This window comes from Phacochoerus africanus, chromosome 6, assembly GCF_016906955.1.
Source record: "Phacochoerus africanus isolate WHEZ1 chromosome 6, ROS_Pafr_v1, whole genome shotgun sequence".
Lineage (NCBI taxonomy): Eukaryota > Metazoa > Chordata > Mammalia > Artiodactyla > Suidae > Phacochoerus > Phacochoerus africanus.
The window spans coordinates 90777875-90844337 of NC_062549.1; the positions used below are offsets into that span (position 1 = coordinate 90777875).

Genomic DNA, 66463 nt, shown 5'->3' on the forward strand with positions numbered 1-66463 from the left:
GGAGGAGTGATATAGGGGTGGGTCGTGGGAAGTATAAACAATTGTGTAAGGTAGACTCAAGGATGTATTGTATAACATGGGGATATAGCCAGTATTTTGTAATAACTATAAATGGATGGTAACCTTTTAAAACTGCATAAAAATAAGCATTCCCTAGAGCTCAGCAGGTTAAGGTTTTTCCATTGTCACTGCTCCTGCTCGGGTCACTCCCATGGTGTGGATTTGATTCCTGGCCCGGGAACTTCCACATGCTATAAGCATGCCCCCCTTCCCAAATTGTATAAGAATAGGAAATAAAGGAGTTCCCATTGTGGCTCAGTAGTTAACGAATCTGACTAGGAACCATGAGGTTGCGGGTTTGATCCTTGGCCTTGCTCAGTGGGTTAGGGATCCGGCGCTGCCGTGAGCTGTGGTGTAGGTTGCAGACGCGGCTTGGATCCCGCGTTGCTGTGGCTCTGGTGTAGGCCGGCGGCTGCAGCTCCCATTGGACCCCTAACCTGGGAGCCTCCATATGCCGCAGGAACGGCCAAAGAAATGGCAAAAAGACAAAAAAATAAAATAAAATAAAAAGAATAATAAATAAATAAAATTGGATGATAAAAAAAGAAAACAAAAAAATCCTGCCCCCCAAACCAAAAAAAAACAAAACAAACAAACAAAAAAAACAAAGAAAGAAAACTATTTAAAATGTGAGTGGCAGTAGAGGGGGGTCATTGGTAGCCTTTGAAAAGGAGAAAAAGAGACTGCCTTTTGGTGCCAAAGTATAAGTCAGTCCTTTGTGGGTCAGAGATGAGATAAGAAAATTATCTAAAGAAACAAATGACCAAATGAAGGTATTTAATTTCTTAGAAAAATGAGATGGGAGTTTCCTTTGCGGTGCAGCAGAAACGAATCTGACTAGGAATCATGAGGTTGCAGGTTTGATCCCTGGCCTCGACCAGTGGGTTAAGGATCCAGCGTTGCCATGAGCTGGTGGTGTAGGTCACAGATACTACTCGGATCTGATGTTGCTGTGGCTGTGGTGTAGGCCTGCGGCTGCAGCTCCAATTAGACCCCTAGCTTGGGAACCTCCATATGCTGCAGGTGCAGCCCTAAAAAAGCAAAAAAAAAGAGATGGGTGGTGTAGACTCATTGAAGGGAGAATCATGGAAGCAAACCCTGACAGTGCCACCTGGGTTCTGCCAGGAGCCTGTGAGCCAAACCGCAGTGTCCTGGCATCCTGATGGAAGGAGTGCACGACAGAGATGGATGTAATAGATTGTCACCAGACCTTTTATTTTATTTTCATCTTTAAGTTTCATTGCAGTATAGTTGATTTATAATATCGTGATAATTTCTGCAGTACAACAGTGATTCCATTATACATGGACACACATCCACTCTTTTTCAGATTCTTTTCCCACATTGTCCATCACAGAATGCTGGGTGAAGTTCCCTGTGCTATACAGCAGGTCCCCGTTGGCCAGTCATTCCATTTACCACATTGTGCATATGCCGATATTTTATTTTTATTTTTCCATGTTTAGAACCTTCTTATTTTGAGTTACTTTTAGAGCTACAGGATTACAGAATTCCTGTAGAGTTTCATCCAGCTTCTGCTAACAAATGATACTAACATCATATGAGTGATGGTGCATTTGTCACCAGATGGTTGCATCATGGTCGTTTCCCTCCGGCTAATACCATGCTCCGGGGCAGGCTTCTGTTGACACCTCCCCAGACTGATCATGTACTTTACACTCTCAATAAGGTAGGCTTCTTGCCTCCCTCCTTCTGCACCCCTTCATCCCATTTTGTTTCCCCTTTCGGTACTTTATCACTTGATGCTGCTCATTTGTTTGTTGTGCATGGCTTATCTCCCCCAGCCCTGACCCTAACTGGAACATAAAAAAACGATGTTTCCTACAGCTGGACGCTGCCTGGCCCTTCACTGGAACTTCCTAAATGTGCAGGATGAGTGGCTAATTCTATACATCAGTCAACCACAGCTCTGATCAGATGAATCAGTCACTCAAACTCTGATCACCTCTGACATTAATGAGCTGGAGGGTTTGGTGGTTTGTTTGTTTGCTTTGTCTTTTGAGGGCTGCACCGGCCTCATAGGGAGGTTCCCAGGCTAGGGGTCAAATAAGAGCTGCAGCTGCCCCCCTACACCAGAGCCACAGCAACGCAGGATCTGAGCCGCGTCTGCGACCTACACCACAGCTCGCAGCAATGCCGGATCCTTGACCCTCTGAGCAAGACTGGGGTTAAACACACATCCTCATGGATACTAGTCAGGTTCATTATCGCTGAACCACAACGGGAACTCCCAGTGAGCTGGAGTTTTGAGTCTGTGGTGTGGTGGGCTAGAGCCTGAGCAGTGCTGAAAGTGCCAAGTCTCATTCTGTGTGGAGCTGTCTGGGTGGCCAGCAGGCTTCCCTCAGGCTGCCCCCTCTGTTCCCCTCAGGCTCTCTTTGAGAGCCTCCGGTCTCAAATACAGATTAACAATAAAAACAAATACAGATACAAATTAACAGTGACACCCACAATACTAACATTTACTGAGGGTTTTCTGTGTTGGGACATTGCCAGATAGAGTTCTGTTAACACCCCAAATTAGGTTCATCAAAGTTCTGCCTGGAAGACTCCAGGAGACCTGGGTTTGGGCCTCAACCCTATGGTCTCGAAGTCCCTTCACTAAATGGACCTCAGGGAAGGGCCAGGCAGTGTCCAGCTGTGGGCTACACAGCTCTTTGTGCTTGTAATTTTTTTTTTTTTTTTTGTCTTTTTAGGGCCGAACCCACAGCTTAGGGAAGTTGCTGTAGCAACACCAGATCCAAGCCGCGTCTGTGACTTACACCACAGCTCACGGCAACGCCGGATCCTTAACCCGCTGAGCAAGGCCAGGGATCGAACCCACATCCTCATGGATACTAGTTGGGTTCATTACCGCTGAGCCACACGGGAAACTCCTGTGCTTTTAATTTGTAAAATAAGGGGTTGGACAAGATTAGTAGATGCTAAACTTTTTTTTTTCTTTTAGTGACAGAAACCTGTTTGCAAACAAGTGCTGCATCACCAGCCCCACCTGTTGAGGAATAAACATGAGGGGAGGTCTTGGGATGAAGTTCTGGCCCATAGTCCAGGACAGAATGCTCTCCAAGCCCTAGAGGCAAAGCCCCCAGAGTCCCACTCCTGTTCTAGGAAGCCCAGCCCTAGAAGGCCGAGTTTCAGAGCTCCACTCAGGGGGAAAGAAAGCTTTTGTGATCTGAGACAAAGGCATCTCTGGCGGGGGAACTTCCTCTCTGGTTCAGCAGAACAAAGAGCAGGAAGTGTGTGTCCAGTATCTCAATCTTTATTTATTTATTTATTTATTTTTAGGGCTGCACCTATGGCATATGGAAGTTCCCAGGCTAGGGGTCAAATCGGAGCTTCTGCTGCCAGCCTACACCACAGCTCACGGCAACGCTGGATCCCTAACCCACTGAGTGAGGCCAGGGATCGAACCCACATCCTCATGGACACTTGCTGGATTCAATACCACTGAGCCACAGCGAGAACTCCCATTCTCAAACTTTAGTGTATAGTGGAATCCCTCCCTCGGGGGGATCTGGATGAGCAGGGGGATTTGTAGGCACCCTCTACCCCCATCCTGGTTCCCTAGGTCAGAGGGCGGATTACAATGCCCAAGGACTCTGCATTGTAATCCGCCCTCTGTGTGATTCTGATGCTGAGGTTACAAAACCTGCGTTTTGAGAATAGTAAGCAGGAGGGCAAGCAGAGCATCTGGCGGTGAGTCGGTTTTAGCTAAGAAGTTGTGACAAATTGTACTTAAAGGGAGAGTTGAGGGAAGGGTGTGTGCGTGTGTGCGTGTGTGTGTGTGTAGGAAGCCCTCTGGGATTTGGAGGCCCAGAAGGCAAGGAATGAGCTGTCAGGCCATATGTTCTCAAGGGTCTCAGCCAAGCATGCTACGTATATAACAGGCCAATCTGGTGAGCAGGCAGGTGGCCTGGAAAACACTGAGCTGGGCTGAACCTGCCAGCGACAATGCTCACTGTGTCCTCAGACCAGGGGCTGATGGGTGCTGCCAGTGCACTGTCTCCACTCAACCGACGCACGTGTCCTCTGTTGGAGACTTCTTGCGCATTCTCGTCAATAACTGCAGGCTCTGGCCAAGAACAAAGGGGCCCCAGGTCTTCACGACCCCCACGCCCATGATCTTGACGCTTAACTAACCTTCAGTAACAACCATGACCCACACGCCTGCTGCCCTCGCTGTGCGACGCTCTGTGCTGAGTGCCTTAGAGGCATCATCTCATTTCCTTTTCACAACCACCCTGCAAAGCAGATGTTGTGATCCTCCCATTCTGCAGGTGAAGGTTCCAAACGGAGCAGTTTGTTCCAGATGGGTGCTCATTTCCCCTGCCCACCCCAATACCTTCCTCAGATCTTTGGGGCAATTTCTTGACCAGAGACGTTAAGGGTAGCCTTGAACTCTTCAAGCTTCGCTATCTCGCTGTGATTCCTCTTCTGAGATTTTTGCTCCTGTTCTAGGGTAATCGCGTAATTTACCCTACAAACCAGGACACCTTCTAAGAGTGAAAAGGGGCAAAATTAATAATTACGCCAACAACAGACTTAAACTTGGACTGTCCCTAGAAACCTGGACGATGTGTTACTGCATCTGTATTAAATGTTGCCCATTCCCCTGAAGTATCGCCTTTGACACACACACACACACACACACACACACACACACAATCCTTCAGTTTCAGCAAATAACTTTTCCTCCAGTTTATAGAGATTTCTCTTTTAACCTTGACATTTAAAAAAGAAAAAGAAGGAAGTTCCCGTGTGGTACAGAGGGTTAGGGATCCAGCGTTGCTGCAGCTGTGGCTGTGCTGTGGCACGAGTTGAAACTGCGGCACAGGTTTGATCCCGGACCTGGGAACTTCCACATACTGTGGGTGTGGTCAAAATAAATAAATGAATGAAAAAGACAAGATGAGGACAAACCATTTATCAAGCACACACGCAGCCCTCTTGATGGAATAAAAGACATAGGCAGGTCTCATTATGCTTTGCTGTCATGCTTTGCTGTGGGAGGGAGGTGACTAATTTGGAACTTATCTAAGAAGTTGGGGAATTTCCATTGTGGGTCAGCAGTAACAAACTTGACTAGTATCCACGAGGACGTGGGTTTGATCCCCGGCCTTGATCAGTGGGTTAAGCATCCAGCATTGTCGTGAGCTGTGGTGTAGGTTACAGACGTGGCTCAGATCCTGTTTTGCTATGGCTGTGATGTTGGCTGGTGGCTGCAGCTCCGATTTGACCCCTAGCATGGGAACCTCCATATGCCACACGTGTGGCCCTAAAAAGACAGGGAAAAAAAAAGAAGCTGAAAGAGAAAGTCTGATGAAACCTCTGACCCTTATTATCCCCCCATCCTTTCATCAGAGGAGGACCAGCAATAGTATCTTAATCTATTTCCTCCCAAAGCAGGGCCTTTGACAAGAACTAGCGGGGAGGTGGTCTTTCTGGGAGATGAGCCAGGAAGCCAACATGAAAGAATGAGGAACCTGAGATGGGGAAGAGAAAAAAGCCCTAAAAGGTGGGTTTGTGATTGGTAACTGCTGTGCTGTTTGTGACTGGTAACTGGGGCTCAATTTGCTAAAGAACCCTGGAGAACAAGCCCCAGGATTGTCGCATGGTGGGGTGGCAGGGGGCCATGGCGGCATTTATCTGCCAACACCTCGCTCCATTAGCTGGGCTCGCCTCTGGGGTCTGTCCATACACTCCCTGTACTTTCTGTCTGCACGGCGCCTGGACTGACGCCTTTCCCCCATGGCAGGGGAAGCCCAGAAGCAGAAAAGCAGGGGTGCAAACCTCAGGGTGGAAGAGCATGATCAGGACATGGTCCACCCAGGACTGCAGAAATCGACTGGGTCAAGGCCAGTGGTAAGGGCACCCCACATGTCAGGTGGAACACCCCCTGCCATGGGTCCATGGAGGCGCCCCTGGGACAGGAATCAGGAGATCGGAGGCAGCGTGAGGGAGAGGAGATGCCCCGGGAATTTACAAGCAGAATGAAGGAGAGCCTGTGTGTGTCATTGCTCTCGGAACCCCCTCATCCGTGGATGGGGAGTCGAGAGAGAGAGATTGGAAAGAGATTTCTTTGGGAATAACTGTTATTTATTTGTTTGTTTGTCTTTTTGTCTTTTGTAGGGCCACACCCAAGGCATATGGAAGTTCCCAGGCTAGGGGTCTTATCGGAGCTGTAGCTGTCAGCCTACACCACAGCCACAGCAATGCCAGATCCAAGCCACGTCTGTGATCTACACCACAGCTCAAGGCAATGCCGGATCCTTAACCCACTGAGCAAAGCGAGGGATGGAACCCACAACCTCATGGTTCCTAGTCGGATTTGTTTCCGCTGTGCCACAAGGGGAACTCCACGAAAATACTGTTATTTTATGTCAGCCTCCATCTCATCCCCTGAAAGGGTAGCTGTTGTTGTGTCTGACATGACACGAGCCAGGTGAAGGGACTTTCCAGGATGTGAAAAGCTTTGGCACATGTGCCCGCTGGTGAGGGTCCAAGGGGACCAGAGTTAAGTCAGCCTTCAGAGAATTAACACTGACTGTGGGGAGTTCCTGCTGGGGCTCAGTGGGTTAAGAACCCAACTAGTATCCATGAGGATGAGGCTTCAATCCCTGGCCTTGCTCAGTGGGCTAAGCAGATGAGATCTGGCCTTGCTGTGGCTGTGATGTAGGCCGGCAGCTGCAGCTCCGATTCGACGCCTAGCCTTGGAACTTCCACATGCCGCAGGTGTGGGAGTAAAAAGAAAACAAAACAAAACAAAAAACCCAAGGCTGGACTGAGGTGGGACTCCCTCGAGGCAGCAAGGAGTGTGGCGCTGTGCTATAGATCTCAGAATCCATCAGTGCAAGGGATGTTTTTGGTGGGAAGCCAAGGACCACTATGAGACACAGCCTGTTTGGTTGGGCCTGGATGCTTGACAGTGGGACAGTTGGAGGGGTGAGGAGTAGAGACGTGAAATATGGCCAGACATCCAGGGGTTTCGGAAGAACTTTCAAAGGGCCACCCAGAACAGAAATACATCCACTCTGGGTCAAGAGTAGGTGAGAAGGAACCAGCAGAAACTTGTAGAAACTCACAAAACTGCTCCTCAAAAGAGTCCCCCTTAACCATCCACCAGGTCCACAGAGTACAAAGCCACGAAACCAGGGCAGAACAATCTCACCACCTCCCCTCCCTGCCCATCCTCCTGGAGAAGGGGAACGTGCTTAGGGAGGCAGGTTGAGGGGTGGAAGGGGAAGCTGAGCAGAGAGTAAGACCTTTCCCACTGCCCTGTTGTAAGATTCTAGCCTGAAACAGCCACAAGCCAGGGCAAGGGGAGATTGCTTGATTCTATTTAAGTTTGGAATTTTGTACATTATATGGGACAGAAGTCCTCATTTCTTTTTTACCTTTTTTTTTACTTTTATTTCTTGCTTTCTAGGGCTGCACCCTTGTCATATGGAAGTTCCCAGACTAGGGGTTGAACCAGAGCTGCAGCTGCCGGCCTATACCCCAAAGCAAATCGGGATCTGGGCTGCCTCTGTGACCTACACAACAGCTCATGAACGCTGGATCCTTAATCCACTGAGAGAGGCCAGGGATCGAACCCACATCCTCACGGATACTAGTCGGGTTCGTTACTGCTGAGCCATGATGGGAACTCCAAGTTCTCATTTCTGAACTGAGAGGAGACTCCAAGGTCAAGGTTCTCATCTGATGCAAGGGAAGACCACCCCTCTGAATAAGACTGAAGGGGCCATGAAAGACAGAAAAGAGTTGCATTTGGGTCACCATTCATGAGCCGGAGTGAAAAATAAGATTTCCGGAGCACTTAAAAATCCTATTCTGGCAGTTCCCATTGTGGCGCAGTGGAAACAAATCCGACTAGGAACCATGAGGTTTCGGGTGCGATCCCTGGCCTCACTCAGTGGGTTAAGGATCTGGTGTTGCCATGAGCTGTGGTGTAGGTCGCAGATGTGGCTCAGATCCAGCATTGCCGTAGCTGTGGCGTAGGCAGGCAGCTGCAGCTCCGACTGGACTCCTAGCCTGGGAACCTCCATATGCTGCAGGTGCGGCCCTAAAAAAAAGAAGAAAATCCTATTCTGAGACGGGCTTTCTCCACACTGGACTGGGAGGGCTTAAGTGAGGGTGGAAAAGGGAGTGATGGAAATTATTTCCCTCTGCTCAATAAGCATAATGTACTGTTTCTGGAGACAGGTTTAATCAATCTGCACTCAGTCCCCTTTTGTCTGATCAGCATATTCACTGCAGCAGCCACAAAGGTGCCCCTGGATCTCCTTGCAAGAGAGAACTTGTCTTCAGCTGCAAGGGGTGCAGTTAACTGACAGTCTCCAGCTGCAGCACCTGCAGGACTCACGCACTTCCTGGGGAGTCCCAGTGACTGCACAGTGAGGGGTGGGGAGCTCCGCTCCAGGGCTCCCTGCTGAGTTAGCAGGGACTGTCTGCTCAGCATCTCAGTTCCAGGCTCATTTTTGCTTCCTTCCCTTTTCATCTTTTACAGGCATCTCCACCCCCCACCCTCCCTCCCCACACACATTAAACCTCTTTCCCTCCTAACTCTAGCTTCTGCTCCTCAGAGAACCTAACTCATACGCTCACCTTTTCAACTGAGTATTTTCTTCCTCGCTTTAATTTGATTTTTTTAAAATGAGGTTATATTTAAAAGTTTTCATACTGAGACTGAGAGACCTGATCTATCTTTTCAAAAAAATCCCCATCCCTGAGGTTTGATGTTCATATAAATTGAACTTGAAGAACTATCTATTTCATTCTTCACTTAGCAGATCTGACTTATCTTTGAGGTCTCAGCTTAAATATTATTTCTCCTTGAAAGCCTTTCCCCAACCCTCTGACTTCAACTTTGTTAAATTCCTTTGTCACAGGCTCTCCTGATTTCTCCTTCTGTAGGACTCCTCAAATTTGCAGTTACTTTGTGGTTGTGGTCAGTTGTTGGCCTCTGTTCTCCATGAAGTTGTGATCTAAAATTATTTTTTGTTTGTTTGTTTCCTTTCTTTTTAGGGCTACACCCACGGCATATGGAGGTTCCCAGGCTAGGGGTCCAGTCGGAGCTACAGCTGTCGGCCTACACCACAGCCATAGCAACTCAGGATCCGAGGTGTGTCTGCAACCTACACCTCAGCTCATGGCAATGCCGGATCCTTAACCCTCTGAGCAAGGCCAGGGATCAAACCCACATCCTCATGAGTACTAGTCAGTTTCCAATGAACCACAGTGGGAACTCCTATGATCTAAAATTCTTGGTCATCGATAATCCCCAAGCAGTTAGGACAGTGTCTGGGCCAAAGTTCCTCAAAAAAATATTTGATTGAGTGTGTAATTTGCTAATCTAAAGGTTTGGGATGTTGGAATTCCCATTGTGGCTCAGCTGGTTATAAACCTGACTAGCATCCATGAGGATGTTGGTTCAACCCCTGGCCTCGCTCAGTTGGTTAAGGATCTGGCGTTGCTGCAAGCTGTGGTGTAGGTTACAGATGGCGCTCAGATCCAGTATTGCCGTGGCTGTAGCTCCAATTAGACTCCCTAGCCTGGGAACTTCCATGTGCTTTAGGTGCGGCCATAAAAAGAAAAAGAAAAAGAAAAAGAAAAAAGGCAAGATGTGGGATGTTGGCAGAGCACCAGAACTGAACGTATCTGCCTCCCATGTGCCCTTGGTCTCGAGGGCATCACTTTTGCTTCCTGATCACAGTGAGACTCAAAGAATTCAGTACCAGAAGAAACTAAAGTGTCCCATCTGAGTACCCAGCTGATGGTAGAGTATCCAACAATCCAAGATTATTCAGTCTAAGCTTGAATATCAGAGACAGAAACTACCTTGCAAGGCCACCATTGCGTCCCAGACCGCTCTGACCATCAGCTTTTCTATAGCTTTGGTCCATATCACGTTCTCACAGAATGATTTAAAGTCTTTTGATAATATCAACAATTTAGACTGGCTCGCTGGTCCAAACTGCTTTTTGTCAAGAGGGTTGAAATTTCTCTTCCTGTGAAAAATCGTTCAGATGGGAACATTAACTAACTTGAAATAGAAAGACCTCATTCATTCATCTATTCCAAAAATATCATTTGGGTGCTATGTGTGTCTGGCATGGGGACCAGCCACAGGAGGACATCCAGAGAGGTCCCAAAAGATGGAGTCAGCCTAGGGAGAGAAAAATGTTTATAAAATCAAATGATCACAGCAACACAGGAACGTCCAAGGGAGAGCCAAAGCAGAGTATCCTGGGAGACAAATGACAGGCCTGCATAGAAAGTGTAGGAGTTTGGAGTTGACATTGTGGCTCAGTTGAAACAATCCAACTAGTATCCACGAGGATATGGGTTCGAGCCCTGTCCTTGCTCAGCAGGTTAAGGATCCAGCGTTGCCGTGAACTGTGCTGTAGGTCACAGACATGGCTCGGACCCTGCATTGCTATGGCTGTGGCAGGCAGCTGTAGCTCCAAACCCACCCCTAGCCTGGGAACTTCCATATGCTAAAGGTGTGGCCCTAAAAAGCGAAAAGAAAGAAAGTGTAAGGCTTTGGGGAAGGTGGTATGCCCAGTTGGGGGTCTGGGAACACAGAAGTGAGGGATCTAGGAAGGCTTCATTTAGGAAGTGGGATTTCAGCTGAGTTTGATGAACAGGAAACATGAGTCAGTGGATAAGCCATCTTGCCAATCAGGCTCAAAGAGAGAACTCTTCCCAAGATGGACAGGGAGGGGCTTTGTGAAATGGAGGAAGTTAGAGCCGCTAGATAGGGTGAGAATAATTTCCCACTCCTCAGGACTGTCAACCAGTCACTCTGTCTCTACCAGCGTCCTGACAGCTTGTCTTCGGGAGCTGCCCAGGCCACACCTCCTGAGGCGCAGGACTGCTGATATGGGAGCTCTTCCCTGGCTGCTCCTCCTCTTGCTGTTCCAGGAAGGTGAGGCAGGCAATCAGCTCCAGGACAAGAGTATCTCTTTCCGCCTCTATTCTCCTCTTCTGCTGGGCTGGGGGCAAGCAGGGCACCTCCTTTGGGACTGAAGCCTTCAGCACCGCTGGAGTGAAGAGGACTAGGGTGTGGCTTTGGCGCAGGACCAGGAGATGAGGAAAGCTGGGGCTGTGGAAGGGGTATTAGCCCCAAGGACAGCTAGTGGAGAGGAGAAAATTTGGAAGGTGAGAGCACAGAGGGCAGCCAAGCCCTGTTAGGTGCTCAAGTCAGGGACAGCAAAAACCTAGAGCCAGAAGAGGCAGCTGGAGGACCAGACGGAGTGTGGGTCATAGAAACTACTCAATTGAGATTGAGACCAGGATCCCTCGGCCAGAATCAGCAGCCCAGAGGCAGCTGCTGGGCTGTTCCCATCTCCTATCTTTATCTGCAGCTGACGGGGACTCTGGAGATGGTGTGGAGACCGAGGAAGTGGCTGCGGTCCTTCAGGAGTCCATCAGTCTCCCCCTGGAGATACCCCTGGATGAAGAGGTTGAGAGCATCATCTGGTCCTCCCACAGAAGGCTCGCCACCGTGGTGCCAGGGAAAGGGGGCCATCCAGGTACCATCACAGTGACTGACCCTAAATACCAGGGCCGAGTGAGCTTGCTGGAGCCCACCTTCTCCCTGCATATCAGCAATCTGAGCTGGGAGGACTCGGGGTCTTACCAAGCTCAAGTCAACCTGAGGACATCCCAGATCTTCACCACGCAGCATTACAATCTCCGTGTCTACCGTGAGTCTTACTGGGAACCATAAAGCTGCTTTTTCTGGCTCTCTGGAGCTTCCCACACAAAGGATCAAGGGTCATAGGACTTCCAGGTGTAGCTTGAGGGTCTGGGATTGGCAGGCAGACTGTCTCCAGTGTGCCCCACCCCAGTATCTGAGCTGCAGGCAGTGACCTGGACGAGGAGGCCCTGGCACTGAGGCTGTTCCCATGGATGTGCCCAAGGCATCGAGAGGGATCAGGGGCTTTGTCTACAGGTGTCTAGGGAGCCTGTCTCTCCCAGTGAGATTTCGCATCCTGGGCATGAATGCCACCTCCACCCTTAAGCCCTTCATCCGCCTGTGCGATTGGAGGGCTACTAATCAGTGTCTGTATTCTACCTAAACGCAAATTTCTTCTGAGTGCCTGTGACATAGATGGATTATCTCCCTTGTGTCTTGTAGAGACACTGATTAAACTATAAATGCCCCTGGGAGGGGTGATGACATTTTCTGGGATCAAGGAGGCAGGACAGAGCTTGGAGGAAGGTGGGGTGCAAAGATAAGAGAGGGGAGTCAAGGCATACAGGAGAGGTAGAAGATGCTGGAGGTAGCTCTGTCTCTTAGCAGCTGCCCTGGGCATGCCGGGACCACAGGTTCACTGGTGGCTGTGTTCTTTTACTTTGGCATGTTTGTCGTTTAGGTGAAACAGATCTCAGTGGGCGGCATCCATACCCCAGTGTTGAAGAGCTTAGGAAAATAGACCCGACTCCCGATGACTTAGAGTGTCTTTGCGTTCCTTCTTCATCTAGGACGGCTCTCAGAGCCTCACCTGACTGTGAAATTTGAGATCTCTGGGGAAGAAGGTACCTGCACCATGTCCCTGGCATGCTCCATAGAGAAGGCAGGCCTGGACGTGACCTACAGCTGGATATCCTGGGAGGATGGCACTGCCACGGCCCATGAAGGCTCTGTCCTCAGCACATCCTGGAGGCCCGGGGACAAGACCCCCTTGTATACTTGCAGGGCCAGCAACCCCGTCAGCAATGCCAGTTCCCGTCCCATCCCTGCTGGGCCCTTCTGTGCAGGTACCAGGGCCCCAGGGACAGCCCCTGAGTGACTGCAGGGCCTCAAGGTTACCTTCTCCCTCCCTCCCTTCTCCGCAGGGGAGAACACAGACTCTAGAACCTAACCCCTCCATGCCACGGAGACTTCACCCTAGATTGGGGAGGGGCTCCCTTTTCCTCGTGCTTTGTTTTAGGGCTCCCAGCTTCCAAAGCTCCCTTCTAGTCTCTCACTCAGCTTGAGATTGTGCCCTGCAATCTCAGCTCCTGAGACTCTATGACTGGATTATACGTTTCCTGAGATACTTGCCAAGGCCATCAACCACCATGAACTTGAGACCCACCACCCACTGTAGAATTTGGGGTAGGTGTCTGCCCCCTAATCCAGACCTTCCCTTTGGGGAGCCCCTCTCTCCTTGCCTTCTTCTATTCCAGATCCAGGCTACCCTTCGGAGGCTTCCACGTCCTTCTGTCTCCTGGCCAAAGGGTTGCTGGTCCTCTTGCTTTTTGTAATTCTGGCTGTGGGGCTCTGGCTCATTCGAGTCAAGACCAGATGCAAGATGCCAAAAATGAGGAAGCTCAAGAGAAACAGGATGAGACTGAGAAAGAAAGGGAAGCCTGACCCCAGCCTGGCCTGATGGCCCCTTGGGGACCCCTGTCCTGAGGGATGTTTCTTCCCAGCCCCCGGGGATCCCTTCCTCTCCTCCCCCAGGCTCTTATCCTCCAAGGGCGCCCAGGGGTGGGTGTCCCAAGGGCCATGGTCCCTGAGGGAAGATTGTCTGGCAATAAAGTCAGATTAGGTGACCCCACTCAGGAGGAGCTGTTTGGTCCTTCACTGGGTGACTCTGGCAAAACCTGTATCATCTACGTCCCTTCCATTCTAGGTGCCCTCCTCCGAGCCCACATGCCTCTCCCACAGCTGCCTTTGGGGGAGGAAAGTGAGTCAAAAAACCCACTCCCATTGAGGTGTCAGGATGTTGTTTTTCACACCCACCCCATTCGTCACCAACACAGATAACATTTACACTTGAGTAAGAAAAGTGAGAAACTCCTTTTTTTTTTTTTTTTCTTTGTCTTTTAGGGCTGTAGCGCACACACAGTATATGGAGATTCCCCGGCTAGGGGTCCATTTGGAGCTACAGCTGCTGGCCTGCACCACAGCCACAGTAACGTGGGATTCAAGCCATGTCTGTGACCAGCTCGCGGCAACGCTGAACCCTTAACCCACTGATTGAGGCCAGGGGTAAAACCCGCAACCTCATGGATCCTAGTTGGGTTCGTTACTGCTGAGCCACAACAGGAAGCTGTGACTCCTGCATGGACGACTTTTAGGCACTGAGAACCCTACATAAGGGCGATTACTGCTGTGGATTCTTCTGCTCTCAGCCCTCCTTCAACCCGGACGGATGAGTTCACTTAGCTATGCCAACCCACCCACCCTAGGCTCATGGCTGTCCTGCCTAGGAGCTATGAAGCACCCCAGTGCAGTCCCACTCAGGGTCTCAGTTGGGCCCAGGGACCTGTCAGTAGATGACTGTCATCCCTGACGCCAGCTGCCCCAGAGGGATGGCAACTCGGCCGGATGAATAGCGGAGGTCCAGACCCTTGACCCCTGTCTGCCCTTGCTCTTACTGTGCTGTCTGTTCCTCCTGCATAGATTTGCATGTCTCACACCCTCTCTCCAGATTCTTGACCTGGGTTACCTGCCCCCGACTCCCCTGCAAAGGTCTTCATGTTCTTGCTCCTTCCTAAGCCCAGTGACCAGACTGAATGCCTCTCCCAGGCCAGATGCACCACTGCTTAAGTCTTGGTCACCCTTCCCAAATCAGGTCTCGTGGATGCTAGTTAATGTGGCTGCCATGGCAGCCTGGGGAGAGGGGCGGAGTGGGGAGGTATTGCAAGCCACTTGAGCCACAGGATGCACCTTGAGGAGTTCCCGTCATGGCTCAGGGGTAACGAACCTGACTAGCATCCATGAAGACACAGATTCAATCTCTGGCCTTGCTCCGTGGGTTAAGGATCTGGCATTGCTGTGAGCTGTGGTGTAGGTCACAGATGAAGCTCAGATCCCCTGTTGCTGTGGCTGTCTCTGATTCTACCCCTAGCCTGGGAACTTCCATGTACCTCAGGTGCAGCCCTAAAAAAACAAAAACAAAAGCACAGGATTCAGCTTGAGAGTGAGTGATCTGAAGGAGGTGGTGTAAGAATACCGTTGGCAGAGCACTGGGTGGGATCTCAGAGATCTGGGCTGTGCTCTGCCTCTCGCCTCTGGCTTGGGACACTTTGCTCAGCAAGCGTCCATGCAGGTGCTGCCCCTCTATACCAGGAACGTGTGCTTTGAAGGAGAGGCCGGCACAGGGCCAGCTGACTGGTCCTCTTACAGGGACAGGGCTCAGTGACCGCCTTGGCTCCTAGAGGGGCAAGGAGAAATCTCCTGGGGGACTTTCAGAAGAGGGTCTGAGGGGTAGGGACAGGGCCATGTGGCAGAAGCCATTCTGGACATCTCTCTGCACCTGGCTTTCCCCTCTCAGTGAGGAGAAAGACGCTGCCTTCTGGAGTGTCTTCCAAGAAGAGGAACACTGAGACTGTGAGGGGGCAATGGGACACACTGGAGAACCATGGAGACCAAGGATGGCTTTGGGGAAAAGAGGACACATGGACCAGGCCCTGGGACACCCCAGGAGGAGGGCTCCATGGTAGCCAAGAGGCAGAGTCTCCAGGGTTGGAAAGAAAGCAGGGTCAGGAGGTAAGTTGGGGCTTCCTACCTAGGTTTTTTGGTTTGTTTGTTTGTTTAGGGCTGCACCCACAGCACATGGAGGTTCCCAGGCTAGGGGTTGGAGCTGCAGCTGCTGGCCTACGCCACAGCCACAGCCACTTGGGATCCGAGCCGGGTCTGTAACCTACACCACAGCTCACAGCAGCACCGGATCCTTAACCCACTGAGCGAGGCCAGGGGTCGAACCCACATCCTCATGGATACCAGTCGGATTCATTTCCGCTGAGCCACAATGGGAACTCCCTGCCTAGGTTTTTATGCAGGAGAGGAAGCCCCTCCGGGCTTAGGAAAGAGGAGGCAAGGGTGGAAAACTTGTCCCCACAGAGCAACTAAGACTAGCAACGGATCCACGCTACTCCCTGAGGGCCTGAGTCCTTGTCCTCCTGGAAGGCAGCCCTTGGAGTTAGGCTGGTTCTTTGTGCCTCCCTTTGGCCCGAGCAGTCTGACCTCCAAAAAGGCCTGCAGTTCTCAGGCCAAGCCTGCAGCCCCCAATGTCTCCAACTCCTTTCCTACCTCTCCCAAGATGGAGTGGAAAAGGCCAACGGAAGGAAGTCCATCTTGCGCACACATGGGCAGATCTTGTGTATTTCAGAGTCTGGGACAGGAAGTGAATAAGGTAATGACTCATCCCTGGACGGCTAGCCCAAGGCCCTCCCTGGAATTTGGCCAGGTCCCTTCTTCTCACACCCAGTCTCTGAATGGAGAAAGGCTGAGGTCCCCAAGCTGTCCAGAGCACCTGGAAGAGGAAAGCTCAGACACTCAAGAAGGTGGATGAGGAGTTCCCGTTGTGGCTCAGTGGTTAACGAATCCGACTAGGAACCATGAGGTTGCGGGTTCGGTCCCTGCCCTTGCTCAGTGGGTTAAGGATCCAGCGTTGCCGTGAGCTGTGGTGTAGGTCACAGACGCAGCTCAGATCCCACGTTGCTGTGGCTGTGGTGTAGGCCGGCGGCTACAGCTCCAATTCGACCCCTAGCCTGGGAACCTCCATATGCCGCAGGAGCAGCCCAAGAAAAAAAAAAAAAAAAAAGGTGGATGATAAGCCCAGAGACACCCAGGCCTCTTCCCCTGCAGGAAGCCAGGATAATAATCCCCTAGCACTTTACCTTTTGCAAAGTTTGTTCTCCTGAAAGAGGTGGGGAGAGGGTAATATTTAAGCTCCTATGTGTCAGGAACTGGGCTAGCAGAGGAAAGGCAGAAAAGACACCGTCTGCCCTCGAGGAACTCTTTGTGGGGTGTGTATAGACATAATTACAGAGGTGTGACAAGGGCTAAGGGTGAAAGTGAAGGTGTGGTGGGAGGAGTCAGCGATGGTGTCCTGGAGGAAGGAGGTAAACAGAATTTTGAACTGTGATTAGCAGTGAGTCAGGGAAGGGAGAGAAGTCATTCCAGCCCAATGAAGTGGAAAGCCACTGATACATGAACAAGCATCGCAAATTCTAGGGACTACAAGGCCACACGCTGCTGCCCTGGGATGAAGGGGTAGCTGATAAGTAGCTCTGGAGAAGTGGGCTGGGCCCCTCTGATGGGCTAAGGGCTCTGGGGAATTTAAGGAGGAACGAGACCCAGGGAGTTCCCATTGTGGCTCAGAGGGTTAAGAACTCGACTAGTGGGGAGTTCCCGTCGTGGCGCAGTGGTTAACGAATCCGACTAGGAACCATGAGGTTGCGGGTTCGGTCCCTGGCCTTGCTCAGTGGGTTAAGGATCCGGCGTTGCCATGAGCTGTGGTGTAGGTTGCAGATGCGGCTCGGATCCCACGTTGCTGTGGCTGTGGTGTAGGCCGGTGGCTACAGCTCCGATTCAACCCCTGGCCTGGGAACCTCCATATGCCGCGGGATCGGCCCAAGAAATAGCAACAACAACAACAACAACAACAGCAAAAAGACAAAAAGACAAAAAAAAAAAAAAAACTCGACTAGTGGAGTTCCTGTCGTGGCTCAGTGGTGAATGAATCCGACTAGGAACCATGAGGTTGTAGGTTCGATACCTGGCCTTGCCCAGTGGGTTAAGAATCTGGTGTTGCCATGAGCTACGGTGTAGACCGCAGATGGAGCTCAGATCCGGTGTTGCTGCGCCTCTGGTGTAGGCCAGCAGCAACAGCTCCAATTAGACCCCTATCGTGGGAACCTCCATATGCCATGGGTTCGGCCCTGAAAAGGACAAAAAGACAAAAACAAAACAAAAAAAAAAACAAAAAAACCCCACCTCTTTTCTGATCAGGTGATAGGACCAGTGCTTATAGCATGTGGTCTGCAAAGTCCCTGGAATTGACAACATTGTCTGGTCTGGTCTTCTTGTCAATAAGTTAAATATACGTGAGCTGGCTGATGCTTTGGTTAAGTAGAATCCCAGCTGGTTGAATAAACTTTCCCAGACAGTAATGACTATGGATGGAGGACAACCCAAAGGAAAATCTTTTGTTTTGAGCCTCAGGGACTAGTTTTATTAACTTTCACTTCTGGCATGGTGGGGGAACAATTAGAGCTAGGTTCCTTTCCTTACCAAAAAGCCAACAAGATGCATCTGAATCAGACCAAAATGACAATAATAATAAAACACAAAATAAATTTCCTGGGAAAAAAAATGACCATATCAAACTTTTAAAATTGGAAACCTTTTTTTTTTCCTTTTTTTTTTTTAAGGGCCTCACCTGAGGCATATGGAAGTTCCCAGGCTAGGGGTCAAATTGGAGCTACAGCTGCCGGCCTACACCACAGCCACAGCAACTGGGAATCTGAGCAGTATCTGCGACCTACGCCGAAGCTCTCGGCAATGCCAGATCCTTAACCCACTGAGCGAGGCCAGGGATCGAACCTGCATCCTCATGGATACTAGTCAGCTTTGTTTCTGTGGCACCATGATGGGAACTCCTGGAAACCATTGTAAACCTCAACTTTACAAACAGTTATTTCAATGCCCAAATGAGATGAATTACCTCTCAGAAGAAAACACTAGAGACAGCAGAAATGAAACCTTTGAATAGTGATATAGCCAATACTAACATGGCACCGGTGGGAGATCTTTCCCATTGGTTGGTGAGGGCCCAAGATGTAAAAAAGGCCTCACTCTTTAACCATCTTTCTGAGGCAGTCTGCCTGGCCTGGCTTTCATGCTGTGTCCACTAACATGTTTTCATTAGAGTTTTAGCACCAAGCTGCTACATTGTAAAGTAATGCTGGTGGCTGCCACCTGGGGAGATTTTACAGGAGCAATAGTGGGAGAGAGCAAGCCACTGCTCTTGCCTCCCCTACCCCGCTCCCCTGCAACATTTTCATCTTAGGTTGTGGCAAAAAGCACCCAGACATTTATACTGGGAAGAACCTTCTAGCAGTCAAAGTCCCTGAAGATGGAATGCGTTACTACAAGGGGCAGTGTGCTTCCTGGTCCAGGATGTGGTCAGATGGGTCTGGGTGACCACCGGGAGGGGGGATGTGGCAGGGATACTGGTGAGATGCTGGAGTTCCCATAATTGGGAATCAGGTGCCTGGTGCGCCCTTTGAGTGGCAGGAGTTCAGACTGGGGTGAGATCAGCCTGCTGCTTTCAGGGAAGGCTTCCATGGGAGCACCTGGACAGGCTGAAGACTGCTCAAGCCTAGTGGGGAAGGTGTCACAACCCCGTGTCCCCAAGGTGACACCAAGCTGAGGAGGTGGAGAGCTCTGTGGGGTAGATATGCAAGAGTCCTTTTGCCTGAGGTTGAAGACTCCAAGGGGGTGGATGGGATGGAGGGAGTCTTTGTGGGGGCTGAATCCTGCTCTGCCCTGACCTAGACAGGAAGTCTCCAGCAGGTCACTTCACCTCCTGGAGCCTCAGTTTTTTTCATTAGTCCAGCAGAGCTACACCTACTTCATAGTCTTTCTGTACAGGTTACGTAAGAGTCATAAAGCATGTAGTTCGAAATCTGGCACCCGGCGGGGGTTCACTAAGTGATCATTTATTTCATTCCTCCTCTCTCAGTCTCCTGTGCCAGGATCTTTCTCTCTCATTTCTCCCCTCCGGCCCCTTTCTCTGGGTGGTTTGCGCTGGGAGCTGCAGCGGGAGCTGACTTGGCAAGCTCGGGCTGGGAGCTGGGAGCGCAGCCTTCCCCTCTGCACTCCGTGGGAGGCGCTTGGGCAAGATTTGGGAGCTCGCCAGAGCAGACAGGTATTTCCAGTTCGGCCAGAAAAGAAAAGTATGAAGGTGGGGATGGGGATGGGGATGGGGGAGGAGACCAGAGGAGCGGGGAGGATCCCCTGGGAGGAGGGCGGGGAGTCCTGCTCCCCGCTTGCTGTTCCTGCCCCCAGGCTCAGATTTCAACCCTAGATGCCGCATCTGCGGTTACGCCCGTTAGCGGAGAGGAGAGGGTCCAACGGTGACTTCCACGGGAAGGGAGTGTGCAAGGGGCCAGCTGAGGTTCAGCGCCTGCGACCCCTGGAGCGCGGGCCCTGACAGGCTTAGGAGCCCCTCAAGCTTGCGGCGGGAAGCTGCCGACCGGTCTTGCCACGCTCGGTGGTATCGAGCTCCACCAGGGGGCAACCCGAGCCCACGTGCCACCGAGTCCTGCCCTCGCGAAACTACAACTCCCAGGCCGCTCGGGGGTCGCGCCCGCCTCAGCTTGTCTTCTGCTCGCTCCAATTGGCCGCCGCGGGAGGGGGATTGACGGTCTCCAGGGCGACGGGAGGCGCTCGGGGCATCCGAGGCGGGGAGGCGGGTCCGCCCCCTATTGTGTAGCTGGAAGAGTGGAGCCGAGCGGTGCGGAGCAGGTGAGGGCGGGGGCGTTCTGGGGGGCAATTGAATGGGGGTGCCGGCGGGGGGATGGAGAACAGTTAGGGAGTTATAAGGGTCAGGAGAAAGCGGGGGACCCGTGGCGAGAAGTGGAATTCTTTTGGGGAGCAGAACTAGGGGAGTCCTGGGGAGCGAAGTGGAATTCTTGGTGGGTGGGTCGAGGCTCCGGGGGAACAGGAGGAGTTCGGGACGTAATGCGTGTGTGTAGCTGGGAGGGTGATTCTTGGTGGGTTCCAAAAGCAGGGAGAAGTTCCAGGGGTCCGGAGAAGGCGAGGGGGAAGGGAATTGGGGGCAGGGTATCAGAAGTGTATTGTGGGCTGAGGCAGGAGAATTCTGGGGAGGGAAATTCTAAGGAGGAGAGGATGGGAGAAATGGGTGGGTGGCGATTCTGGAGTAGACGGGGAGTTCCTTGAAGAGCAGAGGACCTGGTGCAATTGGAGACCAGGTGTGAAAGGGGTGGGGGGAACTGTGAGAAGCAAGGATAACTGGAATAGGAGAATGAGAGAGTGCTGGGTGTGGAGAGGATCAGATGAGGACATGGTTAGGGCAGAAGATCTTAGAAAAGCAGAGGAATCCTGTGCAAACCTAGGTTACTAAGGTTTTCAGAAAACTGAGCCAGGAGGGAACTGGGGGTTCCTATACATTTGGCAGAAGACGTTTCCAGAAAGGATGGGTGAGCTGGATGGGGGCAGTGACAGCAAGGGGGGGTGTTTGTGGGGAGTTGTCAGGAGTTAGGTGCACAGGGCCATTAAGTAGAGGCAGAAGGATATTTTATAACCAGTCCCGAACTGTGAGGCCACCAAGAGTGGGGTGGAGGCCCACGGAGCAGAGTCCACTTGGATTTGCCAGGCTCAAGACAGCATCCACACCCCCAGCCCGCTGCCACTTTCCTAGATGCTCAGGGGCTGGGGCTGTCAAGAATTCTGGCTCTCATGCCCCAGGGCTCACTTTATACACCCTAGGGACTCAAAGGCTTTTTTGGCCTTTCAGGGACCATGCCCCCGGGGGTTGGGGAAGGGAGAGCTTGGCAAACCTTGGGCGGGGGAGGTAAGTGGGAGGTACTGGAATTGGCACTTGGGTCATGGTGTCTGGCAGAGAGGGAGGGCTGCCTGGCAGCATCGTGAAGAGGAAGCAGCACCAGCCGCCAGCCCTGGGACCTGCCCAGACCTGGAGGATGCTGTCTGGCCCCCCCCCTTCCTGCAATGTCTGACTCACAGCTCAAGCAGTATTGGGAGGCTGAGTGGAGAAAGATGTACAGGGTCTCCAGCTTGCAGGGGTTCCAGAAGCTGGGGAAATGAGGCAAGGATTTTGTCGGGGGCGGGGAGAGAAGCCCTGGGAGCCACTTTCTGGGGGTTTTCATCCAGGCTTTGCCCTCAGTGGGCTCTGTGCCCCCAAGCAAGGCTGTCTGAGATCTTCAGGGTCCTTATTTGTCACTGTGGGGCGGAGGCAATAATTCTGGTTCTACCTTGCTGTCTGCTACCTTGTTATTAGCATCAGAACTAAGCAAAGAGGAGGGGGAGGAGGCTGGGCCATGGGGGCTCTTTGTCCCCCATACTTTCCAGACAAGTCCTTTTCCAGGTATATAGGAACCTCAGTTCCCTCCTGGCTCAGCTTTCCAAGAGCCTTAGTAACCTGGGTATCCCCATAATTCCTCTGCTTTCTCTGAGATCTTTCAAACTCCTCTGCTCCCCACGTGTCCTCACCTGTCTGGTCTCCCCACCCAGCATGCCCTCACTCTCCTGGGACTCTCCCCCCACCCTCACCCCCTTATCTGCTCTCCTCTCTCCTTTCTCTTCCTTTGCTCACCTCCAGCTTTTCTCTAACCGTAGGGTTTGTTCTGGTTTCCAACATTGACCCACTCTGCGTGTTGCTTTGCATTTTGCCTCTAGATCTGATGGTGCTCCTGAGAACGGCTTCGGCAGGCGTTCTGTGAGCCAAGCCCTAACTGTCCGGAAGAGTGCAAGCAGATACCTGTTACCTGATCAAAAGGATTGACGCAGCTCACTGGGCTGTGGACGTCCCTGGGCCCCTCTATCTGGGCCTCTGTGGATAGGAGGGGCCAGGCGAGCAGGCAGCTGGGCTATGGTTTGGTGCCTCAGTCTGGCCATCCTCAGCCTCATCATCAGCCAGGGGGCTGACGGTGAGCTGGGCTCCAGAAATTCCTACTGGCCTTGGGGTGGGCGGTGGTCCCCCCGGGGTTCTCAGGGGAGGGGAGGGCTAGCACCCGTTCTACAGAAGTCAAGGATCCCCTTCATCACTTCACAAAGGCCTGGGGAGCCCCATAGAGCTAGAGAGGGTATCTCCCCTCCCAGCCCTGATTCTGGTCCCTTGCTGTGTCCTCATGCCACCTGTCCTGCCCTGCAGGTCGAGGGAAGCCTGAGGTGGTGTCAGTGGTGGGCCGGGCCGGGGAGAGTGCGGTGCTGGGCTGTGACCTTCTGCCCCCGGCTGGCCGGCCCCCTCTGCACGTGATCGAGTGGCTGCGCTTTGGCTTCCTGCTTCCCATCTTCATCCAGTTCGGCCTCTACTCTCCTCGCATTGACCCTGATTACGTGGGTAAGGCTTGTCCTCAGGTGGGAGGTTGGGAGGTATCCCCAACAAGGGTGGGCTGGATAGAGTGGGAACAAGGCCTCTTCTTGAAGTTCCTGTTGTAGCGCAGTGGAACGTATTTGACTAGTATCCGTGGGGATGCGGATTCGATCCCTGGCCTCACTCAGTGGGTCAGGGATCCAGCATTGCAGTGAGCTGTGGTGTAGGTGGCGGATGCGGCTCGGATCTTGAGTTGCTGTGGCTGTGGTGTAGGCCAGCAGTTGTAGCTCTGATTAGACCCCTAGTCTGGGAACTTCCATATACCGGGGGTGCGACCCCCCCCCAAAAAAGACCTCTTCTTAACTCCCTCATCCCTGCCCCAACCTCCTCTCCAGCAACACTACCTGGGCTGTGCTTAACAAGTATTGCTCTGCTCCCAAGCAGTGTTGATTCATTGAAGGATTCATTCATTTACACACACACACACACACACACACACACACACACACACACACACGTGCACCCAGTCTGTTTGGAATTCCACATGGTCTGCTCCAAAGGAGATCTCGTAGCCCTATTCCAGTGTCCGTCCTAATTCTCTAATCACTCTCATCATGAAACCTCCTAGACTCCATCCTGATCCTCCCTAGTTTCCCTGTGTGGCCTTCTCCTGCTCCCTGGCTCTGCCTTTGCTCATTCCTCTGCCCACCTCCTCTCCTCCTGTCTTAAATGCTAGCTTGGGGGGTTCTAGGTATCTAGGACATGGACTGATGGGTCAGTGGGGTGGGAGGGTCTGTGACCTGTCTGCTTCTCCACTGCTTCTGATTCTGAGTACAGCAAAGCCTGCGCACAGACAGGGTGGGCTGGGGAGGACCGGGCCCCCCCTGAAGATCAGCATACTGGTGGGGCTGGGCTGTGTTCCTGCTTCAGGCGGCTCCTGTTAGGTATGGATTTAAGATAGTGTATGGGCCTCCCTGGGGGCCTTCTCCTGTGCCCCAGCTGGCTGCCTCAAAAGGCTCCACTTCCTCCTAATCCCCTGATGGAGCCTTAATCTGAGCGGTTTAGTGCAGGTCTTGGAGGGCGGTGTATGGGAGGGCCTAGGGCTGGCTGGCCGGTCAGAGCATCTAGCTGCCTGCTCTTCAAGGGGAAACCCAGGAGAGGCCACCTGGGAGGACGTGGATGAGGGGGAGGGAGACCCCTTCCCTTTTCCCTCTTTAGTTTGAATCCTGGGAGAAGCCACAGGATTGGCCAAGCCCTCACCGCTGGGGCAGGCTGAGCAGAGAGGGGAGGAGGCTCAAGCAGGTGCTCAGAGGGAAGGGTTTATTTTCAAACTGGGGGCAGTTGTTGGCAAACAGCCTGATGCGAGTGTATGTGTCTGCACAGGCCCCGGGAGGACTGTTGAAAGTGGGGCCCCAATTAGGACGCGGAGAGACAACGGCTGTGCCCAGGAGCCCTCCCTGCCTCTGCCCGCCTGGGTAGGGAGGGGTTGGGCTGCGGGGCTGAGGCTTCGCAGGCACAGAACGTTGCCCGATTGAGGGCAAGGTAGGGGGAGGTGTCGGACAGAGGGGAGAATAGCTTTTCCTGGGACTCCCCCAGATAGATGGGCAGGTCTTCCCCCTCCTCGCCCTCTGTCCTGTCTTGAGGTCCTTCAGGCACATGAACCCTTGGTCAGTAGCAGCTTTGCCACCTAGAGGCATTCCTTCTGTCTCTGTGGTGTTCCTTTGAGCTGCAAGGGCTGTGAGCAGTAACCTCTGGGGCTTCCTTCCTACCTCGGTGAGCCCAGTCTGGCGCTCCTGGTCTGGCAGGGCTTCGTCTGGGGAGTCAGGGCCCTGGGGGGAGGCCCGTGCACCCATTAACCCTTTTACTGCCTCCCAGGGTGGAAGGGGCCTCTCTGTCTTTGTGTAGGGGACTCTGAACTGCAGTTGCTAGGCAACGGGAGGTGGAGGTTGCTAAGGACAATGCTGTCCTGTCATAAACCCTCTGGGCAAGCGAAGGGGAGATGGCCTGGGACTGTGTGTGAGGCCCAAGGCCTAGAATGTGGGAGGGAGCACAAGAGACTGTTTGGAGCTTCAGGGATTACAGTGAAGGGAAGGCTTCCCATCTTTGAGGGTTCTAGAATCCGTCTAGCAAAAGAGACTGAACGTATAGGCTAGCACAGAAGTCGTAAACAGCAGTATAAAAAAGGCAGGACTTAAATGCTAGGATGAAATTAGCCATTGTAGGTAAATGATCTAGCGCAGAGTCTGCACAGAGAGCCTGCATGGTTTGAAATGGTGACCAGGCCTTCAGAGGAGAGAGGTCTGCTTACCCTACACCAGCTTTCCTGGGGTGGATCTTAGACCAGCTCTTCTAACTTATGGGCCTGGCATTTGGTCTTTGACTTTTTTTTTGTCTTTTTGCCTTTTCTAGGGCTGCTCCCCTCGGCACATGGAGGTTCCCAGGCTAGGGGTCTAATCAGAGCTATAGCTACCAGCCTACGCCAGAGACCCAGCAATGCAGGATCCAAGCTGTGTCTGTAACCTACACCACAGCTCACAGCAATGCCAGAGCCTTAACCCACTGAACGAAGCCAGGGATCGAACCCGCAACCTCATGGTTCCTAGTCGGATTGTTAACCACTGAGCCACGATGGGAACTCCTGGTCTTTGACTTTTATGCTATATTTCTTGGGAGTTTCAAGATACCCCACAGAGCAGAAGGACAGGGTTTTCTCTCTGTCCTGAGTTGTATGATACAAATCAGTTATCTTGGGAGTTCCCCTGTGGCACAGTGGGTTAAGGATCATGCATTGTCACTGCTGTGGCGAGAGTTTGATCCCTGGCCTGGGGACTTCCACATGCCACGGGAGCAACCAAAAAACAAAACAAAACAAAAAAACAAACAAAAAAAATCAGGGCATTTCCACAGTGGCACAGGGGTTAAGAATCCAACTGCAGTGGCCTGGGTCAACTGCATGGCATGGGTTCAGTCCCTGGCCCGGGGACTTCCATATGCTGCAGGCGCTGCCAAAAAAAAAAAAAAAATCCATTCTCTCATCCTGCATTTATAACACCCCTGCTCCCTCTCATCTCCCCCACTACCTTTTATTCTTGCATACCCTCTGCAGAGTCACCTCTTCTGGGAAGCCTTCTGTACTCCTCTTGCTTCTTCATCTCTAGGGATATCTGAACACAGTTAGTGCCATTTTTTTGAACTTCTGTATGTATGTGAACTTGCACATGCATGTGAGTGTGGGTTCCCTGCCTTCTAAGAGCTTTCAAGAGCGGAAACCCTGTCTCCTTCCTTCCTCTACATACCCCTGTATGCGGGGACATCTGAAGACCATCAGGCTCTGGCTCTGCAGGTGGAGAGTGAGTTTCCAGGAGGGAGGCCCAGGACCCAAGAGGACACAGGAGTGCCTGCTTCTGGCCATCTTCCTGTTCTTCTATAACACTACAGGTCTAGCAGTCCAGATCTCCCAGAGAAGTTAGGACAGGACATAGGGTGTGTTTTATCGGATGGTCTGATCAACAGATATTTGGAGCTGTTACCCATGGGCTACTCACATCCCCGAGTGAGAATATACTGACGGCGCTCAGTGATGATTGGCTGAGCATCATCTGACCCTCACACAGTGTGCAACGAAGAGTACAGTGCATCATAGAAAGAAGACCCGGTGGTATCCCTGACCAGCCATGTGATTCCAGAAAGAGGCTTAACATCATCAGTTCCTCCCTCTATAATGGAATTCTTGGGAGGATTAAATAGGATGACAGTGCCTCATGTTACATGGCCCGTATCCAAAACTCAGCCCCCTCCACCTTCTTCCTTCTTCGTAGAACTTGAAGATCACCCTAATGAAAAAAGTTACATTGGGGCTTAGAAGAGGTTGCACTGGGGACTGTGGGGTTCCACGGCCAGGCAGGTTAGGGTTACGGAGGAATCCCACTGGGGGGTGGAAGGGTGCGGTTATGTTCAATATTTATGGCAAGACCCAGGCTTATCTTCTAGGTGGGGACTGAAACACCTAGCCCTTTAAGCAGCTCCACCCTTTCTAGAGAATCGGAACCCCTGGACTCACTCTTGGAAGGAAAAAAAGTTCCTTGCCTAAGATCACGAAGCCTGATGCTGAGCCTCGCCTTCCCTGATGGCTTCAGGGGCACCACAGCTTCGACTGTTTCAGAAAGGTCACCCTTGAGGCAGAAAGGAAGCAGATTAGAAGGGGCAAGTACACAACAGCCTCAGACTGTCTCGTCTAAGGAAGGGCTAAGTAGGGGCACCGTCTGGTTGCATTTGTTTTGCGTAACCCAAAAGATTTAGAAAATGTTATTTGTCCCCATCAGAGGTCAAGATGAGATGGGCAGCTGATGAACGTGGAGGGCGGGAGGCTGGAGGCGTGGAGACCTCTTAGTGGGCTGTTTGGAGGAACCCTGGTGGTGAGAGGTGCTATGGGACTAAACTAAAGTGAAGGTGATAGAGATGGAAACTGTTTAAGAGGTAGAATCTGAAAGGTTTACTGAATGAGCAGATGAGGGGGTGGTAGAGAACAGTCTGGGTGACATGCATGGTGGAGCTATTCACTGATTCGGGGGAGAAGAGGGACAGGGTGTGAGGTCCGGTGAGGGATGGGGCCAAGGTTGAATGCAGGCTGCTGATTTCAAGTCTTGAGTTCAATCATTTGTTTAAATTTCTTTTTTTTTTTTTTTTTTTTTAGAGCCGCACCTGTGGCATTTGGAGGTTCCCAGGCTAGGGATCTAATCGGAGCTACAGCTGCCAGCCTGTGCCACCGCCACGTGGGATCTGAACCGCATCGCGACCTACACCACAGCTCACAGCAATGCCAAATCCTTAACCGGCTGAACGAGGCCAGGGATCAAACCCACAGCCTCATGGTTCCTAGTCAGATTCGTTTCCGCTGCGCTAGGACGGGAACTCCTGGTTAACCATTTTTATTTGAGCACCTGCTGATGCCAGGCACCGTGCTGCCTACCTTCTACCCACCCTGCCCAGATTTTTTCTTGATCTCATTTTATATTGAGAGGTTAGCCGTCTAAGCAAAGGAGTAGCTGGCAGAGCAGGACACTAGATCTCTCTGGCTTCCTAGCCTGTGCCTTTCTCACTCAGCTGCACTGCCAGGGACCCCAGGAAGCGCCAGCAGCAGAGGGTGCTAAGAGTGGGAGGGTGGTGTCGGTTGGGGCTGGGTGCTTTGTGGAGTTCTCTGTCATCTGTCAGCGGGGGCCAGGATGCCCTGAGGCGTGAGGGGACGGGGTGAGGAGGCTGCTGACCTTGCTGCCTGGCTGGGCTGGACTCTGGCCACCCTAAGGCGCTTAGGCCTCTGATAATAGCCCTGGCGGATTAGGGGCTTTGGTTGGCGAGGTCTGGATCCCTGCTGGGGCCTCAAACACTGCTGTAGTTTCTGGGGACAGAGTCCTCTGGCAGGAGTACTCCCGGGAGCCCCCTTACAAAGACAGCTCCAGGATGGGCAGATTCGATACCAACTGAGGAGACTAAGTGAGGGCTCTTCAGTCCCCCGCCCGTGCCTCCCCCCCAGTGCTGGGAGGCAGGTGCAGTTCAGTGGAGGGTCTTGTTCCCCTGCTGCCACTCTGGGTTTCTCTTTAAGCTGGGTCCCAGCTGCCGAGAGACGGGAGCAATCAGAGGGGCTGAAGGGAGGAATCTGCCCTCAGTGACCCCAACCCCATCTGTGCCTCTCCCGCCCCCACTTGGTGAGGGTAACCGGGAGAGACTGAGCCTGCTCTTGAGCTCTGAGAGTGACCAGTGTGACTGGGGCCTGGGGCGTCTCGCGGGCTCCTTTCGACACCCTTGATTCAAGGCTCCTCCCCCAGGGCGGGTCCGGCTCCAGAAGGGGGCGTCTCTCCAGATCGAGGGCCTCCGGGCTGAAGACCAGGGCTGGTACGAGTGCCGCGTCCTCTTCCTGGACCAGCACAGCCCCGAGGAGGACTCTGCCAACGGCTCCTGGGTGCATCTCACGGTCAACTGTACGGAGCTGGGAGCTGGGAGCAGGCGGTGGAGAAGGAAGGGGAGGGCAGTCCCGAAGCCCCACCCAGGCTGATGCCCCTTGTCTGCTGGCTCCCTTACCCCTCTCACCCCAACTCCTGCTCTTTCATTTCTTATAATGTAAATCCAATCAGCCTGCTCGGCTCTGCATTAGGAACTTCCTCTTCTCTCTTCCCTACAACCCCCTCCCAGGCCAGGAGCCAGTAATGAGTTATTGAGCCCTGAGTGAAACATAGCTCACATATATACACTTTATTTCTCAAAACATGTTTTGACCTGGTCCCTCATGAATTCTTGACATTAAGAAGGAAGGAGGTCATATTATTCCCATTTCGTAGGCGAGGGTGCTGGGAGACTGGGACGTGCCACTGATTCGTGGCAGAGAAGAGCCTAGAACCCAGGCCTCCTGACTCCCAGGACAGTGCACTCCCAGAGGGCACCCAGCTGTGCTCAGCTCCCTTGTCAACTCTACAGGCCAATGCGGGCATGGGTTGGTGCAATCCTCACTGGGCCCTGGGTGCAGCAGACAGGGTGGCTCTGGGCTGGATTCCATGAAGCTGGGCAGCTGATGGGCTGCAGCCTTGATCTGTCTCAGGGCTGCAGCCTTGATCTGTCTCTCAGGTTTCTCTTTAAGCTGGGTCCCAAGCAGCCCCTCATGCCTCAAGCAGCCCCTGATGCTTCTCTCCTTGCAGCGCCCCCTCAATTCCTAGAGACGCCTCCCCAGGTGCTGGAAGTGCGGGAACTGGAGCCTGTGACCTTGCGTTGTGTGGCCCGAGGCAGCCCCCAGCCTCGTGTGACTTGGAAGCTCCGAGGACGGGACCTCGGCCAGGGCCAGAGTCAGGTGCAAGTGAGTTCTGGGACTGGACAGGGTGGGCCAGACAGAGTGTAGGGCAGGTGGTGGCCTGGGAGTGGGGCTGGGGGACAAAGGGGCCCCTGAGATGACCAGAGGAGGGGCTTGGCACTGGCTTTCCTGAGCCTGGCATGCTGCCTCCCTCTGCTGGCCGGCCTTGGAAGTGCAGGGTCTGAGGCCCGTGGTGGGTCCTTCCTCTCTGACCCCTACTCTAGGTGCAGAACGGGACGCTGCGAATCTGGCGAGTGGAGCGAGGCAGCTCCGGGGTCTACACCTGCCAAGCCTCCAGCACTGAGGGCAGCGCCATCCACGCCACCCAGCTGCTGGTGCTAGGTGCTGTCTTAGGGGAGAGCTGGGGAAATGGGACACCCATATGAGATGACTGTGACCTGTGGCTGGGAGTGCACACAGCAGGAAAGGAGGCTTGTGCCTGAGACAGGGGCCCGTGGAGAGGGAGGGAACTCCCAACACAAGCTGTTCCTCTAAAACCAGCATTGTGCCTTGTAAAAGGGTCAGTGAACGGACAAAGAGATATTTAGTGCCAGGAGTGTGGCATAGTGGGGAGGGCATGGGGGCTGTGTTGACCGCCTTGGACACCCCCCCCCAATTTCCTCATCTATACAAAGAGGTTCCTATCTACCTCTTGGGATTGTTACAAGAATTAGGTTCAGCCGAGCACAGTAATTCCTGGCCAAACCCTTCCTTTTAGAAGGAAAGCAGAGAAACAGGCTGTGCTTCAGGCAGCCTGTGGTCTATATGGGGAAATAAGGTACAGCGATGAGCCATTGCTCCCCTGGGTGCTGTGGAAAGGTAGTGCCCCGCAGTGCTTCAGGGTGAAGACTGGCGCCGGCAAGGCTTGCACATGAATCTTGCCTTCCCCACTGATCTCAGGTAAGTCATGTCACAATCTCTACCTCTGAGCCTTCACTTCTTCACCTGTGAAGTGGAGACAATAATTCTTACCACAAAAGGCTCTTGTGAGGATTAAATGAGATGACGCAGGTAAGGTGCATCTGAGGGCTGGTAGGTGTTCTATACGCCGGCTCGTATCATTACCTCTTACTGACCACTCATGCTGTTGGAGCCAGAGAGGGAGATAGCAAGGGAGCTGCAGGTGCTATAGAGATAGTTTGGCAGGGGTTCCGTGGCCTGGCCAGGCTCTCAGGGAAGAGCATTCTTTTTTTTGTTTGTTTTGGTTTGGTTTTCGGGGGGGGGGGGGCTGCACATGTGGCATATAGAGGTTCCCAGGCTAGGGGTCTGTGACCTACACCACAGTTCATGGCAACACCAGATCCTTAACCCACTGAGGAGGCCAGGGATTGAACCTGCATCCTCATGGATACTAGTCAGGTTTGTGTCTGCTGAGCCATAGTAGGAACTTCATGCAAGCGCATTCGTGACTTTGGGTTCAGAGAACATAGGTGTGCAGATGGGGGTGAGCCTGGCATGGGGCGTGGTGAGCTGCCCTTACTGACCTGAAAGAGTCCACAAGGGTTGATCTCTGAAAAGATGGTTGGCCAGGCGGGGCTCACAAAGGCCCATAGGACTGAGTCAAGAAGTTTGAGCCTAATGTGCTAGGAGCCAGGACATGCTGTGGGGTCTTGAGCAGAAGTGTTCTATGGCCAAGGAGAGGGGGCATTTCTGTATGAATGGCCATCAGAGTGGCAGAGATGGGGGAACCTGGAGTTAGAGATTGCTGTAGCATCTTGGGGTAAGATATTGGGTACCCAAATTAAGGTAGAGGACAGAGGTGATTTAAGATGTGACAGATGGAGTTCCCATCAGGGTGCAGAGAAAACGAATGGACTAGGAACCATGAGGTTGCAGATTTGATCCCTGGCCTTGCTCAGTGGGTTAAGGATCTGGCGTTGTTGTGAGCCGTGGTGTGGGTTGCAGATGCAGCTAGAATCCTGCATTGCTGTGGCTGTGGCATAGGCCAGCAATAGTAGCTCCTATTCGACCCCTGGCCTGGGAACCTCCATGTGCTGTGAGTGAGGCCCTAAAATAACGGGTGTAAATGTATAAAGGGTGAGCAAAGGGTTAAAACATAGATTGCCCCTCCCCAACACACACACACACGCACATGCACACCCCATATGAGAAACTGGGTGAATGGGACTGTCCCTGGTAGGAAGGGGAACTGGCCGGGAGAAAGAAGGAACTTGTGTTAAATAAAAGTTTTAGGACCTGTTTCCATCCCCGGGGTCCTGTATCAGCCAGCCCTGTGTTCCAGAGCGCAGACCTGGGAAGAACTGTAGAAGTGACTTCAGAGTTCCTGGAAGCCTGGGTCGAGGCCCTCTTTCCCCTTGTGCACCCCCCTCACAGGACCCCCAGTCATCGTGGTGCCCCCCAAGAACAGCACGGTCAATGCCTCCCAGGATGTTTTGCTGGCCTGCCGGGCCGAGGCGTACCCCGCCAACCTCACCTACAGCTGGTTCCAGGACAGCATCAATGTCTTCCACATTAGGTGGGGCTCGGGGTGGGCTGGGGGTGGGGAACTGGTGGGCAGTCTGAGGAGGCCCTTGGCTGAGCGAGGCCTGGACCCCTCCCCACACGTGTCATCTTGCAGCCGCCTGCAGCCCCGAGTGCGGATCCTGGTGGATGGCAGCTTGCAGCTGCAGGCTGCCCAGCCTGACGACGCTGGCCGCTACACGTGTGTGCCCAGCAATGGCCTCCCGCGCTCGCCCTCAGCCTCTGCCTACCTCACTGTGCTCTGTGAGTCTGACTCCAGCTCCTTCCCCAGGCTGCCTCCCTCCCCTGTGCCAGGCCAAGCTCCTCCCCCACAACTTACCACTGCCTCCCCCTCCCCCAGACCCAGCCCAGGTGACTTCGATGCCTCCTGAGACGCCCCTGCCCGTGGGCATGCGGGGGGTGATCCGGTGCCCAGTTCGAGCCAACCCCCCACTGCTCTTTGTCAGCTGGACCAAGGATGGGCAGGCCTTGCAGCTGGACAAGGTACAGGCCGCAGGGCAGAGAGGGCTTAGCTTGGTGTGGTATATTCCAGTCAGGCCAGCTCGGGTGGTGTGTGATCAGTTTAATTCAATTCAGTGGCGAGCAGAGGGACATCCATGCCTAGAGGCGGCGGGACAGCCACACCGACACCCTGCTGGAAGGGAGGGATCGAGCGTCTTCCTCTTAGGGCTGGTTGAGACAAATCAGCAGCAGCTTCTGAGACTGGTGTTGGGCCTTGAAGGGCGGGGAGACTTTCCATGCTGAAAACCAGGGCCCAGAGGCAGGAAACAGTATGGTGCCTTCATGGCATAATGAGTCGTCGTTGTCCAGTTGGGTGGGAGCTCCAGTGCCTGTGGGGATGTGAATGGTGCAGAGACATCTGGAAAGATGGGTTGGGACCAAAAGGAAGAACTATGGGTGGCAAGTTTATATGACCTCATTCCAGAGTGATTGAGATCTTTTGTTTGTCTGCAAAGACCATAAATTCCTTGTGGGCTAGTATTGCATCTTTCAATCCTAGCGTCCTCAGGGCTTCTGCTATTATAGTAGTTAGTACTCAATAAATTTTTGTTGGAGGTTTAAAAAAAAAAATCCAAAGGCATTCGAAGCCAGCAAAGTCGCTTGAGCTGTGAGCAGCTGAGTTTGTCAGAAGGAATGGAGGGGGAGTTCCCATCGTGGCTCAGTGGTTAACAAATCCGACTAGGAACCATGAGGTTGCAGGTTTGATCCCTGGCCTCGCTTAGTGGGTCAAAGATCCGGCGTTGCCATGAGCTGTGGTGTAGGTTGCAGATGTGGCTCGGATCCTGAGTTGCTGTGGCGCTGCGTAGGCCAGTGGCTACAGCTCCGATTAGACCCCTAGCCTGGGAACTCCACATGCCGCAGGAGTGGCCCAAGAAAGGCAAAAAGACATTAAAAAAAAAGAAGAAGAAGAAAGGGAATGGAGGGAAAGAGAGTGGACACGTGGTGGGGGGGGGGGGCAGAGGCTGCTGAAATGAGAGTGCAGGTGGGAGGTTACGAGGCCAGTGTTAGAGAGGAGGGCATGAAGACAGACAAGACAAAAGGCCTTCCCAGGAGGACAGATGTGGGGCGTGAGAGAAAGGGAGGAGTCAGATGTTAGCCTTTGACCCAGAACTAGGGAATCCTGGCAGGAGAGCGGGTTTGAGGTGGAAGATGGGGATTGTAAGGGATGTAGTGGAGGAGTGCTGGGAAAATGTCTGGGTGAGATCCCAGCAGGCAGGGAGATCCACATGGCTCAACTCCAGGGGGCGCTGTTCACCCTGGCTTCCCTGTGCATGGCTTCCCTGGAGTCTGCCATCCTGGTCTTCCTACCAGTTGGTAGTGGCCCCTCTGACTGAAACAGAGAGGAAGGATCAGGAATTCCTGGCGTGGCTCAGCAGTAACAAATCCGACTAGGAACCATGAGGTTGCAGGTTCGATGGCCTCCCTCAGTGGGTTAAGGATCTGGTGTTGCCATGAGCTGTGGTGTAGGTTGCAGACACAGCTCTGATCCTGAGTTGCTGTGGTTGTGGTGTAAGCCGGCAGCTGCAGCTCCAATTTGACCTCTAGTCTAGGAATTTTCATTTGCCACAGGTGCGGTCCTAAAGTAGCAAAATAAAGGGGGGGGGGAGAAAAGATAAAGTTGAGAGAGGTCCAGCCCAGCGGTGGGGTTGTGTGTCCTCTGCATGGATGTGGCTCCCTCCCGCGCACTGCTTCTCTCCATGTCCATCTGGCCTCTGCTGAGTTTCTCCCTCTGGTTGTTGTCTCTTACCTCCAGTTCCCTGGCTGGTCCCAGGGCCCAGAAGGCTCCCTGATCATTGCGCTGGGGAACGAGGATGCACTGGGAGAATACTCCTGCACCCCCTACAACAGTCTTGGCACCGCAGGGCCCTCCCCGGTGACCCGTGTGCTGCTCAAGGTGAGGCTCAGGGTGGGCCAGCAGTGGCAGCGGATCTGGTGGCTGAAGGTGGGAGCCAGGGGGCCAACACCGTGGCTGATGGAGGCGGGGGGACCAACACAGCGTGGGGAGGGGTGACTTCCAAGTCTGTGTTTTCCACGGTGGCCGCAGCAGCAGCTGTCACACACCATCACGGAGGTTTTCACAGGGATGGTTCATAACAACACGTCCACACAGTAAGATACGCTGCCCGCCCCTACCTTCACCTGAACCAGGCTGCCTCCCTCTGGAGGGAAGAGAGTGGGCAGCAAAGGGGAGGGTGAAGGGTGTTCTGTAGAGGTTTGTACACTTCTAGAGAGGCCCCCTGAGAGATGGGGACCGATATGGTGTGACAGGGGACCCCAGAGATGGAGAGAGATGACCTTTAGACAGCAGTGTGAGAGAGCCCCCTCCCAATGCCAGATGTGGCTTGCAGGCTCCCCCAGCTTTTCTAGAACGGCCCAAGGAAGAGTACTTCCAGGAAGTAGGGCGGGAGCTCCTCATCCCCTGCTCTGCCCGAGGAGACCCTTCTCCTACCATCTCTTGGGCCAAGGTAAGGCTCCCTGTAGCCACGCCTGCTGCAGCCCTACTTCTCCTTGGTTCTGTGGGAGGGAGGGGGTGGGAGGAGGGGGCTGACAGAGGCACGTTGGGAGGAAACTGGAGCTGCTGGGAGAGATGAGTGGCGCCCGTGGTGAGGGGTGGCTGCGTGTGTCCTCAGGGCTGACCAGTGGTTCTGTAGGTGGGCCGGGGGCTGCAGGGCCAGGCGCAGATGGACAGCAACAGTAGCCTTATCCTGCGACCACTGACCAAGGAGGCCCATGGGCGCTGGGAGTGCACAGCCAGCAATGGCGTGGCCCGAGTGGCCACCTCCACAAACGTCTACGTGCTGGGTTAGTGGCTATAGAGCCAGCTGGAGGCAACTGTGGGGGACAGGAGACAGGGGAATGACTCATTTTTGGAGGCCCGGATGGGGATTTTGGGTGGGGAGCCCCTGGGATGATGGGTGGAGGGCAGAAGCCCTGGGCTTCCCCTTAGCTCCCCCTTAGCTCTTCACTGTCCCCTCCAGGCCCTGACCATCTCCTCTCCGTTCCCCCCACCCAGGCACCAGCCCCCATGTTGTCACCAATGTGTCCGTGGTGCCTTTGCCCAAGGGTGCCAATGTCTCCTGGGAGCCTGGCTTTGATGGGGGCTATCTGCAGAGGTTCAGTGTCTGGTACACCCCACTGTGAGTGACCTGCCCCTGCTCGTCCTCTCCCCCTCAACCCTGATTCTGTCTGACACCCTGCCCTTTCTCCCACCCCTCCAGCCCAGTCCTGCCCTAATTCTGGTGCCCAGTTTCCAGAGAATCTCATGTGTTCAGGACCCCAGGTCTTGAGACCCTGGTTGTTTAGGGGCGGGGGGGGGCGCAAGAGGTCAGCTCTCTGGATTCCAACCTTCCTGCTCTTCCTAGTTCATGAGCCCCCCCCGCCTCCCGTGTTCTCCTGTCCTCCAGGGCAAAGCGTCCTGACCGAGCCCACCACGACTGGGTGTCCCTGGCAGTGCCTGTGGGGGCTGCCCACCTCCTAGTGCCAGGGCTACAGCCCCACACCCAGTACCAGTTCAGTGTCTTAGCTCAGAACAAGCTGGGCAGTGGGCCCTTCAGCGAGATCGTCTTGTCTGCCCCCGAAGGTGAGAGACCTCTTACCCAGAGCAGCAGACAAAGATGGGGAAGGGCCAGAGGGCAAGCCCAGACATGGGAGAACCTGGTTGGGAGGGGGCAGAGGTCCTGGGCAGCCTGGGGGCTGGAGGAATGTATAGGGGATACTCCAGGCTTGTCCATCAGGGTTCTGGGAGAACAGTCGGGGGGATGTGGAAGGCCAGGGGAGCATGGGAGGGCCACTGGAAATCTGTTCTTTATGTGTCTCTTTGTCCCATTCAGGGCTTCCTACCACACCAGCTGCCCCCAGCCCTCCCCCGACAGAGATGCCACCTCCCTTGTCCCCTCCGCGGGGTCTGGTGGCAGTGAGGACACCCCGGGGGGTACTACTGCATTGGGATCCCCCGGAACTGCTCCCTAAGAGACTGGATGGCTATGTCCTGGAGGGACGGCAAGGCTCCCAAGGCTGGGAGGTGCTGGATCGGGCTGTGGCAGGCACGGAAATGCAGCTGCTGGTGCCAGGACTTATCAAGGTAGGTGTGGGAGGCGGACACAGGGAGGGTCCAGCCCCCTGCCGCCCCCTGCTCCACTCCCCAAACTGATCTCACCCTGATTTGACCGTCCTCCTCTCCGGCTTTGTCCTTCACCCTCACCTTCCAACTGCAAAGTCTTTCTGAACGGGGTTGGGGTGAGCAGTGCTGAGCCCTGACCTGTTTCCTGGACCCCTACCCTCAGGATGTTCTCTACGAGTTCCGCCTAGTGGCCGTCGCCGGGAACTATGTCAGTGATCCCAGCAACACGGCTAACGTCTCCACTTCCGGTGAGACCCTGGCAGGAGGGCAGAGCCCTGGGGATTGGGGGGGGGCTCGGAGCCCACCAAATCATGGATACCGAGCCTCCCTCGTGGCCCCTTGCCCAGGCCTAGAGGTCTACCCCTCGCGCACACAGCTGCCAGGCCTCCTGCCGCAGCCTGTGCTTGCCGGCGTGGTGGGCGGGGTCTGCTTCCTGGGCGTGGCTGTCCTCGTGAGCATCTTGGCCGCCTGCCTCATGAACCGGCGCAGGGCTGCGCGACGCCGCCGCAAACGCCTACGCCAAGGTAGGCCACCTGGGGCCCCGCCCACAGAAGGGCCCCGCCCCTCCACCAGCCCCTCCCTTCTGCGTGGGCCAGGTGTGTTTCCCCAACTCTTGGCCCTGCTTCCTGACTGGTGTTCACTGGTCTTCCCAGCCGGATGGGGTTGGGTGAGACGGTTTGCACCGTGGGGTCTGGTGGGGCTTGGGTTACTGTCACCTCTGATTTTCCCGCCCTTACAGATCCACCTCTTATCTTCTCTTCCACGGGGAAGTCAGCGCCACAGTAAGTCCTTCCACTGCCTTGGCTTCCTTCTGCCATCTCCCTGCGAGCACCAGGGTTCTCTGCTTCCTTTTCTGAACCCTTGGGAGGGGTGGGAGAAGTGGAATAGAAGTGAGAGGGAGGTGAGGATGGAGGTGCAGAGGCCCCGGCCTGGGGGCTGGTCCAGTGTTGCCTGTGCCTTCCCTCCGCCCCTCCACCATGTGGGTCCTTTTCTCCCTTGCTCTCCCTAGCTCTGCTCTGTTCTGCATCAAACCTCTCAAGGCCTGACGCTGGTTCCTGGGAGGGGGACTGGCCCCCTATCACCGACCCTGCTCTCCTGTCCTTCCCCAGCTCTGCTCCGGGCTCGGGCAGTCCTGACAGCGTGGCGAAGCTGAAGCTCCAGGGTTCCCCAGTCCCCAGCCTGCGCCAGAGTCTGCTCTGGGGGGAGACTGCTGGACCCCCCAGCCCCCCTCCGGATCCTCCACCTAGCCGGGGGCCCTTACCCCTGGAGCCCATTTGCCGGGGACCGGATGGGCGCTTTGTGATGGGACCAAACGTGGGGAGCCCCCAAGAAAGATTGGGCTCTGAGCAGGCCGAGCCTCGGACCCCAGCCCGGCGCCAGGCTAGGTCCTATGATTGCAGCAGCAGCAGCCCCAGCGGGATGCCACAGCCCCTCTGCATTGCAGATATCAGCCCTGTGGGACCCCCTCCCGCAGCCCCACCCAGTCCCTTGCCAGGGCCAGGACCCCTGCTTCAGTACCTGAGCCTCCCCTTCTTCCGGGAGATGAATGTAGATGGGGACTGGCCCCCCTTGGAGGAGCCCAGGCCTATTCCACCCCCAGATTACATGGATACCCGGCCCTGTGCCCCCTCAACTCTCCTCCGCCCCCTGGACTCCCCTTCTGAGTCCCCCAGGGTCGTGCTTCCTGGGGCCATGGTTGGGGTCGGGGCTGCCCCAGAGCCCCCATACACAGCACTGGCTGACTGGACACTGAGGGAACGGCTGCTGCCAAGCCTTCTCCCTGCCGCCCCTCGGGGCAGCCTCACTAGCCAGAGCAGTGGGCGGGGCAGCGCCTCGTTCCTTCGGCCCCCCTCCACGGCCCCCTCTGCAGGAGGCAGCTACCTCAGCCCCGCTTCAGGAGACACCAGCAGCTGGGCCAGTGGCCCTGAGAGGTGGCCCCGAAGGGAGCATGTGGTGACAGTCAGCAAGAGGTGAGGGTAGTCCTGCAAAACTCTGCCCTATCCAGACTCTCCCCACCCCTCTCCTATGCCCTCTGCCTTCTCTCCATTGGCACTTGGGACCAGGAGAGCTTATCTCCTTTTGGAAGCTTTTGCTGAGGTTCAGGGAGCTTCAGAGGAAACCCGTGGTCCAGCTTCAACTTGGGGTCCACGGGTTCAGGCTTTTCTGGCTCCCCTCTCTTTCTCCACCCACACCACCCATTTCCCCCTTTTGGCAGGAGGAACACATCTGTGGATGAGAACTATGAATGGGACTCAGAATTCCCAGGGGACATGGAACTGCTGGAGACTCTGCACCTGGGCTTGGCTGGCCCTCGATCCAGACTTGAAGCTGAGCCAGACCTAGGTGTGGGAGCCCTCCAGGAAGGTGGGCACTCCCGGCCTCGCTGTCCCACGCCCGTAGCCTTAGAACCCAGTCTGTTCCCAGCTAGGCCCTGTGCCCCAGGCTCGCTCCTCTGCACTGGCAGGCCCTGGAGAGCTTCATGGTCCCGGTGAACCTCAAGACTTCACCCAGGGAAGCTGAAGACTTTCTCCTTTCGTTGTTCTGCCCTCTTGCAGGTGCAAAGACCTCAGAGGAGGGCTGCCTCCTAAACACCACCCATGGGCCTGGCCCTGAGGCCCGCTGTGCTGCTCTTCGGGAGGAATTCCTGGCCTTCCGCCGCCGCCGAGATGCTGCCAGGTCCCGGCTACCAGCCTATCGCCAGCCAATCTCCCACCCTGAACAGGCCACTCTGCTGTGAATGCCTCAGTGTGAGGCAGGGTGAAGGCACACAGACCCTGCAGAGGAGGCCCCCAGCAAGACCTAGCTCCAGCCTGGGACACTGCCCCTGCCCCTTTGGTGCCCAGGCACACATCCTGACCATAGGCTTGGTGTGGGGTGTATGTGCTGAGCCCCTGGAGCCTGGGGGACTGAAACAGGGATCTTAGGTCTCTGTGTGTGTGTGTGTGTGTGTGTGTGTGTGTGTGTGTGTGTGTGTGTGTGTGTGTGGTGTTTATGGTGTGGGTGAGGACTTTTTACAGGTGAATAAAGTCTGAAAAATGTTTCTGTGTGTCATCTGGTTTTGAATTTGAGAGAGAAGTAGGAAAATCCCTGAGCCCTTAAAAAGGACAGATACATTCAACATCCATTCAAAAAGCATTTATTGGAGTTCCCTGGTGGCCTAGTGGTAAGAATCATGCATTGTCATGGCTGTGGGTCACTGTGTGGCCTGGATTCAATCCCTGGCCTCGGAACTTCTGTATACTGAAGGCGCAGCCAAAAAAAAAAAAAGCATTTATTGAATGCCTAAAGAGGTCAGCTTCTGAAGACCAGCTTTGAGCTAGATACTGAAGTAGAAAGTACAAAAGTCATGTCTTTGCCCTCAGGGGAGTTCTTTCTAGTGGATGAAGCAGGCAAGCAAAGAAATAGTCACAGGAAGTTCCCGTCATGGCGCAGCAGAAATGAATCTGACTAGGAACCATGAGGTTGCGGGTTCGATCCCTCGCCTTGCTCAGTGGGTTAAGGATCTGGCCTTGCCGTGAGCTGTCATGTAAGTTGCAGACACAGCTCGGAACTGGCATTGCTGTGGCTCTGGCATAGGCCAGTGGCTACAGCTCCGATTAGATTCCTAGCCAGGGAATCTCCATATGCCGCAGGTACGGCCCTAAAAAGACAAAAAGGCAAAAAAAAAATAGTCACAGGATGATGTGACAAGTCCTCTGACAAAGCTATGTGTTGGTTACTAGGGTAGCAAGAAGGAAGGAGTCAGCCAACAGTGAATGCTTACAGCTTGTGCTGGGACAAATGCTACCTCTGGGTTGGGCCTCTGTAGGCTTCCTCACAGAAAGTGGGAGCAATGATAATAGCTGTCAGCTGAGCACTCACTGTGTGCCGGCCACTGCTCTAAGCTCTTCACATGTATCATTTAATTCTCTACCACTCTAAGGTAAGTAGTACCATTAGCTCTATTTTTATAGACCAGGGAGCTGGGGTGTAGAGCTTTAGTGATTTGCCCCGAGGTCACAAAGTCCATGAGGGGTAGGGCAGGTGAGAAGACAGTCAAGGGAAGGAGGAACAGCCTATGTGAAGGCATGGAGGAGTGAAAAGGCTTGGCCTCCCGGGGTGTCAGTGTGCACTGGAATATTCAGGAAGGGAGTATGGGGAAGAGAGAATGGAGAAGTAGAAGGGCATTGGTTGTTGATGTCCTTAAAAACCAGCATATATGGGATCGTCTAACAGCTATGAAAACTCCACTGATGGAGTTCATGTTTCAGTGGTTAACGAACCCAACTAGTATCCATGAGGATGCAGGTTCGATCCCTGGCCTTGCTCAGTGAGCTAAGGATCTGGAGTTGCTGTGAGCTGTGGTGCAGGTTGCAGACACGGCTCTGATCCCACGTTATTGTGGCTATGGTATAGGCTGGCAGCTGCAGCTCTGATTGGACCCTTAGCCTGGGAACTTCTATATGCGACCCTGAAAAGACAAAAAAATAAAAAATAAATAAATAAATAAATAAAACTACACTGATAGCTGCAAGCAGGGACTCCATCCACCGCAAATGATGCTCTCCTCCACCCTCAGAGATGGAGGAACTGCCAGCCTCCTCCTCCTCCTCTCTCTCTCTTTTTAAGGGCTGCACCTATTGCATATGGAAGTTCTTAGGCTAGGGGTCCAATCAGAGCTGCAGCTGCCAGCCTACACCACAGCTCACGGCAACACCAGATCCTTAATCCACTGAGGGAAGGCCAGGGATCAAACCTGCGTCCTCATGGATACTAGGTTTGTTACCCCTGAGCCACAACGGGAACTCCCTGAGGGCTCTTCTTCTGATCCCTCCAGGATTTAAGAAGAGATGCTAGGTCATGGAGGAGGAGATGAAGGGGAAAAAGTCAAGTCTGAACCCTGGGTCCCAACACTGGTCACACCCCTTGGGCCCTGAGAAAGGAATGACTTCACTGTTAGTCTCTGCCCAGGCTTGAAGAAGGTGGGGAGCAAGACCAAGTGCGGGAGCTGTCCTGGCCTGCACGCTAGTCCTGTCACACCCTAGTCAATTGTGGGGGGTGGGTGGGGAGTGTCTTCCTGTGCCTCTGTTTACCTAAACATCCTTTTTAAACCAAGAGGCTTCTTCGCATGTAAAAAACGCCCACCTTCTTGCGCTAACCTAGGCAGAAAGTTTCCCACTGGGGCACAAGTTTACGGGTTCTGGGGTAGGTGTAGAAGTTCTCCAGGGCGGAGGCTACTGCCTTGAGATCCTTTAACCCAGGTTCTGGTCTCCAGCCCCATCTCTTAAGCACTGCCCTCCGCTTCTGCAGTGCGGCGCCTTTAAACCGTCTCGGCCTTGCCCCGCCTTTGGTCCGCCCCGTCCGAGGCGGGAGCCTGCTGAAAACCCCCGGCCCAGCCCAGGCGCTCCATTCGCGCGGCAGCCCCAGTCTTAAGTGCGCAATTCTCCTGCCTGAGTGAAAGGTGAGCTGGAGGGAGGGGGTCCGTCGGGGCGGGGGAGGGGGGATGTGCGCGGTCTCTAGTATGCAGGAAGCCCGGGCTTGCGACCTGCTCCTGTGAGCTTGGGGACCAAGGGCTCGCAGGCAGGGGTCCGATGACTGCTCTGCCCCGCCCCGGGCTGTCAGGTCTGTCCTCAGACTCTGACCCCGCATTGTTGAGCCATGAGGTCAGGCGGTGTTGCGGGTGCATAGACGGGGCGTCTGTCTGGATCAGGGACGTGGGGACTGCGTCCCTCCCGCGGACTTCAGCTCCAGATCCGTGCTAGGGTGAGGAAAGGAGGGCGTCAGGGACTGGCCCGGAGGGACGGGGCGTACAGGGTCCTGGCGCCCACCCTGGCCCGCTCCGCGCCGCCGGGGCTTCCCGCGCGACCCTTCACTTCCTGATTCCAGGAACACGTGTGGGTGCTGCTTGCCCTCTGCGTCCCAGTCCTTTCTCTTTATTCTCCTGCAGATCTTTTTTCTAGGGACTCCGAGGCGCGGTTTGGAGCCAGGGGGCTCCGTGCGCGGGTCCCGCAGTGGCCTCCCCTTCCAGGGTTGGCGCCGGGAGTTAAAGCTCCAGTCGCCTTGAGGAGAGTCCCCTGACCTCAGACATCTGGGAGGCTGCAGCTCTGACCGCGCCCCGGGGTGCCCTGCCTGTAGGCGGTGGTGTTGGGGGAGGGTGGCTGCTTTCCGCGCCTCCAGCCCCTACGGGAGCCGATGCCCCCACTCCTTGCCCACTACTGCTGGGAAAGTCGGTGGTGGCCGCGGGCGGGCGGGCTGCCCAGACCACTGCGTCACCCCAGCGGCGGGCGGTGGGTGACTCATCCCAGTAACGGCCCAGGGTGTGGCGAGGGGGGCGGCTGTGGGGGCCGGACCAGCAGGACCGGAAATGGACTGCCGCCTGGCCTCCACCCCTTCACCCCCGCTCTGCAGGCCTCCTGGAGTCTCCAGGAGCCGGTACCCGTGAGATTCAGGGGGAAACGTGGTATCTGTGAGCAGAAGTGAAGATGGACTGGTGTGGAGATCCGGTGCAGGAGGCTCTCCTAGTTTTCTGACTCCAGAGCACCAGACAGAGGGCCGGTTCCCCGTTTCCAGCTTCACTCCCGAGTTCTCCTTCCTGGTCCACAGGAAAGACTTAAAACTGCAGAGGAGGCCAAGGTAGGGTGGGGCCAGCAGCAGGGCCCTACCTGCCCAGAATCCAAAGGGTCTTTGTCCAGTTGCACTTCTCCCCCCCATCCCCACCCCCACCCTCACTCCACTGCCCCAGTCAATCCCTCTTTTGCCTACTGGGGACTGGCTTCCTTTTCTCCCCCCACCTCCCCTCACCCCCCATCCTTTCTCCCTCAAGGATTTTCAGGTATGGGGCTCACTTGTTCCCAGGGCATTTCATCTTCTCCTGAACTATTTCCTTAAGTCTCCCTTGCTACTCCCAAACTCGAATAACTTCCAGTCTCCTCCACCCTACTCTTCACAGCTGCTTCTTTGAGGAATCCCTTGCACCTGTCTGTACCTGGCAACTGCTCTGAAGGAGCCCCTTTCCCAAGGATCTGCCCCACCCCATGCTCAGAGCCTCTTCACCACTCCTGTGTCGAGTGGATGTTTCAGCCCGGGAGCCCCCACCCTGCCCCATTCCTGTGTTTGGTACACAGAAGCCATGGCGACAGCCGCCAAGGTACCCCTCCTCCCCTGGTGCAAAGCCTGTGGCTTCCTCTTTGTGTAGTTTCAGCTTTCTCTTCTGCTCACTGACTCTTGATAGCTAGGGGAGTGCCTTGGGACAGCCCCTCAATCATAGGTCTCCCACCAGCCTTGCTTCTGCCTGCTGCCTGTGGCACTTCTTTTTGGAAGCAAGTACCCTGTTTTGCCCTTTCGGGATGGTCTTAATGCCAATTCTGAATTGGGAAGTTCCCCTGTGTCTTCTCTGCTCAATGAATGGAGAGTCCCTTTGTCTGCCCAGTTAAACCCCAGCCAGGAGCCCTTGAATCTTCCCACCCCCCACCCCCCCACCCCCGTCCCATCCCTCCGCCTTTTCTCTGTCGTCAGCCCGGGTCGGATGAGGTAAGCTTCCAGCCCAGGGCCTGGGTGGGGCTGAGGGCTGGAGTGCCGTTCGTGGCCCCTCCCCCTGTCCCAAGTATTTTAAGCTTGTGGGTAGGGGCTGAGGGCTGTTCCCACAGCTCTAGGCAGCTGTCTAGTTTACTCACAGTCAATCCATCCCCCATGTGGTGCAGCTGTCCTTCTGGACCCCCAGTGGTGGGCATCTCCCACACAGCTCCTCCCCACCTTAGTAGGCAACTGGTGACTTCCCTCCTTGAAGGGAGAGCCAGGGTGAGTCCCCTGGGTGTCTCTGGGGTGGGCCACTCCAGCTCCAGCAGCCACAGCCCCTCAGCACTCCGTCCACCCACCCACGGGGGTGGGGAGAATAGCTGTAGCCTGGCTGGGCCCAGCAGCTCCCCTCCTCCCAGAGCGCTGCCTTAGGGCTCTGGCACCTCAGGGTCTAGGCCAATGGCCCCAGAGTGGAGACAAGACACTGCAGCTGGAGGCTGTGACCTTGCCAACTGTGTCCAGGCTCCAGAGTTTAGGAGGGGCCCTCAGTACCCATCCAGAGGTGGGTCCGGAAGGCCGACTCTGTCCTGCCCATAGGTGACACTGGAGAGGTGAGGCTTTTGGCTGTCCCTCCCCTCCTAACCCTGGTGTGCTGGTTAATCATTCTCCTGGTCTCTTTCCCAGGGCCACAGTGATCCCTGGGCTTCGGGCCCTCTTGGCCCCCTTGAGGCCCAGGTGACCCCAGGGAAGCGGCTCCCAGACTTGAGGTCTGGACATAGGGCTGGAAAAGGGGCTCACCCATGGCCACAGTCCTCCTTCCTGTCCTTCCAGCCCCCTCATCTCCCCTTCCAAGTCTCTCCACCATGTGCCCCCACCCCCACCGTGCGTCAGGGGTCAAAGGCTCACAGAGACTGAGTGGCGACAGAGTAGTTGGAGCTGGGCTGGGGGGGAGGGAACCTTGTCTCCTGTCTCCACAGGCCTCAGCCACTCTCTTGGCCTGCCCTCCCCCAGCCGAGTGTGTATGTGTGGCTGGCGCTGTGGGTCAAGGCCCAGACTGACATTTTTCTGGCTGGTGTTCAGGCTGAGTGAAGTGGGGGTGGGTTGCTCTTAATGAGGTTTAAAAATAACTGATTTATGAGGAGGATCTCTGCCGGAAATGTGCAGCTCGGATAAGCTGGAGCAACCGCACTGGAGTGTGGGGGAGGGGACGGGCCTGAGCCCCGCCACCTCTGGGGCTGAGAGGTATGAGGGGATATGAGGTGGCTGCTGTCCCCAGGGCAGGCCCCGGGGCCCACTGAGGAGGTGGTGGTGGGGTGGTTCAACCTGCTGTGTGTTATTCCAGGGAGCCAGTGACTTCATCCCTGAAGTCTGACCTGGCCTGGGGCCAGGTATGGGGAGAGGCGTGTCTTCCTTCCCTCTCCTTTTGTCGCAGGTGCCTGGCCTGGGGCATCCCCTCTCAGGAACAGTCAGACAGCTCTATTTCAGAGCAGAAAGGGGACTGGGGCAGGATATGGGGTCCTGTCCCTTTTCGGGTCCTGGCTTCCCCTTGGCAGGGGTCCTGAGTGTGAGACCTAGACAGGGAGCTGGTGGGTGGGGACAGACTACATTCTGGAAGGTGCTGCCAGCTGAGGCCAGTGGTCGGGAGACTGCCCAGTTCTTCCTACCCGAGGTCCTCAAACTCATTTAAAGAAACCCTCCTGTGTATTTCCCCATCTCTCCCTCTCTTCTAGGTTTCCCTAGAAATACCACCCAAGGCTCCTGGTTAGTGCCCTGTTCCTCCTGTAACAAATGATCATGGGAGTTCCCATTGTGGCTCAGTAGGTTAAGAATCCAACTAGTATCCATGAGGATGCAGATTCGATCCCTGTCCTTGCTCAGTGGGTCAAATGATCCGGCATTGCCGTGAGCTGTGGTGTAGGTTTCAGGTGCAGCTTGGATCTGGCATTGCTGCAGCTGTGGTGTAGGCCGGCAGCTGCAGTTCCAATTCAACCCCTAGCCTGGGAACCTCCGTGTGCCATAGGTGGGGCCCTAAAAAGAAAAAAGAACAAATGATCTCTTGGCGACTTAAAGCAACACACATTTCATACCTTCCAGTGCTAGGTCTCATTGACCAAAATCAAGGTCTTGGCAGGGCTGCATTCCATCCGGGGGAGATTCTATTTCCCTGCCTTTCCCAGCTTCTCAAGGCCACCTGCATTGCTTGGTTCATGGCCCGGTCTCACTCCAGCCTTGGCTTCCTTCTCGCTTCTCCCACTCTGACTCACTTGCCTTCCTCTTTCACAAGGATCCTTGTTGTGAGTACATTGGGTTCCCCTGGATGACCCAAAGTAATCTCCCTATCTCAAGATCCTTAATTCAGTTAGATCTGCAGAAATCCCTTTTGCCACATAAGGTAACATTCGCAGGTTGTGGAAATTAGGACATAGACACCTTTGGGGGAAGGCTGATTCTGCCTACCACCACCTCTAGAAAGGAAAGTAGCATTAGGTATTGCCTGGTTTTTCATGGGAAGTCCTTTTGCCTGTTGTGATCTGTTAAGGGCCTACTCAGACCCACCTCTTCCAGGAAGTCTTCCAGGCTGCTTCTGCCCATACTCCCCTCAATTCCTGCAACATATGGTCTGACTGTGTAGTTTAATATTCATCCTGTACAATGCTTGCCCTTTCATATGTGCTAACTTTGTTTCTTTGGTGGCACTGGGGGCAAGTTTGGAACCAAGGACTTTTGTCTGTTCCACAATCCCCAGCACAAACAGTGGGTGCTCAGCTAAAACCCAGTGGCTGATTGAGGGTAGATCCATCCAGTCCTCTAGCTCCTGGCATACGTTTCCCAAGCTACTGCATGTTCTCCCCAAACCATTCTCCTTCCCTGTGCTGGAAAAGGCAGGGTTGGGGTTAGAAAGACCAGTTTACCTTTGCTAAAGCTGACCACCCCAAATGAGAGGCTAAACCCCCAATCCTGGCCTCATTGACCCTATGTTCTATTCTAGTGATTTTCTTTTTTTCTTTTTGGGCCACCCTGCAGCATATGGAGTTCCTGGGCCAGGAATCAGATCTGAGCCACAGCTCTGACGTCAGCCACAGCTGTGGAAAGGCAGGATCCTTTAACCCACTGTGCCAGGCCGGGGATCAAACCTGCATCTTGCCACTGCAGAGACATCACTGATCCTGTTGTGCCACAGCGGGAACTCCATGCCGGTGGGTTTTGTACTTCATTGTAGCAGTGAAAGCATTCAAATGAAATCTAATGGGAAGCCTCACTATGCGAGACAGGCCGCCTGTCATAGGGGTGGGAGAACCCAGAGGTGCCTGCTTGGTCCTTTAGCCCCTCCTAGAGTTCTGAGCTGGGTGACTCTAGCCTGTGTCCAGGATCAAGGTGAGATTTCCTCCACTTGGCAGCCGTTCTCACATCTGGGGCCCACCCTGGGGACATGGTGTGTGTGCCTGCTGGCAGAATCCCCCACCCCACGGGCTGCAGAGCACTGACCACAGGCCCGGATGTGTCTCCCCAGCTCCACACAGCCACCACTGCCCTTCGGAATGGCCAACAGGGGACCTGCCTATGGTCTGAGCCGGGAGGTGCAGCAGAAGATTGAGAAACAATACGATGCAGATCTGGAGCAGATCCTGATCCAGTGGATCACTACCCAGTGCCGCAAGGATGTGGGCCGGCCCCAGCCTGGGCGCGAAAACTTTCAGAACTGGCTCAAGGATGGCACGGTGAGAGCTGGGCGCCTCTGACCAGAAGTGCCCGGAGAGCGGGGTTGGGTCGAGGGGACCAGGGATCGTCTCAGCTGGAGAACTAGGAGCAGCCCTGTCCCAGCCTTTCCTGAGCTGGGCTATCTCCATCGTACAGAGGCTCCCTGCTTCCCTCCCTCCTACTGAAGGAAGTGTGGGTGTGAATGTGACTCGCTGCAATGGAAGCCCAGCCCGGGGGACCCGGGAAAAGGAGTCTATGGGAAGAGCTGGGGGAGGTGGGCTCTAGTCACTGACCCTGGAATAGCAGGGTTTACACTCTGGGCCCAGAGGCGGGGGGCGGGGCGGAAGGAGCCGGAGGCTCGCTCCAGGTAGGTTGAGAGCTGTGTCTTCAGGTGGGAGAGGCACCCCTGTGGGTCACTCTCTCTGGCGCCACGCATGGTGCATGGCCTCACCTCTGCACACCTGCTGTCCCCACCCAGGTGCTGTGTGAGCTTATTAATGGGCTGTACCCCGAGGGGCAGGCCCCCGTGAAGAAGATCCAGGCCTCCACCATGGCCTTCAAGCAGATGGAACAGATCTCCCAGTTCCTGCAAGCAGCCGAGCGCTACGGCATCAACACCACCGACATCTTCCAGACTGTGGACCTCTGGGAAGGTGGGCCAGGGCCAGGGCACTGTCATCCAGAAGACCAGGGGCTGGGCTGGGCCATCTCCACCGGGGAGAAGGGACAGGTTTCTGGCACCCTGAGGACAAAGAGTGGGTGTGTGTGTGTGTGTGTGTGTGTGTTTTGAGGAGGAGTTGGCCACGTTGGGGGCTGGGCTGGGAGAAGTGTAGGGAGCCTGAGAGTAAAAGAATTAGGCTGGGCCTGCTGACTTAGTGATAGAGATGGAAGCCTGGCATCCAGGACCCCGGCCCTGATGATGCCAACACAGCCCTTTCTGCTTCCCAGGAAAGAACATGGCCTGTGTGCAGCGGACGCTGATGAACCTGGGCGGGCTGGCGGTAGCCCGGGATGATGGGCTCTTTTCCGGGGATCCCAACTGGTTTCCCAAGTGAGTGCTGCTGGGGCAGTCCAGGCCTGGTGATCCTGCTCATTCCGGTCCCTAGGGAATGCCCTTTCCTCATCTCACTTAATCCTCACAACTGGAGTTCCCCTTGCGACTCAGCAAGTTAAGAATCCGACTAGTATCCATGAGGATGCAGATTCGATCCCTGGCCCTGCTCGGTGGGTTAAAGGATCTGGCATTGCCATGATCAGCAGTGTAGGTTGCAAACCCAGCTCGGATCCCACGTTGCTGTGGCTGTGGCATAGGCCGACAGCTGCAGCTCCCATTGGACCCCTAGCCTGAGAACTTCCATATGCGCGGGTGCCGTCCTAAAAAGACAAAAAAAAAAATCTTCACAGTCTCCCAGGATGACAGATGACTGTCCCTTTTGAGAGATTGGGGGTGGGGGGGTGGTTTCAGAGAGCTCAAGGCTTTCCAGGGCAGAGCTGGCACCTGCACCCAAGCCCTCTGAAAGCCCACGTCCTGTCCAGGGAGGATGTTGATGGCAGCAGCCTCCACCCTCCTCCTAACCAAGGCTCCCTTTCTACCCAGGAAATCTAAGGAAAACCCCCGGAACTTCTCCGACAACCAGCTGCAGGAGGGCAAGAATGTGATCGGGTTGCAGATGGGGACCAACCGCGGGGCGTCCCAGGCTGGCATGACCGGCTATGGCATGCCACGCCAGATCCTCTGATCCTGCCCACAGCCCTGCCCCCGCCCGCCGTGAATGGTTAATATATATATATATATTTTAGCAATGACATTCCCCGAGAGCCCCGGGAGCTCTCACACTCCCGCCTGCCAGGGGGGGGGCCTGGCCTGTCTCCTCTTGGGGTGCCCGGCGGTGGCCTCTCCCCTGTGCTTTACTAATACATTCCTTTCTCCAGACCTACCAGAACTGGACCAATGGACTTTTTTCCCTGGGACCAAAACTGAGGGGTGGGAGTTGCCCCCCCCCCCCACGCCCCTCTCCCCACCAAGCCTCTTCTCTTTTTCTCGGGCTTCCCCCCCACCACCCCAGCCCCAACAACCCGGGCTCTGCACCTTAGTCTGTTCCTTGGCTAGGGGTCAAGGATGCTGCCTAATGGCCCTCTCCCCACAAGTATGCCTCGCCCCGCAGCCATGGCTGCAGGGACTTAATCTCTAGGGAGGGGCTGTGGCAGCTGCCACCCCAGTCCAGCTGGACTGCACTCACCACAGTTCTGGGGCAGCTTGCCCCGAGAGAGGCCCTCTGGCTTCTCATTTTCCATTCTTCTCTCCCAGCTAAGGGGTAGGGGTGAGGGGGCTGGGGAGGGAGGGTTGCCCACTGCGGGCTGGGGCTTGAAGAACCTGAGTTTGCTGATTTAAATAAAGAATCTCTGTCTTTTTTGAGATGGACTCTGGCTGTGTCTGGGGCGGCTGAGCCTGCTCTTGGGAAGGGAGGAATGTGGAAGCAGGTGTCGTGACTGGTTCAGGGGAAGAGGGGTTTGAGATGAAAAGGTGCAGCGACACCCCGTTCCACTTCGATTTCCTTCCCCTTCTTTTTCTCACTTGGCTCAGGTGAGGCTAGGTGGGGTTGAGAAGGGACCATCCCTTGCAGCTGCCCTCCAGCTAGGAGTGTGCATAGGGAGGGGAGCCAGGTTCTCCTGGCTGGGCCCTTCCCCCAGCTGCTGCAGGAAGGTGGCGATGGCTGTTCACACATCCCAGGGTCCTGGCAAGTGTCTGGGTGGGAGGCCCCTCAGGCAGGCTTGAAGCAAGGTGGCCCCCATTGGAGCTGCCAGATGAGCTTGGGGGCTAGGGGCGAGGGTGGGGGTTGCATGGTGAGGAACTGGCGAGCCAGGGAATGAGCAGGAAGGAGCTGCTGGTGGTGGCTGGAGGGAGAAAGCCTTATTGACCATCCAAGGCACTTGTGAGCTGCATGCTGGTGAGAGCCTAACAGCCATTTTTTCTAGATGGGTGGCCTTGAGCCAAAATAATCAATTTTGGGGTCCCATTGTCTCAGGCTCCAAGCCCTGACCAAGGCATGAATGTTCCACCTATAGTTTCCAGCCCCATGGCCTTTGCATCAGACCCTGCGTCTCCCTAGAGACCCTGGGCCAACCCCCCCCCCCCCATCAGTTCCCATCTCCATCACCCAGCTGCGCGGGTCCAGGGCCTTATTGTCCCTCCCCTGCTTTCAACTTCAGTGCGCAACTGTTTCCTGAGGAAGGGAAAGCCACAACATTGGGTCTGAGGGTGACAGATAGTGCAGGGGTGGATAACCAGAGAGCTTCCATTCCTTCTCCTGACCCACTTTGGCTCCCTCTGCCAAGAAGCACCTACTGGGTGCCAGGCCCCATGACACTGTTGTATGTGAACCATCAGCCCAGTGGCTCTCAGCCTTACCCAAACCCCACGCCCTGGGCTGGATGAGATGGTATTTGCTTGCTTGCTGCCCTCCCTTGGGCTGTGGCACAGATAAGATAGGCGACAGCCTATGTGCAAATTCCCAGGGGCTTAGCTGTCACTCCCTCCCTTTATCTCCCATTTGGAAGGCTATGTGGAATGCCAGTGAGAAAGAGTGATGTCACTACAGAGACAACATTGAATCCACTGATTCTTAAAACTAAAAAAAACAAAGCACTCACACACTTCTTTGATTTAACTCTTTGTAACTACAAATTGTTGGCCACAGACCTCAAGACTTTCTGAGACCAGCGTGGCACAGAGCCAAGACTGGGGACCGCTGCCTTCTCCCAGTAGATTCCCACAGTGGTCCACAAGGTGGATATTACTGTATTATTTCCTTTTTATTTATTTATTTATTTATTTTTATTTAGGGCTGAACCCATGGCATATGAAAGTTCCCAGGCTAGGAGTCGAATCGGAGCTATAGTTGCCGGCCTACACCACAGCCACAGCACTGCCAGCTCCGAGCCGCATCTGTGACCTACAGCGCAGCTCTCTGCAACACGGGATCCTTTAACCCTCTGAGCAAGCCCAGGGATCAACCCTGCATCCCCATGGATACTAGTTGGATTTAATCCGCTGAACCACAGTGGGAGCTCCCTCATTTTTTTCCTGGATGAGCACACTGGTTCTCAGAGCAAGAAACTCACTCAAGGCCACATAAGGAGTCAGTGGAGGGACAGCGATTTTGAGCCCAGGTCATCCTGTGTGGGAGTTGCAGCCTGTGCTGCTCCAGTCGGGAATGGACTTGAGAGATGCTTGGCCACAGGGCTTGCCTCCCACCTGGCTGCCACCACCGCCCACCAACACACTCTGAGGCTCCTCCATGGCTCCTCTTAATCCATCTCTGCAGGTTCAGCTCTTCCTTCTGGAAATGGCCTCCACTGACACCTCAAAACCTTTTTTTTTAAGGGCCGCACCCACGGAACATGGAGGTTCCCAGGCTAGGGGTCTAGTAGGAGCTACAGCTGCCGGCCTACACCACAGCCACAGCAATGCAGGATCCACAGCTCATGGCAACACCGGATCCTTAACCCACTGAGCAAGGTGAGGGATCGAACCTACAACCTCATGGTTCCTAGTCAGATTTGTTTCTGCTTCGCCACAATGGGAACTCTGACACCTCAAAACTTTAGTTTTCTGTTTGCCTTTTAATAGTCCTTTCCAGGTGAGGTCACAGCTTCATCCCTAATTTGGTTCCTCTTGTCTCTCCTGGTACTCCATCAGGCCCTGCAGCCCAGAATGGGTCCCAGCCCTGGGATTAGAAGGAAGAGTTCTGAGTAGCACCCCTTTTTCCTTCTGTCTCCTAGCAACTCATTCCCTGTGGCTCACCACACTGGGTGTTTTCTAATACCCTGCATCTGCGGGACTGTTCCTGCTGCCCCGAATAGTCTCCCCTCCCAGGCGTCCCCGAAGCTCCCTCCTCTCTCTCCTTTGGGTCCTCATTCAAATATCACCTTCTAAGTACTGCCTTCCCTGGCCGCCTTATTTATTTATTCACTTTTTGGGGCCAAACCCGGGGCACATGGAAGTTCCCAGGCTAGGGGTTAATCGGAGCTGTAGCTGCCGGCCTACACCACAGCCACAGCACCGCGGGATCTGAGCTGCATGGGCGACCTACACCACAGCTGGGATCCTTTTAAATTCTGTGGCCACCCTATTTAAAACTGCACACTTGGAGTTCCCATCGTGGCACAGTGGAAACGGCGTTGCCGTGAGCTGTGGTGTAGGTCGACGATGTGGCTTGGATTGCGCGTGGCTGTGGCTGTGGCAGAGGCTGGTAGCTACAGCTGCGATTCACCCCGTAGCCTGGGAAACTCCATGTGCCGCCAGTGCGGCCCTAGAAAAAAAGACCAAAAAAAAAAAAAAAAAGGGCGCACTCCACCTCGGCCTGCACCCCATCCTCCCTGCTTTCTCCTATCACCACCTGATACTCAATGTATTTTACTTATTCATTTTCCGTCTCCACCCATAGAATGTACACTGTAAGGGGCAGGTTTGTGTTGGTTTTGTTGATGTAGACTAGTGCCTGGCATGTTGTAGGTGCTGGGTAAATATTTGTTGAAGGAATGAATGAATGAATCTCGAATCCCCCGGTGCCCAGCTCTGGAATCCCCTGCTGCCCAGCCGGCCCAGGGTTCCAGCAACCCAGCCTGTCATTGGATCTGAGATGGAACCAGCCCATCTGCCAGTTTCCAAAGTTCCCTGCAAAAGGTAAAACCCTGGGAAGCCTGTTCTCCCTACCGACTGAGGGGTGGAGAAGACTGCAGAGGGATGGGTGCATTCTGAGCAAATGGACGGTGCCTTGAGGAATGGGCAGAAAAAATGGGAGGAGGGCAGGAGGGAGAAGTAGGAGCCAACCTCTGGTTCATTTAACACCTTGCCTTCAGCCTTGAAATGGAAAATCGCTGTGAAGGAAAAGGGCTTTGCCCGAGGTGGCTGATGGGAAGGCAAGAGCTGGAGGAAGAAGGCAGGGAGGGGGAGGAGGAGGAGGCGGAGTCAGAGAAGGACTTCAGAGTGTGGCTCACCTGTAGGGGGAAAAGCAATAGAGTCTATTCATGGACACTGAGCATGCGTCCAGGTGTGTGAGAATCAAGGGCTCGGGGGTGCACGTGGAAGCAGATAAATTTGGTGGTGTGTGGAGGTCGCCTATGAGTGTGTGTTTACCAAGACCTGGGGACTGCGGGTGCAAAGAGGTGTGTGTCTGGTGTCTGCGTGTTTGCACATGGCTCCGTGGAGAACAATGTGTTCATTCCTGCCTGTGTAGCCCAGGGAGGCCTTTGGGAGCTTGGCAAAAGGCCCAAGAAGCAGTGGAACAGGGAAAGGGCTGGACATTAGGGCCCCAGGGAGGGAGCAATAATGGGCCCAGGATTAAATTTGTCGAAAAGGAGGCTAAAAGGTAAATTAGTAAGCATCTTCTTGCAAAGAAATGAGTTTCAAGTCCAGTGGCTAGGGAGGGAGATTAAAAGAAAATGCACCGAAGTAGCACCTAGAGAAATTTAGGTTAGACAAGGAAAAACGATCCTCTTGACTCTGAGGTATAATTAGCCCCTGGACTCTTTGAAGCATCAGAAGGAAAGTCGTCTATAATAGGACAAAGCTCATCTTCTTCAAGTGGAAAATGGGCAATTCTGCCTGGGAACACTCATACACATACCCATTTTTTCATTTATGTATGCGTTCATTCAACAATTATTAGGATTCTAGTCGATGCCAGGCTATATGGGGGAATATGAAGATTATTAATGCATGATCTCTTTGCTCAAAAAGTGCATAGTCCTGCAGGGGAGATAAAATAGGATAGGAGCCATGATAATTCAGGGAGTCGGTGAGATGAGCCTTTGGAGAAATGCAAATAGGGCTTTGGGAGGATCGCTTGCCAAGCTCCTGCGGCCTGGATCGTTTCTGGAGTGGAGGCTGGTGGTGATGTCATGTGAGCTGAGACTGCAAGTCACAGGGACCCTCTTTCTTGATCTGCCCAGGGAAGTGGGGCTACTGGTTAGAGGGGTGGAGGGCTCCTCCAGAAAAAGGACCGGTCGCTGGCTCTATGGCCTTTCTTTCTTTCTTTTTTTCTTTCCTTCTTTCTTTCTTCCTCCCTCCCTCCCTCCTTCTTCTTTCTTTCTTTCTTTTCTTCCTTCCTTCCCTCCTTTCTTTCTTCCTTTCTTTCCTTTTTTTTTTCTTTCTTTCTCTCTCTCTTTCTGCTTTTTAGGGCTGCACCTGCAGCATATGGAAGTTCCCAGGCTAGAAGTCGAATCAGAGCTACAGCTGCTGGCCTATACCACAGCCACAGCCACATCAGATCCAAGCAGAATCTGTGACCTACACCACAGCTCACGGCAATGCCGGATGCTTAACCCACTGATCGAGGCCAGGGCTCGAACCCACCTCATCCTCATGGATACTAGTCATGTTTGTTAGTGTTGAGCCACAACAGAAACTCCAAGAGGTCAAATTTCAGTGGGGCTGAAGGGGCTCTTCCTTTCCTGTCTGGAGTGGAGGTGGGCAAAGAGGCTCAAGTCAGGGTGAGAACCAGGGACACTGGGTGGGGACCTATCAACATCCCTGGTAAGGGGAGAGGGGTCATAAAAACATCTCCTTAGACACTGGGGCTGTCACACTATTTCACCTCACTGTTGTCAGAGCCTGAATTTTATGTATTTATTTGCTGTTTCATTTTATGGGAGCACCTGCAGCATATGGAAATTCTCAGTCCAGGGACTGATTTCGAGCTACAGCTCTAAGCTGCAGCTTTGGCAACTCCGGATCCTTTAACCTGCTGCACCAGGCCAGGATCGAACCCCCACCTCTGCAGCTACCCCAGCCACTGCCGTCGGATTCTAAACCCACTGCGCCATGGCAGAGCCTGAATTTTGCACTGTGTTTCCACTAGAGAAATGTGGCTGGGTGTGCGGCTGGACCACCACGGTGATAATGATGGTGCTTCACTCCATTTTTCTGCCAATCACTGTGCTAAGAGCTTTACCTGGATATTGTATTTATTCTTTCATTATTTCAAAAAATATTTGTTGAGCACCTCTTCAGGGCGAGGTCTCTACTGGGTGCTGAGGAAACCCACAGTCAAGAGACAAATGCGTTCTGTGCCCTCCTGCGAGGAGCTAGACTTGCACGGAGCCAATTGTAGTACAGTGTGATTTGTGGCTTTTGCTAAGGGGAATCTAGGTGAGAACTCAGAGTAGGGGACTTAACCCAGCCTTTCAGGGAGGGGCATCCGTGAAGATTTATAGAAGGTGCTAAGGTCTGAAGTGAGGATGTGAGGATAATTAGAAACTTGAGGAAGAGGCCAGTGGTTGACAGAGTCCTCGGTCGGGCTGCAGCATGGGCGTGGCCTGGAGCTGGGAAGGTGCCCGGCTGGACTGTAGGATGGGTGTGTTTAGAGGTAGGAGGGGTGGGTGCTGAGAAATGCACATCATCACAGGGGCTTCAATGTCAAATGCAGAGTTTTGGACTTTTCATTAGGAGCATAGGGAGCCACCAAAAAACTTTAAGCAGAGAGATGAGAGATGAGAGTTGGGTTTTTTTTTTTGGCTTTTTTGCCTTTTTGCCTTTTCTAGGGCTGCTCTTGTGGCACATGGAGGTTCCCAGGCTAGGGGTCTAATCGGAGCTGTAGCCACCAGCCTACGCCACAGCCACAGCAATACGGGATCCGAGCCACATCTGCAACCTACACCACAGCTCAAGGCAACACCGGTTCCTTAACCCACTGAGCAAGGGCAGGGATGGAACCCACAACCTCATGGATCCTAGTCGGATTCGTTAACCACTGTGCCATGACAGGAACTCCAAGAGTTGGGTTTTACTTCAGCCTGTTTCCTTAGGCTGTAAGGCTAGAGAATGGCCCTGGCTTGGAGAAGACTAGTGAGTGAGGCAAGCTGACTCCAGGAGGTTACTGCAGCAGTCTAGGCAGAAATGACAGCCTCCTGAGCAAGGAGGGCTAGTGGGGATGGAAAAAGGAGAATGGATTTCAAAATTGTTTAGTACCCTGACTGACTATGCAGAGTGAGGAAGCAGAAGAGGGATCCAGAAAGACAGGCTACTGGCTTCAGCCACTAAGACAACTGTGTCTGTCACTGGGATGGGAAATCCAGGAGAAGGGGCTTGACCACTGGCAAAAAACATTATTCTTTCCCATTGTACAGATGAGGAAGCTGAGGCTAAGAGAGCAAAAGTAACTTGCAGGACCCAACAGGTAGCTAAACTGGATTGATTTTTTTTTCGTTTCTTTTTAGGGCTGCCTTCGGCATGTGGAAGTTCCCAGGCTAGGGATCGAATCTGAGCTGTAGCTGCTGGCCTATACCACAGCCCTAGCAATGCCAGATATGAGCCGCGTCTGTGACCTACACCACAGCTCACAGCAATGCCAGATACTCCACCCACTGAGCAAGGCCAGAGATCAAACCTGTATCCTCACGGTACCAGTCAGGCTCATTACCACTGAGTCACAACAGGAACTACTAAACTCGGATTTATTTGTTTGTTTGTTTGTTTTTGTCTTTTTAGGGCTGCACCTGGGGCATATGGAGGTTCCAAGGCTAGGGGGTGAATCAGAGCTATAGCTGCTGCCCTACACCACAGCCACAGCAATACCAGATCCTAGCCGCATCCATGACCTACACCACAGCTCACAGCAACACTGGATCCTCAACCCACTGAGCAAGGCTAGGGATCAAACCGGAGTCGTTATGGATACCAGTCAGGTTTATAACTACTGAGCCACAACGGGAACTCCTAAACTGGGATTTAAACTCGTGGCAGAAGAAGTCCAAATTAATTGCTCAACCCATCATGGAGCTCCCCAGCCTAGTGGCTGACCTTGGGGAAGGGTTCAGCCTGCAGCCAGCATGAACTGTGGCTTTTCTGTGGGTGGAGACCAGGGCCACAGTGAGGAAGGGAGCGGTTAGGCTGAGGAAGAGGTGCCGGAAGTTCAGCTCTGCAGCAGCCACCTCTCCAGGGCAAAGGGAGATCTGACAGCTACAGAAAGGATCCTGCCCCTTGGGGTTTCTGTCCTCAAGGATGCCTGACCTTTTTGGACCCCCCTGACCTCCAGCAAAAAAAGCTGCCCCAACCACCGGGACAATAGCTAAGGGTTGTACTTTCCAGGCACAGCTATGCCTATTAATTCCAGGGAGCCGTGTTACCTCCCAGGAAGGCCTGAATACATTTACATCCTTGGGAGAGAAGGGAGAAACTAAAACCTAGAGACTCTAAGCGATGGGCCAGAGTCATCAGATGTGTTGTCAGATGGCTCATGGTTCTCAGATGAGTCCTACCAGGCCCAGAAGGAGTTCAGCCCAAGTTCATGGTTTTGAATTGGTTCTGCATGTACTAGCATGCAGGTCACTGGATGTTGAAAATACCCATGTCATGCATCCCTGGAGATGGGCTGGCTGTAGACGCCAGGAGACACAGGATGGTTGGGATGCTCAGGCTCCATCCTGTATCTTCCCCCAACCCTGCCACCCTCTGAGTGATGTCCTCAGACTGCCAGCATTGGGATCTCCTGGGGGTGCTGGTTAGAAATGCAGATCAGCGTTAGTCCTATGAGACCTATTAGGCCAAGAATCTGTGGTGGAGGGGCTGGGGGTCGTGCCTTGAATTTGCCTGTTAAATGGGCCTCCCCCATAATTCTTAGGCAGCACTGTCCTAGGAGATTCATCGAGAAGTTTCTCCAACAAGAAAACTGAGGTCTGGGCCAGCCCTGGCTGTGCCTTGAATGGGAGTTGTCCCCGCCCCACCCCCACCCAGTACTGTTTTGGTGACTGTGGCTGGGTTACCAGGGGAACCAGGCTGTGTAACTTCCTGGCTCTGGCGGTTTTCCCTTCCTTGGCCTTATCTCAGCATCCGCCACCCAGTCCAGGGCCCGTGCTGGTCACGTAGGAGGGAAAGCTGGTGCCAGGCATGTGGAGGCGTGTCCAGGGCATCAGGGCAACGCTGGCCCTAGGGCCTGGAGTGGGCGGGATAGTGGAGATGAGATTCTGAAAAAGTAGTGGAGGCCGCAGATTTATTCATATCTTTCTCCTTGGCCTGAGGGTTGTCTGCCCACTGGGAATGTGGCCCGGTAAGGAGGTTGAGGTAGTGGGGAGGTATGATCAGCCCACGTGGGGCTCCCTCTTTCACGGCTCTGGAAGTTCAGCTTCTTGAGCATGGCTCCCCCCAAGAAGGAGCACTTCCTCCCATGGAGGGTGACATTGCCCTCCTGGCTTGCACCCTCTCCCTTTCCCTCCCTCCCAGCTCTGGACCCAGGGCCTCCAGCCAGCCACAGGCATCGCCTAGTACTCCCCTTTCCACTCTCACCCTAACCGTCTTCCTCCCCCAATTCCACTCCCCCCCTTACTCTTTCCCTGATGCTCACAATCTTTCTTCTTGCCTCCCCAAATCTTCCTACTCCTCAAGCCCTCTCCCCCACCTCTGCCCCTTGCCTGGGTCTCTCAGGCTGTAGCAGGAAGGCCCTACAGTGTAAAGAATGGGAAAGAGAGGGTTTTTGAAGAAAGCAGGAAGGCAGCAAATTCCTGGAGTAAAAGAATTCATGCATGTAAGTCGTTATTTATGTTTTAAGCCACGCTTTGTTTTAGAAAGACTTGAGGCAATTTTGAGAGTTCAAGTATTCCAGGAAGAAGGGGGGCGTGAAATAGTGTCTCGGGCATCTGTGCAACTTAAAGGATTTACAATCTGATTCCTGGTTCTGTTTACATGACCCTGAGGACAAAGACATTTGTCCCCACCCCCCTATATCCCCCTGCTCTGCGGAAAGAGAGAGGGAAGAAAACCACCAGGCACTGTGCAGAATGATTTTTTGTTGTTGTTTTTTCAGGGCCGCACCCTCGGCATATGGAGGTTCCCCAGCCAGGGGTCGAATTGGAGCTGTGGCTGCCCGCCTACACCACAGCCACAGCAACGCCAGATCCAAGCCACATCTGCAACCTACCCCACAGCTCACGGCAACACCGGATCCTTAACCCACTGAGCAAGGCCAGGGATCAAACCTACATCCTCATGGATGCTAGTCAGATTCTTTTCTGCTGAGCCACGACAGGAACTCCTGCAAAATGATTTTTGAGCCCGGTCTGCTCTTTTCACAGTACCTCTCTCTTGGGCTATTATCCATCTCATAGATGAGACACGGGGCCCAGGTGGTTCGGCAGATTACCCGCGGTCTCTCAGCTATAAGTGGCTGCGCCAGGGGCTCAAGCTGGTCTGGCTCCAAAATCAGTCACTGCTTTCCTTCTTCACTGTGCTGCCCCAGGAGAACAAGTCACCGGAGAGCTGTCCTGGAAGGAGGTGGGGCCTCAGTCCTGGAGAACTGCCAGGATGTGTGTATACAGCAAAGGAGCTCAGAGAAAAGAAGGGCAATAAATCACCATTGACCAACAACTCCATGCACCTAACACAAACTCTTCTACAGAAATGTGGAAGCTGTCGTGGTCCATGGTAGGATTGGAAAAAATTTCCAGACTCAGAGCAAGGTGAAGAGAAAGACGAGTTTACTGAGATGAGAAATGCTATTAGTGAGTGCCTCGGGCCGACTTCCTGATGATCAGGGGGAGCCCAGTGCTCATGGGGATTGGTTGTTTATTTTTATAGCTAGAGGATAAGGGGAAGGATGGTGGGCCTCTGCTGATTGGCTGGGGTCTGAACCTTTCCTCATACTGAATAAGAGATTGGTGGGGTAAATCATTTCCTTATGGGAAGAAAGCCAGACTTGTCATGAGTGTTCGAGTTCTGTCTAGGAGCTGATATGCTGCAGCTCGAGTTCCACAGAAGCCCCATCTCTTTGGACCATTGTCCCTACGTGGCCCTGCTCCCCCGTTCCAGATGCAGCACCTCAGATCCCTGAGCTCAGAAGTGAAGGTTCCCAAATGCATTTCAGTGAGAGAGAGAGAGAAGCAGGGAATCAAAGTCTCCTTTCTTATGCTCTTAGACAGGAGACACGCTCTAGTGAGAGGCCAGACTTTTCATTTTAACCAAACAGCTCCTCTGGGTCCTATCTCCCAGGCGCCTCCCATTTAAATGTGCTTATTCATCAGAGTCAAAATTCCTATCGGCTCTGTCTCAGCCAGTGTGGGGAGTATCTCTGGAGAGTTGGGCCTCTCTGACCAAGAGCCCAAGGCCTGGTGGGTTGAGGAGTTGCTGTGGGATACAGCCTGGCTCCAGGGCTCTGCTCCCTGCTCTGAGGCAGCCAGCAATGATCCCAGCTCTGCAGTCCAGGATTTACTCCGAGACTTCTCCTGGAGTAGCAACTTGCTAGGAAGGGTTGGGCAGCTGGAAGTGAGGTTAGGGTTGGGCAGAGAATCTGGACCTGCCCTCTTCCTCAGGCAGCTGCAGCCTCTCCTTTTTTTTTTTTGTTTTTTTGGGCTTTTAAGGGCCACACCCAAGGCATATGGAGGTTCCCAGGATAGGGGTCAAATCAGAGCTACAACTGCTAGCCTACATCACAGCCACAGCAATGCTGAATCTGAACTGAGTCTGTGACCTTAAACCTCCCTCACTGTCCTTTTTTTTTTTTTTTCTTCTCCTCACTGTTCTCATCCCCGGGCTTGGTGAGCAATGAGAATGCTGAAAAAGGGGGTGAGCCGAGGAGGAGAGAGAAATGAAAGCTTGGGGGTTGGAGTAAAAGGAAGAAGCCCCAAAGATGCACAACAAGTAGGGAAGAGAGGAAGAAAAGGAAGGGCACAAGGAAGAAGGTGGAGGAGGATGGCATGGGGAGGAGTGGGCGGAGCGAACCTGAGGCTGGGAGGTGAGAGCAAGGGCACCCCTCAGCCCCATCAGACACCCATGTGCATTTGAGCCAAGTTTTGCTGAGAAGGGAAAAGTTGTCTCCCCACTTATTAGGGCAGAACTGTGTTTTTCGAGGCCTGAAGCTTATACAATTTTGGAATCCCCATTTATTTGTTTTAGTTTTTTGTTTGTTTTTAGGGCCACATTTGCAGCATACGGAGTTTCCCAGGCTAGGGGTCTAATTGGAGCTACAGCTGCTGGCCTACGCCACAGCCACAGCAATGCCAAATCCAAGCCGAATCTGTGACCTACATGACAGGTCACAGCAATGCTGGATCCTTAACCCACTGAACAAGGTCAGGGATTGAACCCGCAACCTCATCGTTCCTAGTTGGATTCCTTTCCACTGTGCCACAACGGGAAATCCTGGAATTCTCATTAAAAAAAAAAAAAAAATATATATATATATATAAAAATTAATTACAGGAGTAAACATTTATTTAGAATAGTAAGTCACAACAATTTATACATTTAAAACAATCTGGCAAATATTATAACCATAACATCTGGAAGAGTAACATAAGATTTGTATGAATTCACTGCCTGAAACAACTCAAATAGTTTTCATCCTTACCTTTTTTGGCTGCTTATTCTTTGTCTAATCACGTGACAATGATTTTATAATATTACTTAATATAGAGAATCAAGATAATTCAGTTTTTCCTCTGGCATGCTTTTGACCAACACTGTTATTATTGATAGATTGGAATATTTCTTTCGTTTCACAGTTTCTTATTGGTAAATTCCTATTCGTTTTTTCTTTTTATCTTTTTCTTTTCTTTTTTTTTTTTTTGGTCTTTTTGCCATTTCTTGAGCCGCTCCCGCGGTATATGGAGGTTCCCAGGCTAGGGGGTCGACTCAGAGCTGTAGCCGCGGGCCTACACCACAGCCACAGCAACTCGGGATTTGAGCCGCGTCTGCAACCTACACCACAGCTCACGGCAACGCCGGATTGTTAACCCACTGAGCAAGGGCAGGGACCGAACCCGCAACCTCATGGTTCCTAGTCGGATTCGTTAACCACTGCGCCACGACGGGAACTCCTCTTTTTATCTTTTTCTTTTCAGGGCTGCACCTGTGACATATGGCAAATGGAAGTCCCCAGGCTAGGGGTCTAATCAGAGCTACAGCTGCCGGCCTACACCACAGCTACCGCAATGCAGGATCTGAGCTGCATCTGCAAACTACACCACAGCTTATAGCAATGCCGGATCCTTAACCCAAGGAGTAAGGCCAGGGATTGAACCAGCATCCTCATGGATACTAGTCAGATTTGTTACCATACTCGTGAATTTTATGCAATTTCCATTAGTGTCAACATTTTATGTCAAATCGGCAAGAAATTTACTATTTTCTCAGTATGTTTATATGAATTTCTTCCCCTTTTTAGTTGGATTATTACAAAGTCCAAGTACTTGTTTATTCTGTTCAAAATTTGTCTATTCCATTTATTGAATTACCTTTTTTTTATAATCTGAAAATTTTTTTTTCAGTTTGCTTTTCAACTTCAAAATAATTTCCACTGATTTCATGGTTCATTTATTTTTTGGCCATGCCCATGGCATGTGGAAGTTCCCAGGCCAAGGATTCGAACCCAAGCTACAGCAGTGACCCAAGCCATAGCAGTGACGATGCTGGATCCTTAATCTGCTGAGCCACCAGGGAACTTCATCACGGTTCATTTATATTACTTTTGTGTCATAAGTCCATTACTATTTTTTTTTTGTCTTTTTGCTATTTCTTTGGGCCGCTTCCGCGGCATATGGAGGCTCCCAGGCTAGGGGTCTAATCGGAGCTGTAGCCACAGGCCTACGCCAGAGCCACAGCAACGCTGGATCCGAGCCGCGTCTGCAACCTACACCACAGCTCACGGCAACGCCGGATTGTTAACCCACTGAGCAAGGGCAGGGACCGAACCCGCAACCTCATGGTTCCTAGTCAGATTCGTTAACCACTGCGCCACGACGGGAACTCCCCATTACTTTCTTTTACTGAGATAAAATTGGCATAGAACATGTTAGTTTCAGGTGTACAACGCAGTGATTCGGTATTTGTATATATTGTGAAATGATCACCATAGTAAGTCTAGTTAACATTTATCACACAGTTACAATTTTTTTCTAATGATAACTTTTTTTTTTCTTCTTTTTAGGGCCACACCTGTGGCACTTGGAGGTTCCCAGGCTAGGGGTCCAATTGGAGCTGTAGCCACCAGCCTACTCCAGAGCCACAGCAACTCAGGATCGGAGCAGGGTCTGCGACCTGCACCACAGCTCATGGCAATGCCGGGTCCTTAACCTGCTGAGCGAGGCCAGGGATAGAACCCTCAACCTCATGGTTCCTAGTCGGATTCGTTTCCGATGTGCCACGTGGGGAGCTCTTATATCAACTTTTAAGATCTACTCTCTTAGCAACTCTCAAATATACAACACAGTATTATTACTTATAGTCACCATGCTGTTCATCACCAGGACTTATTTATTTTATAACTGGAAGTTTGTTCTCTTTGGTCTCTGCCCTGCCTCTAGCAATCACTATTAGTCTGTTCTCTGTACCTATGAGTTCTTTTTTTTTTTTTAGGTTCCACATATAAATGAGATCATATGGTATGTGTCTTTACCTTCCTTCTTTCACTTAGCATAATACCCTCAAGGTCCATCCATGTTGCTACAAATAGCAAGATCTCTTTTATGATTCTTTTTTATGATTGAACAATATTCCATTATATGTAAGCCACGTTTTCTTTATTCGCTGATGGAAACTTAGGTTACTTCCATGTCATGGCCCTTGTAAATAATGCTGCAGTAAAAATGCTGCATATATCATTTTGAGTTTTTTTGGTTGTTGTTGTTTCCTTTGGATAAATATTCACAAGTGGAATTGCTGAATCATATGGTAGTTCTATTTTTAATTTTTTGAGCAACCTCTGTAATGTTTTCCATAGTGGCCTCACAATTTACATTCCCACCAACAGTGTACAAGGGTTCCCTTTTCTCCACACCTCACCTACATTTTTTATCTCTGGTCTTTTAGATAATAGCCATTCTAATAGGCAGGAGATGCTATCTCATCGTGGTTTTGATTTGCATTTTCCTGGTGATTAGTGATGTTGAGCCCCTTTTGATGCACCTGTTGGCCACATGTATGTCTTCTCTAGAAAATGTTTATTTAGATTCTCTGCCCATGTTTCAATCAATTTTTTTTTTTGCTGTTGAGTTGTATGAGTTCTTTGTACAATTTGAATATTAACCCTTATCAGATACATGATGCAAATATTTTCTCCTATTGGGTAGTCTGCATTTTCCTTTTGTTGGTTTCCTTGGCTGTGGTAGAATAAACTCATTCACTTTCAAGTACACTTTCTGTCCATGAATACGTAAGTGTAAAGTTGACAAAAGAAGAAAATAGACTTTTTTTTTGTCTTTTCAGGGCCACACCCATGGCATATGGGAGTTCCCAGGCTAGCGGTCAAATTGGAGCTGTAGCTGCTGGCCTAAACCACAGCCACAGCAACATGGGATCCAAGCAGAGTCTGTGACCTACACCACAGCTCACGGCAATGCCAGATCCTTAACCCACTGAGCAAGGCCAGGGATCAAACCTGAGTCCTCATGGATACTAGTTGGGTTCATTACCACTGAGACATGATGGAAACTCCCTATGCTCTTGATATAGGTCAAAATCTATTAAATCTCACTTGTATTATTTAAATCTTTAAAAACATTTTCTAAAAAGCAGTTTAGAAAGGCATATGCAGAATTCCTGTTGTGGTTCAGTGGGTTAAGAACCCGACATTGTATCCCTGAGATCTCAGGTTCGATCCCTGGCCTTGCTCAGTGGGTTAAGGACCTGGTACTGTGGTGTAGGTTGCAGATGAGGCTCGGATCCAGTGTTGTCCATGGCTGTGGTGTAGTCCTGAAGCTTCAGCTCCAGTTGACCCCCAGCCCTGGAACTTCCATATGCTGCAGGTCTGGCCATAAGATGAAAAAGAAAAAAAAAATTAGAAGGGCATACACAAGCTGTATTAACTTTTTTTTGCTTTATTTTATTTATTTATCTATCTGTTTTTTCTTTTGTCTTTTTAGGGCTGCACCCACGGCATATGGAGGTTTCCACCAGTCTAGGGGTCGAATTGTAGCTGCAGCTGCTGGCCTACGCCAGAGCCACAGCAACTTGGGATCAGAGCCACATCTGTGACTTATACCACAGCTCATGGCAAGGCCAGATCCTTAACCCACTGACCAAGGCCAGGGATCAAACTTGAGTCCTCATGGATGCTAGTCAGATTCGTTTACTCTGAGCCTTGATGGGAACTCCTGTATTAACTTTTTTTTTTTTGTCTTTTGAGGACCACACCCATGGCATATGGAGGTTACCAGGATAGGGGTCTAATCATCTAATCGGAGCTGTTGCAGCCAGCCTATGCCACAGCCACAGCAACGTAAGATCCAGGCTGGTCTGCGACCTACACCACAGCTCACGGCAATGCCTAGTTGGATTCCTTAACCACTGAGCCACGATGGGAACTCCATGTGTTGTCTTATTTTATGTTATTTGTTATTTTTATTTTTTTGGTCACACCTGAGGCATGTGGAAGTTTCTGGGCCGGGATCAAACTTGTCTCCTTAATCTGCTGAGACATGGGAATTTCCACCTTGTGTTGTTTTAAACCACTAGGTTTGTGGTAA

General features: G+C 53.2%; 3 protein-coding genes across 6 annotated transcripts; all 3 read left to right on the top strand.

Annotated features, from left to right (window-relative positions):
* Positions 1-10807: 10807 nt before the first annotated feature.
* Positions 10808-13628, top strand: SLAMF9 (SLAM family member 9). The gene is made up of 4 exons (XM_047782987.1): positions 10808-11005; positions 11445-11786; positions 12568-12843; positions 13255-13628. The coding sequence occupies exons 1-4, from the start codon at positions 10960-10962 to the stop codon at positions 13455-13457; spliced, it is 867 nt and encodes a 288-aa protein (XP_047638943.1). The 5' UTR covers positions 10808-10959; the 3' UTR covers positions 13458-13628.
* Positions 13629-19899: 6271 nt separating this feature from the next.
* On the top strand, positions 19900-39857 carry IGSF9 (immunoglobulin superfamily member 9). 3 transcript variants are annotated; one of them, XM_047784185.1, is made up of 21 exons: positions 19900-20332; positions 22244-22494; positions 22719-22907; positions 28703-28855; positions 29567-29721; positions 29940-30057; positions 32050-32191; positions 32294-32439; positions 32537-32679; positions 34451-34591; positions 35046-35162; positions 35349-35499; positions 35711-35834; positions 36102-36277; positions 36528-36778; positions 36981-37065; positions 37165-37341; positions 37557-37599; positions 37927-38787; positions 39033-39160; positions 39373-39857. In XM_047784185.1, the coding sequence occupies exons 2-21, from the start codon at positions 22437-22439 to the stop codon at positions 39552-39554; spliced, it is 3540 nt and encodes a 1179-aa protein (XP_047640141.1). In that variant the 5' UTR covers positions 19900-20332; positions 22244-22436; the 3' UTR covers positions 39555-39857. The 3 variants fall into 3 exon arrangements, with proteins under 3 accessions (XP_047640141.1, XP_047640140.1, XP_047640142.1); XM_047784184.1 differs by having other exon boundaries at positions 19901-20332; positions 39033-39181; XM_047784186.1 differs by lacking the exon at positions 28703-28855 and having other exon boundaries at positions 19901-20332; positions 39033-39181.
* Positions 39858-42141: 2284 nt separating this feature from the next.
* TAGLN2 (transgelin 2) lies at positions 42142-50426 on the top strand. 2 transcript variants are annotated; one of them, XM_047784188.1, is made up of 6 exons: positions 42190-42257; positions 43205-43429; positions 47823-48030; positions 48489-48663; positions 48959-49061; positions 49608-50426. In XM_047784188.1, exons 3-6 carry the CDS (start codon positions 47851-47853, stop codon positions 49747-49749), a joined length of 600 nt encoding a protein of 199 aa, XP_047640144.1. In that variant the 5' UTR covers positions 42190-42257; positions 43205-43429; positions 47823-47850; the 3' UTR covers positions 49750-50426. The 2 variants fall into 2 exon arrangements, with proteins under 2 accessions (XP_047640143.1, XP_047640144.1); XM_047784187.1 differs by lacking the exon at positions 43205-43429 and having other exon boundaries at positions 42142-42257.
* The last annotated feature ends 16037 nt before the right edge of the window (positions 50427-66463 follow it).

Coding starts and splice junctions, on each gene's coding strand:
- SLAMF9 (XM_047782987.1), top strand. CDS start 10,960: ATGGGAGCTCTTCCCTGGCTGCTCCTCCTCTTGCTGTTCCAGGAAG. Junction 11,006..11,444: donor CCTCTTGCTGTTCCAGGAAG/GTGAGGCAGGCA, acceptor CTTTATCTGCAG/CTGACGGGGACTCTGGAGAT. Junction 11,787..12,567: donor TTACAATCTCCGTGTCTACC/GTGAGTCTTACT, acceptor TTCTTCATCTAG/GACGGCTCTCAGAGCCTCAC.
- TAGLN2 (XM_047784187.1), top strand. CDS start 47,851: ATGGCCAACAGGGGACCTGCCTATGGTCTGAGCCGGGAGGTGCAGCAG. Junction 48,031..48,488: donor ACTGGCTCAAGGATGGCACG/GTGAGAGCTGGG, acceptor GTCCCCACCCAG/GTGCTGTGTGAGCTTATTAA. Junction 48,664..48,958: donor GACTGTGGACCTCTGGGAAG/GTGGGCCAGGGC, acceptor TCTGCTTCCCAG/GAAAGAACATGGCCTGTGTG.
- IGSF9 (XM_047784184.1), top strand. CDS start 22,437: ATGGTTTGGTGCCTCAGTCTGGCCATCCTCAGCCTCATCATCAGCCAG. Junction 29,722..29,939: donor AGGGCCAGAGTCAGGTGCAA/GTGAGTTCTGGG, acceptor CCCCTACTCTAG/GTGCAGAACGGGACGCTGCG. Junction 37,342..37,556: donor CCGCAAACGCCTACGCCAAG/GTAGGCCACCTG, acceptor CCGCCCTTACAG/ATCCACCTCTTATCTTCTCT.